The sequence below is a fragment of the Pseudopodoces humilis genome, chromosome 7, assembly GCF_049639895.1.
Source record: "Pseudopodoces humilis isolate 2021_Gansu_Grassland_sample_001 chromosome 7, ASM4963989v1, whole genome shotgun sequence".
In the NCBI taxonomy this organism is placed as follows: Eukaryota; Metazoa; Chordata; class Aves; order Passeriformes; family Paridae; genus Pseudopodoces; species Pseudopodoces humilis.
In genome coordinates, this window is record NC_142206.1 from 52126267 (window position 1) to 52198355 (window position 72089).

The 72089-nt window shown below is 41.7% G+C and overlaps 1 protein-coding gene and 1 long non-coding RNA gene across 2 annotated transcripts; both read left to right on the forward strand.

Moving 5' to 3' along the window:
- The first annotated feature begins 1767 nt into the window (after positions 1 to 1767).
- Positions 1768 to 43713, forward strand: LOC106628062 (uncharacterized). Its single transcript, XR_001331285.2, has 3 exons — positions 1768 to 1841; positions 41235 to 41422; positions 43369 to 43713. It is a non-coding gene; the product is annotated as an uncharacterized LOC106628062 (long non-coding RNA).
- A 19184-nt stretch (positions 43714 to 62897) lies between these two features.
- Positions 62898 to 64728, forward strand: DIO3 (iodothyronine deiodinase 3). The gene has a single exon (XM_005534672.3). It carries the CDS (start codon positions 63280 to 63282, stop codon positions 64102 to 64104), a length of 825 nt encoding a protein of 274 aa, XP_005534729.2. The 5' UTR covers positions 62898 to 63279; the 3' UTR covers positions 64105 to 64728.
- The last annotated feature ends 7361 nt before the right edge of the window (positions 64729 to 72089 follow it).

A 72089-nucleotide genomic window follows, 5' to 3' on the forward strand; every position in this document is an offset into this window, starting at 1 on the left:
GACATTTCTTATGCTAAGTGCCAGAGCGGTGTAGGGAGGCCACTGTCTGTACCAGCTGCTGGCAAGTCAAAGTTAGTTTCATGGTTATGTTTAAGATATAGCCTGATGTTACGTTAAGAAGTCTTTGTCTCCTGTGGTGCAGGGCTCAGAGAATGACATCAAAAGCCTTCCAAATTCACCCCCCGGGTCATCTGATTATAGGCATGGCACAGAGCCATGCTGCCCCAGGAGACCATGACTCACAATGACATCCATGACTATCCTCTTATTCCGTGGAAGGAAGTAATGTGCCCAAAGTGCTCTGAGCATGAAACAACCAGGGGTAGATTACATCCTCCCTCGTGTCAGATTAGCCCTGCTGGCTGTTGGGACAGGCATGGGGGAGGCAAGAGCAGCCTCTGATTTCCCAGCCTCGCTCCTCCCCACCCTTACCTCAGGGAAGCTGTTTCTCCCCATGCTGGGACAGACCGTGTGAGCAAGCCACACGAGAGGGTTTTGTTCAGACAGGCAAGGAAGAGGACGCTCTGTCTCTCTTCTCCAATGTGGTGCAGCATTACATCACATAGTGAAACATCCGTCCCTCCTCCAATAGGCCAGGCGTATCTGATCATGAGGATGCTGTGTGTTCTCCATCCCTTGGCATTTATCCTTGTAATTAGTCTATCTGTTTCTGATTTATTTATTTTCAGGCAGTCTTCTGCACCCTTGCTCCCTCATTTGGGCACATGGGGCAAACCACAGACTTGCCCTTAAACTACACAGAAAAATAAAATCAGAAACAGACTAACCACAAGAATCAATAGCAAGGGGTAGAAAGCACATGATTGGATACTGGAGCTTCCTTCAGAGATCCATCTGCCTCAAAATGTGATGTAACTAGGCTCACATACCACATCTGCAAAAGGGGGTAACAGATTCGTCTTCGTAACCTGACTGGCAGGGTGAAACTATGCTGGCTCAGAGAAGCCAAGGCATATTCAAAAATCACTTCTAAGGAAGAAAAAGAAGTCCATTTTGTGTTCGAAGAGCTAAAGCAATCACTTTCAAGTCTGACGTTATTCCTGTTAGTGTTATTGTTGCTTCCTAGAATTTAGGCTTGAATTTGGCAGAAGTCAAGAAACCAAGGCATACACAGAATCATTTGTGAGAATCAGTGTGTCTGTGTGCATGGGCCAATTCTTTTCTGAATAAACACCAGACCCTGGGCTGCTGTGTAGTGTCGATATAAGATGGCAGTCAGACATGTAGGCTCATACACATGAGGCAAGGTTATTTAGGGATGCAAGTTACCTTTTTTCCCTACAAATGAACACAACCAGAGAACGAACCACACCTCTCAGTGCCATTAAAATATTTGTGTTATATCCCATGGTGTTTCTTGTTTGTCTCCCAAAAGTAGCATCACTGCTTGGGAGAGAGGATCAAGACATTAATCTAAAATAGATGAGCAGTAAAAGAAATGAAGGACAGGCAGATGAGTATAAATATCTTCCTGCATATCCAGAATACAGAGGCTGTCTGAAAACCTTGTGATTAGAGTCAATACACTCCATGCAGTCACACAGCCAGTGTGCACTGCTGTCATTCCTATACTGAACAGCTCATTGGATACCCTGTGATTCTGCAGCCCTTCATCAGGTGAATGATGTGAAGTTGTTGTTCATGTGATAGATCAGACAGTACAGAAACCCTCCAGACAGAAAACTCTGCTTGCTTCTGACTAGGAAGAATAAATCTTTTCTTTTGGGATCCGCAGAAATACAGATGCAAAAGCAGGACGTGGGTAAATGAGAGAAGATAAGGTATTGCCCCTGCAAGCAGAACATCCTGTCTTCAAAAGGGTGAGTACTGCCAAACTTTCCAAATATTTCATTGCCCTCCAAATAGATCACAGGTCTGCCCCTCTTTCCTTTCCAGATACTTTCCAAAATTCTAAGTCATACTAGAGGCAGGCAGAAAGCAGAAGTTCATTTTGAAAAAAGAGACAAAAAAAAAAAAAAGTGAAAAAAAAAAAACCCTGAGCATGCCTTGATTTCTGTAGTCAACCTCCCAGACTCTGCCACAGAATTTTGTACGTCTCCATGAAGATGTGGCTGATTCTGGTTGATTATTAGCAGAACTTGAGGCAGCTGTATAAATAGCAGATTTGTACACCTACAGGTCTTCATTCATTTCCTCCAGTGAGGTTTTTAATTTGACTGGCAGCTAGCCTATCTGGGCAGCTGATAAGAGAAGAAGAAAGTCATGCTCCAGTCCTTGCATCGCCACTGCCTTTCCTCTGGTTCTCATCACAGAAGCATACAAAGAATTAAAGAGCTCTCAATACATTTATAGCCAAATATTTACCCTAAGCGAGGAAGATTATATTTACTTATTGTACCCATTGCCACACTGGCATGTGTTCAAGACTGTCTAATTCCTTGGAGTGCTATTGAATAGTTTAAAAAACCCTTTGTTTATAATAAACTGTTTGGCAATGAGTGCACATTCAGTGTTGTCCAGGGTATAGTAGCTCCAGAGCTCACACGCCTGGTGTTTGGGCATTTGGCATTGTCTCACTTCACAAACAGAGCACTGGGGACAGTTCTGGGATGCAGCCAATTTACCTTCATCTCTTGCAGAGTTATTAAGAGTATTTTGAAATTCTCTCAGGCATTTCATGAAGAGAAAAGATAATTAAACCATGGAAACATTCTTCAAGGAAATACAACTTCTTCTTAATCAGCTTGCTTTTTTGAGACCATAGTCATTTTGACAGCATTTTTAATGGAGACAAATTAAAATATTATTTACAGTAAATTATATTTAAATTATTGTTTCCTATAAAGTGAAAACATATAAGTAGTTCCTTGTTTTGTTTAATCTTGTTTTGAACTTTATATAGCATTCATATATTTAACATTTCTCCTACTAAATTGAATATTTTAATGTCATTATAACTTTCGGGCTTTCTGGTGTGAGAATGATTTGACACTTATGGAACATTTCCACCATGCCAAATATATTTTCTTGGAATTTTCAATCCCTGAAAACTTCACCACCTTCTCTTTTTCTCCAAGTGTTGGAATTTCCCATAGGATTCTGTTTACTGACCAGCTCTGCTAAAATTTCTTTCTCTATCAAAAAAAAGGGGGGGGAGGGTGTCACAAATGCACAACCGTAAACTGGTCAGGATGCAGTTCTTATTGTTGGCTCATATGTTGCCCTCTTTTGGTAGCTTTTGTATTGTACTACACATAAAATATTTAACAACTGCTGCAGCAACTCAATATCCAAAGGGGACTGTGTGCTGAATGTTAAAACTAAGTAAATGCATAAAGAGAGCAGCAGGTTGTGAGTTTGGCACGTAAAGATCTTATAGAGACATCCTGTTGGGAGAGGGAAAGCACTAGTGTATTAATAAAGCAGCACAACATAAAACTGGATTGTAAAGGTTAGTGAGAAAGAAGAAAAATGAGAAAGATCTGTACTCACTCATGTGAATAATTTAACCCTATATCCTGACTTCAATCCTCTGATGAGAAACCTGACTTTGAAAAATTTGTTCCATCCAGATTTGTAAAGGGAAGCTCTGCTCTAATCATCACTCATCTGGTCTTTCCCTGTTACTTATTTCATAATCTATGCAAGGGTTTTACTGAATTCTTGAGGGTATTGACTAGTAAAACCCAGAAAAGTGCCTGCTAATTTTCCAGGACTAAATCCCTACCAAAGTCAACACTTTCTTCACTAATTTATTTTTGAATGATGAAATTAAATCTGCAGTGATTTGCTAATACTAGCTATAAAATCATGTGATAGTTACAGCATTATAAGCACAGAGTCATTATTTAAGCAAAACACTGAAGTGTTAATTTTTTTCCAGAAGAGAGGTTTTTCCCTACTATTTCTGACTAACATTTTTTAAAAGCCCCTTCTCAGTCTGTGCCAATGATTAAGAGTCTAAGGAGATGGGTATTCACCTCCTCTTGACTTTCCAAAAGAACTGAGTGCTAACTCCCCCGAAATACCATTCTTAGAGAACAAACTGCTCTCTTCTTCTGATAATTCTCAGTTATAAGCACAATAAATGGTTACACAGAAGAGATATTCCCACCATATCTGTGATTCCAGTTCAGCATTCCACAGCCCTATTCTTCAAAGATTCATTTTCTTTGGTTTGAAAACCAGCATCAGGAATTCAGCTTACAGGAACTGTTTTATGAACAGTCACAGAGATGATTTCAGAGCTCAGAAGGGAACTGTTCCTCCCACCTTGAATTGTGAAGGTTCTGTGGTAACTATAGGAATTCTTGGGATAGGGAAGAACTCTGAGCCTTCCAATGTAAAGACATACATTCTCTGATGCTTTATTCTAAAACCCCCAGCAATATGAACTCCTCTTGAAAGACCATCTGACAGCCTTCCCATTTTCACCTTAAAAAAATACACCCAAAAGGCATGATTTCACTGCCATCCTCTCTCTGTTATGTAATGTTGGCTGGTTTAAGACTTTGCAGACCTTTGTTCCATGCCTAAGAATGCAGAAGCCGAGCCTCATGGTAATAAATGACTGCCTGGTGATTTTGATGCAGCCAGTATGCACGTTTTGGTGGCCAAGGGCTCAGAGACTTTGATTGTGTTTCCTCACAGATCTAACCAAGGCCCTTCCTGCTCCAGACTAATGAAATGCTTTAACATGTGCACTGTTTAACCTGATATGTAGTTCCTTTGTTAAAGCCACCTAGCAGGGCTGTAAAGGGAGTTGTAAATCTGCAGCACAGCTCATACACTTTAAGCTAAGTTTATGCTTAATGAGATGTTTGGTTTGAGCCTGAGTCTTTCCCCCAAGTGTTTTTTCCAGCCTTTGAATCGTTGTGGGATTTCTTCCAACTACTTCCAGTCAGCCAGTGGCTGGCAATATTGAACACAGAGTTGAATGCAATAGCACAGATCTTTTACATAGGCACTCTTACCTCTCTGCTTCATGGTACATATCTGTATGTGCACAGCTTTTATAACTGTGCAAATTCGTATCTCTCTCCCATCTGGTCCTCTCTCCACTATACCTTGAAACTGTGTCAGAAGTACTGATGGCCAGGACACGTGCATTCCAATGAATCCTGGGGCTTGTTTTGTTTGGTGAGGGGTTTTTTTTTTGTTTGCTTTTTGTTTTATTTTTGGGTTGGTTTTTTTTGTGGATTGTTTGGGTAATTTTGTGCTCAGCTTTCTAGTATCTCCCTTTCCTTTGATATCATTATCTGCTTTCTTCTGTTTGCATTCTTTCCTGCTTTAGTATCATCACCACATTTCACTATTTTGCTGTTTACCTCTACTTTGAGATTACCATACAGACACTAAATAGAACAATGTCTGTCAAAAGTCCTTGACATGACCTACAAGACATTTCCACAAGCTACAACAATTGATCATTGCTCTTTGTTTACATTCTTTCTCCCATTTTAGTCTACACAGCAGTGTTCTCCGCCAAAACAATTGAATTTCTTTTTCTCAACACGAATACCTGAAACAGTGTCAAATGACATATTCAGTGCTCCATATATGCACTCACCCACATTCCCACCATTCTGTGTGTCTCTCAGTTCACTCACTGAGGGTATTGCCTTGCTTGCTGAGTGCCAACTTGGAGGAACCTGGCCACAGCCTACAGCCTTGGTCCCCAAATCTGTAATACACAGAATTTATATGTTGCATATTAACATGAAAGACATGTTTAATATGTTTTAGTTTTTACAAGACCATACTACTTGCTGTTACTGATATTATTTGCCTCAGTGTTTCCTTGGGATTAGTTGGACTATTTAAGCTGTAAGAAATATACAGAACTTGGCCTAAAATATTAAAGACATTGTCCTTGATTTATGACCTTTGAGGTCAGAAACTACCATTAACTATCCTGTCTAACCTTTTCTGTCACAGACATTACCCCATTCCCTACATACAGAGCCCAAAATTTCTGCTTGGCTGACATGTGTTTTCCAGAGAGGGATTCAATTTTGATATGTACACAATTGCTTTCTTGGGCAGTGTGTTTCAGCAGTTCATCACACTTACTGCTACAAATCCAAGCCTCAACGCTTGCTTAAATTTACTTGGCTTATATTTCCACCCACTGATTCTTGTAATATATTCATCTGATGCAAGACACTTTTTTTCTTGTTGTGAAGGTAATTATACACTGTAATCCAGTCATCTCATTTTGGTAAGGGAAACAAAACGTACTTTCCAAACTGCAAGCAGTTCTTGTGCTTTTTCTCCCACCCTTTTTCAGATTTCTAGCACCCACTGTGCTGCAATACACCCCAGCCATATAAATCAACTCATATATCCCTGCTAACTTGTTCAAAGAGGGTGTTATTCCTTTTCCACACCATCAGATTTAGTCCTGTGTCCAATTGCTTCCCTGCAATGATCCCACAGGCTTTTCAAGCACCATCCCAGGGATATGATTTCTATTGCATCAATACAGACACCATTTGTGCATGCTTTAAAATTCTTCTTTTCTGCAGAGGCCTTGCTTACCGAATATGGGCTGCTCCATCTTCACAATTTATTTATCATTCCACCAGTTTTAATTTTCTCCCTAATTTACTAAGCATAGTTTAACTAGGGATGTACTTGTCTCTCAACCATTAAGACAGTACTGGGGCCTGCCAAGTGTAACACCCATTTCTGCAAACTGACTCCAGAGCTTTCCTTCAGAGTTGACAGCTGCTTTTTGACACCTATCAGTTAGTCAGTTCTTAATCCACTCAGCAGTCACTCAATACCTGTTGTACAGTACTCATTTGTATTAAATGCTTAGACAGAAAAGGCAAACAAGTGCATTTGAATGCCGAAAAAATGGGTTTAGAACTTAAATCCTGGAAAGTGTTAAAAAGTCTGATCCCAACTGGTGCCTAAACACTTATAAGCACACAGACTTACGTGACTCATTGTAGGTCCACGGTTATGAAACCTCATGCTTTGTATATTTTTCTGTTGATATGAATTTCTCTTATCTGTAAAAGAAAAACTTAGACTGTTGGATAGACCACACATTGTCCTTTGTAGCCACACACACAGAGCTTTCCTTTTGTTTCTCTGCATCTCCAAAGGTAACTATTCTTCTTCAAAAATAATTGGCAATGTCAGTGTAAATCTTTCAGATACTCCTTGTCATATTATTGAGTTCAGATTATGCAGCTTTGGTGACTTTCATCTGTATATTCAAGTATTCCCTCGTCTGTTTCTATCGATAGGATTTATTTATTTGTGTCACAGTGTTTCTTTCTTGTTAATTGCTTCAAGTTATTTTATGTAATTAAAGACAGATGGTAAAGCAAAGTTCAGTATCTCATCCATTTGTTAATCGGTGGCTTATGCAGCTCTATAAATGTAGCAGGGATGTTATGATTTTGGTGTTTTGTGTGCTGTGCTTTAAATTAAATACTGGGACCAGTTCCGAGTTACACTGAAGCCAATGACAAAAGCTGCCATTGACCAGGATCTCACAGTGGGAGACCATGGATGAGGAAAGCTGTGAGCCAGCTCAGTGTGGTGTTTATACTTTAGAGAGGCACACAGCTCACTCACTCCTACACCCAGGTCTCACCACAGACCTTTGCATCAACAGCTTCCACAATGCGTCGGGGCAAATGAGCAGCCAGGTCAGAGCATTAATGAAGAGGTTTATGGAAACCTCTTCATTATGAAGAATGGTTTCAGCATTCTTTTGGTTTATTCTATTTTGAGGGAATCACTTTTTTATCATATGCAAAGGAGCAAAACATCTGTTTTCATTAAGGACATCTTGTTCTTCAGATTAGAGGAAATAACCAGAAAAGAAATAACAAACAGGAGTCTCCAGAGGGAAAAGAAGCCTGCCACGTGCTCCCTTGGGCAGCCATCTTGAACTGATCCAAAGCATTGGCAGCCTGGGAGCAGCCCAGCCAGATCCCAGATCCCAGCACAGATCCCTCACTCCTGCACAGTTCATGCACCACTCCCAACATGTTCCTGGGCTTATTTCACCCCAGCTGTCTTTTACCTCCACATCAATCTGAACTGTACTCTCCTTGCCCTGCCAGCTCTAGCATATTGTGTTATTTTGATGCCCTTATCCTTCCTCTTCAATAAAGAAAATGTTCATGGCATTCTTGCTGGCTTGCTTGTCTGTACCCCTCAGCACAAGCACCAGCAATGGCTTTCTAACCAACTTACTTGCTCTCATCTTTCAGTCCAACAAGCAATTTGGCTTTATCTGTTTTGACTCAGTACAAGCCTGCTCCTATTGTTTCTCACATTCTTGCATTTCCACCACAGTATGTGACTGACAGAAAAGCAATTCCTCAATTAGACTGCAAGGGGTGTGCTGGGAATCGCAAGTCAGCCTAAGGATTTATGTGCTAGACCGAATTATCGTAACTGACACAACACTTCCAGCAAGTGAGTTTGGAAATACCAGAATTTTCCCCATCCCCTCACCACCACCACCCACTCCCCCCCCACCTCCACTCTCCTTTCTCCCTTGGGAAAGCCAAATTAGAGAGAATAAGGATTCCTCATCGCTACTGTGAGTCATACTCACATTGAGCACATGGCTGGAGAGGTCAGCGACAAGGGTTACTGGGCTTCAATTACAGAAAAAAGTGGATTTTTCTAAAAGGCATCACATTCAGAGCAACATGAAAGAAAAGGAATGCAGAAGCCACCAAGGCCCCTAAACCACAGGTGAAAGGGAAGCAGAGATGGATTCATGTTTCTCAAAAGAATGAGCATAGACACGTGGCATAGGACACTGCCCTTTTATTCAACTAATTTTTGACCCTTAACATAAACTTTTATTTCCTCACCATGAATGTTTTGTTTACCAAAACAACAAATTCACCTAATTTACTCAGACTAGGATGGGATTTTTTAAAAGTGTTAGCACCACTTATTCTGGGGAACAAGCAGTGAGGCATATTTGAAAATAACTGAGTAATTTCTGCCAAGCAGGTGTCATGCCTAAACCCTATTTAAAATTCAGACATTGAACTTTAAGCACATGCTTAAGTCCTGATAAGAGACAATGCAATTCAAGCAAAGTGTAATTCAGCATGTGCTTGGCTGAGTGCTTGAATCAGGTCACAACCAATGAAGGATTACCAGCACCAGCAGTCCAGCCATGGCTTGTAGGGTGGCACTTGAACTGCTGAATCTGCTATAGCAAGTGGATTTTTTTTCCTTTTACTCATTTTTACTCCTTTTTTTGTGTGTGTTCCTGTAAAACAGGTTTCACCCTTCAGGAAACCATCTGTATTTGGCACGTATTTGGCACATTTTAATCTATTGTAAAAGAATGACAGTTGAAAATTTCAAACTGCTTTAACTATAGAGAAAAAATCTTCGAATGTTGATGCTGAAACAGAACTTAAAGGTTGATAGGTTGATAGTTCTTTTTTAATTGTTAAATGCTAAAGCATCAAGCAAATACACTTTACAGTCTATTGCATCAGGCTCTTTTTCAGTAGGTTGGCTCCTGCCAACAGCAGGTTCAGAACTGCCAGTTCTAATTAAAAACTTTATTTTAAAGATACATTTCACAGTTTATTCATGGCATCCTGAGAAATTTAAATTGCTGGATTGAGCAAATGGATACAGTTCCTTTTCTATTGATTCCCAAGTAATGGCTTCAATTAATAGTTTTAACAATTCACAGTTGATGTACTATTGCTGTTGAAATAATTTTTTTCTTTTAGACAAGTCACCTAGAGTGTATTCTCCTAGTTGTGCCTATTTCTTTGCACAGGGTTTATCTAAATTTTATTTTCTTTTTTAATTTTGCATTGCATCAGTCTAAAAATGGCCAAAGATTATTCTGACCTCAAGAATTTCAGAAACAAATCCTTTTAGTAGTCCCAGTTGTAACCAACAGACAATTGCCATCATAAACTCTGTATAAGTAGCATTGTGAAATCTCTGATTTAGAAGCATATTGCATAGCAAAAACTATTTTGATAAGCCATGCTTTTCCCTGCTATGTCCAGATCTCTGGTTGCAGAAAAATATGAGTGAAACAGTTTTCTGCCTTCTAGATTTAGTGGGAAAATAGCGCCTTCCAGAGCTGAACACCAGATCTAGAAATGTCACACCTATGGGGGCTAAATTTTACTGAGGCTTATTTCTCTGCCACCTAAGGCAGAGAAATAATTTGAATAACAAAGAATAGAGTTACAAAGGAGAAAAATATAGCCTATGCTTTCATCATGTTTTTATAATTATTAATCAAGTTCACAGTATATATTCTACTTCAATGGCTGCCACTTTTAATCTTGTATTCGATATAAGCTTTTCAGATTAAATATATAGATTGTATGTTCTATGAGGTGATTAAATAATAGATCATATTTTTATTTTGTTATTTGGTGATCATTAGCTGCTGTAGAACATGTTACCAGCATCAAGTCCTCCAAATAACTTGTACTGACAGCATCATATGAGAAAAAACCATTACAATTCACTAGCACCCTGTCTGCATTCTCACAACGATATAAATACACCTCAGTTGCTTAGGGAAGTCAGATGTTTGCATTTACCAACAGGTTTTAAGCAGGACACAGATTCTTTAAGAGTTTCAGACTACAGGCAGCATCTTCCTAAATTTTGTCATTGAGATTCACCCCTGTTTTCTGATCACACAGAAACCTTCTGGTTTTGGTGGCTGAATAACAGCCCTGAGGCAAGCACAACTGTTAACATTTGAAAGTGCTAGCTAGGAAATATTTAATGCGCTTTTAGCTACTTTTAGCACCATTAAACTGTCGGGGGAAAAAAATCACAAACAAACATTAAAAACCCCATCAATCCTATCTGATGAGCCAGCTCTGCTACAGACTCTCCTCAGGTCTACAGACCACAGCTTCAAACCCACTGCAGAGTTTGAAATCTCACTCTTGGAGCAGCTGAAAGCTCTTTGCACCTGTATGTTTCTTTTTACAGTAAGAGCTGGATCTGGCTTCAAATGCAGGATAAAGAAAGACATATAATTTTGACTTAAGAGACATTTAACTAAACCACCAATATATTCTCTTAATTCAAAGCAGGAATAGGATGAACATCTCCAAATCCAAAGAATGTATTATATCATCAACTCCTTGTTTTTAAGTGGTTCCAAATCATCAAAAAGATTGTGTAAGAGCAGCTGATTCCCAATATAGATATCCTTTTCTTGGGCACCAAGTCATGCCAAGACCCTGGCTGAAATTTTACAAGCGTCTCAGATTGTACTTTAAATAATAGTTATTAGTCATAAGGATTGGCTACCTTTCTTTTCTTTGAAAAGAAGCTATAAATGCATCAACATTTACTCATTTCTGAAATCATCATATTGTTCTCCAAAAGAGTCGGGTTAAATTTACAAAATTTAGAAACATATGTTGTGGGACGTGTTTGGGATACTTCTGCTTCTAAACTAAAGTTTAAGAGTATGTGTCCCATCTCAGCTGTGAATTCTATAAAAAGTATGTTCAGTCAGAAGTACAAACATTTCTGAAAATTTCTGAAGGTGAGATTTCCTCCTTATTTATGTAAAACATTTTCTTCTTGAATAAAAATAATCTGATAATTACTTTTATTCTTGCATTGGTGTACCAGTTCCAAGGCCATTAACTATGATTCTAAGTTAATAAATGCTGTATGAACAGGGAGAAAGCAAATTTTCCCTGCCCCAAGGGGTTTGTAATGTAAACTCCTAATTTAAAATTCATTAATTTTACACATCACCTTACATAACAATCACAATGCCATAAAGGAGTGAACACATGCTTGTAATTAAAGCCATGAAAGTCTCATCCCATTGTATGAAAAATAGCTCTATCATAATGGTCCTGAGTTTGTGCCAGAATAGCAGCTAATCATGGGAGAAAGATGATCTAACTCTTACAGAACATGAAAATAGAAATGAAACATTCTGGTTCCAGCCTATTTTCTCTAGACTTGCTGGGTGATCTTGTGCGTGCTACTTAAGCTTTCCACCCCTCAATTTACCCATGTGCAGAACAGCAATAACAGTATTTATTTGACTCAGAAATGTTTTGTAAGAATAAATTCATAAATCATTAAGTCTCTTACGCACTCTCAACACACTTTCTACACAGCACCCATTATAGTCTTTCGAGAAGCTCACATGAACTACTGGTTTTAGCCCTACAATGCTTCTAAAAAGTAGAGTTCAGGGAATATGTGCAGGAGCAAACAGGTCTATCATGGTCAAAACCTTTCTCTTCCTGTGCTATTTGCATTTCACCTCTAATATGCAATAAAGATAAAGCTAATCAAATTCATTTTGTCACATCATGACTTAGAACATTTTAGCAAATATATGTTCAGAAACTCAGACCAAGATTTTCTCTGTAAAACTTGTAGAGAAACTCCTTTGATTCTTAATTTGTATACTGTTTTTCTAAGGGATATAAAATGCTTTAGAAATTGAAAAGGTCACAGTAATACCTTACAAGGAGAGAAATTCTTGTAAATGCTACTTTGGATGACTTTTCATCTTAAAAGAATGTAGGGATATTGCTCAATGGTCATAGCATCAATGTGCTTGTACCTAGCAGGAAATGACAATACCAGATCATCAAGGTCAGTAGTCCCATTCATTGACAAAACCATTCATGATATGAGAATGAATGGAGTGTCTTGAAAGTTAGCAGTCTCTGATTCTCTGTGCAAATTTCACAGTTCAGGACAGTCTATCAGTGGCATACTTTCAGCATGTAATCGTCTATAAAGTCACGTCCCAATAGAGATAATGAGGTCCCATTCATTATTTGCCAAAGAAGTGCAGCAATTTAAGCCTGACTCTCTTCTGCTGGAAAATTAAGTGTTTGAAATTTGGACCTGATCCTACCTTCCCTGAAGTCAATGATAAGGCACCACCTGATTTAAAGGGAGCAGCAGCAGACTTTTTGTAATGCAGAGATCACATTAAATTCACTTACCCTCGCTCACAGAGTGAAAAGCAGGTCATGGGTCTGATGTTTGAAGCAATAATGAGGAGGCTTTAGAAACTAAATGGGATGTAGCTGATTATTTTAGCACAAATTGAACTGAAGTACTAATGACTTACCAAGCATTATTCTTATCTGTTGCACAACCAGCACATGATGATGTCCAGAAATAGTGTAACATCATACTTTGTTCAGCAAAAGGCTCAAGGGCTGATACTCTGTTCACTCTCACTGACATAAATCAGGAGGCAACCTCACTGAAGTAATTGAATTACATAAGACTAAAATTAGTGAGAGGAGAGTTAGACCTGAGAAGGACTTCTCCAAGCAGTGAAAGGGAAGGTGTCACCTGCCCTCATCACTGTCCATCTGAGTCAAGGACCACTCCAGTCTGCTGAGCCCCAGCAGGGACTGCAGCAGCACTTCTGTCACAGTCTGTGGTACCTTTGCTTGGGAAAAAAAAGGGTTTAAGACCAGAGAAAGAGTGACTGGATGGGGCCACCCCAAAGGAAGCCACAGGGAAGATCAGACACTTGAATTTTACTGTGATACCAACTTGTCTCAGTCAGACCCAGGCCAAAGAACAGGGCTGCTCTGAGCCAGTTTACCCGGCTGAAGAGCTGGCACACAGATTACAGTGAATATCCTGGAGATCTGCTCTCTTTTTGACACTCGTCCTATCTCCCTGACAAACACAGCTGCCCCCAGCACAGAGACATTAGCTGCTTTTGACATTGGCTCCCAATATCCCATATTCAGTGCAACATAGTCTTCAAAGTTTTTCTTCAGTTTTAATGCAGTTTACTCACATACGTCATTCAACCCTCAGCGAAAATGCAAATTTCTTGGTCCAGTATTCAGCTCTACTCCTTCTTAGCCATGTCACATTCCCTACTACAACACAGTGATGTGCTCTGAGCACCGTCCTGCCATGTCCCCCCGTATTGCTCACCAAGATCCTGCCCCCCAATTGCAGGGTGCTCCCACAAGTCCCTGGATTGTCCAGAGGACATCACAGCCCCTCATAAAATCCTGCTGTGAGTAGCAGCAAGATACAGAGTAAGGCTACAGGTGACCATACGAGATCCCATTTGACAGTGAGTAAGGGAGAATTTTTCTAACACCAGGAACCGAAAACCAACCTTTGAGCAGGACTCTGAGGCCGACAGAGCCATGCCCTTCCCTATTCAATGAGTGTTTCTACATTCTGAAGTCAGAGGGACACTGAGAGTATCACCAAAAAACCCCTTCCATCTTTTTACACAAACCCAGTATCACGTTCTAGAGAAAGAGCCACAGTATTTTCAAACCAGTAGCATGTTCATCAGGAGAGCCTTAACTCATTCCTCTCCTTATGCACAGCAGACACTTGTACTTCTATAGCTGTGAGCATCCTCTTTTATGTACAAAAAGCTAAAATTAAGATTAATAGTTCCTGTGCAGAAAATCAGCATTCATTATAATAAACAACTCTAGCTTGTAAAGTTAAGGGGTCTTTTATATAATGACATTCACCAGCTGAATATCTTTAAGCAGTATTTTAGCTATTTTATATCTGCAAGTCAGCATCTTACATGGCTCAGAGAAATTAACTAAATTGAAGACTTAAACTAAATCAATGCTCAGCAGAACTGTAGCCTTATTTTGGTTGCCAAGCCACACTACAGAAAACTTTGTTAGAAAGCAAAGAGAATGTTATTTTTCAACAGAACTTTTTTGTGTGTGTGTGTGTGTGTGTGTGTGTGTGTGTGTGTGTGTGTGTGTAAAGGAAAACATTATTCACAGCTAAAGTTACCCATGAAATACAAAATCAGAATATTAGGAATTCTGAAAATCTTATACGTATTTTAGATTAGGAACAAGAAATTTTTCTATAATACCTCACACTAGAGATGTTTTAATTAGATAACAAAAATTAAGTCTGTCTGATAACATCAGTGTGATATATGTCTTCATTTACAAATGGGTAAACTGAGACTGAAACGTCCTTTGTGCCAATTTGTGCCTTACCCAATCAATCAAAGAACAAAACAGCACAGAACTTCTGATGTCCTGGCTTCCACTTCACTGGTCAAACTTTTACCAGATCACATCTCATGCTAACAAGACCACATGCTAACATTCTCTTTGTATTTGAGAGTGGGACCCAGAGTTTTCAAGTCCATTATTGCAGTAACACTTCATCAGTTGTATTCCTGTCTATTAGTTTAGCATATACAACTGTTTTTACAGCCAAACAAAACAAGTTTAGGAATTCACATATTTTTATTTTAATTATTAATTATATTGTTTTCCAAGAACCTCATTTAAAATGCCATTGAAAGTCTTTTTCTCATTTGTCAAAAGCCTTGCTAAATTTATTCCCCTTTTATGTGGTACTGGATTATTTACTCTTCATTTTCTACATGAAACAAGCCCTGACTAGTTACTAGATGGCAGACATGTCATGTCCAAATCCCAGAAACCTGCTTATTTTACTTCATAGGTCTTTTGAGGGTTTGGCTGTTTTCCTGATCTTGCACATGTGAGCTCCATCTTTCTGCGAATGCATCAGCCAGCCTGCCTGAGCTAGTCACAGGCAGAATTAGTAAAATCAGGCATCTGCAGATGTTAGGCTACCAAAAATGAATACCAGTGCTGTATTTCAGGGGCTTTCATTTGGTGAAGGACTGTGGGACTTGGCAGGGTGGAGGGAGTTGGGATACTCCTGCACGATAGCTTATCTGCATGAAAAGGAGCATCAGGGTTTATAGGATTTAGCAGCAGCATGGCTAATGAGGACAGAGCAGCCTGACCCGTGGAAGTGTTGAGCAACCACAACTCCCATTTACTTCAGCACTTTTGTAGATCAGATCCTCAAGGATTTTTGCTTTTTGGAATAAGCCAATTGTGGTCTGCATCAGCCTTTTCTCTTGGCAGTGGTGGCCCACACCATTCCTTGTTGGCGTTGGCCAGCTGTGACCAGCATGGCTCCTGATCACAGACCATGTGACACAGTTATTTTTAGCATATCAAATTTTCAGAGAGACTAAATACCCAGTTTTTGTGAAGTTATTGAAATGCCTGTTTCGTCTTGTTCAAAGCATTTCTGTCTCCAGGTCCAGCAAACTGCTGCTTTTGACAAACTACAAGACACCATATTGCTACTGAGCAGACTGTGCTTGGGAGAAAAGAATCAATTAGATAATAGAAGTGTTAGAGGATTTGCTTATTTTATCACTTTGTTTATCCTTTGGATTGTATTGTTCTGTCAAGAAACCAAAGCATGAAGAACTACATCACAATTACTCTTTGCCCTGACTCACACAAACCAGAAAAGATGGGTCAGTGGCGACGTTACCACTCATGTCCTTTGGAAGGAGCCTTTGTTCATTTCTCCTCACTTCTGGCTACTCTTCAGGAAGGGCCAATAAGGCATGAATATTCACTGATGATCTTCTGCATTGTTTTCTCTTCTGTATTAGTAGGAAAGAAAAAAACTAAGCAGAGCAATATAGAATTCTGACTTACAGAATGTTAAGGGATTTTTTTTTTTGTCCCACAGACTTTACTATCTCCCTACATCATTGCCATTGATTTATCTGTTTCACTGTGTGAAAAGCTCATCCTCTACTATACTGAATAGATGAGTTATCATGTACTGCACGATTCATACCAAGGAGCTTGTTTGCAGTGTTTTCATAAGGAAAGAAAATAACCTGACTGACATAGCTGTAAATGGATTGATTTTTAAAAATATATGAGTTTTCTAAAAAAATTTCCTGAAACTAATCACAGTGAGTTTCAACTTTTCTACAAGAAAAGAGACACAAAGGGGACTACACAACCAAATTCAGTTGCACTGCAAATTGTCTACCTACTTGGGTACAGATTCCTTCTTTGTCTGATTGAGAATATAGATATAGGCATGGGACTGCCACATGACTACTTTACTGAAGAGTTCGTCTGCCTCTTTCCATCCCCCTTCCCCCATTTTCTGCCAATCTCTACTTCCTCCTTACTGTCAAATGCTCTCCTGGTCTACCTCTAAAAATGTAGCCCTTAAAATATCCTGACAAGCTCTATGGACCTGTACAGCAACAAGGAAAATTTGGCTATCAGAGGACTATTTGTCACACACTGAACTTAGCTCTGAGCCTCGTTAGATCCACATATGGAGCTTCAAGGGTATTTGTTTGGGATGGGCTGTGAACTTAACCAAAGGTAACTCCCATTCACTGGCAGATGGAGGAGGTGGTGCCAGTAACATTACTGGGTTCAGAAATACAACACAGCTTGTCATAACATGTTGCTCTGGCAACATCTGTTAACAGCCCACAGAGCTATGTAGCACTTAAGCCAGATATAGCCATAATGTAGTTTTTTGCACTGAGCTGCAGCTATTTGTACCTTTCCCAGACAGCAACATGTATTATTTGCTCCTGGCCTCAGAAAACCCCACCATCACTTTCAGGGTTTGTTTCCATTTTTCTGGCATTAGGCTACAATGCCATGCCAGGTATGTCTCAGTAACAGCCTTTTTGGGGATGTCAAACTCAGAATTACACCAATTTCCTTCAGGCACTCCTGACAACACCCAGCCAGAGGCAGAGTTTGGTCCAGACATCATTGCTTCTCAGTCAATGAAGCTAATTTCTTACAGGAATTCCTCCCAGCTTCACCAGCATCATTCCAGACCCTTAACAACATAACATCCAGTTTCATATACTCTATTCAGCAAAGGGAAGCTAGCCTGGCACCACTAGGAAAGACTATAGAAAAAAGCATTTTTGTTTTGAGTTCATATATATGACCATTTTGATGTGTTACAGCTGCAAATGGATTTTCAAGGGCCAGCGTACTCTCCTACTAGCCATGAGGTCATACCTACATGAATCCTCTGTGGCAAATGTAGCCTATAAAGAGGGGTAGGTGATAAGGAAGAAGACAAGGACTTCTGCTTTCTCCTGTACCATCAGGATTTTATCACAAATCACAACTGTTTTATACTTTTAGAATTTTGCATGTTCAATGCATGAAAGGGATGACAATTTCCAGAGTGATAATTACTTGAGAATATTTATGTTGTGATAAGGGAGCCCTTCAGGGTGTCTACAGAGACAAAAGTCAAAAGAGGTTAATGCATGCCACAGCTGTGCCATACCCTTCCTCTGGGTCTAGTAAGCCTGGTGGGTTTTTCCACTGAAACAGCAAGGGATTTTCCTATCAGAAGGCAGTTGGTATCAGCAGATCTCTCGTCTTATCTAGATGTTGCATCTCTTCCAATTTAAATGCTACATCAATGGTTATTAAGTCTGCATTGCAAAGAAATAAAACTAAGGAGAACATTCTGGAGGGTGCTCTGGATTCCATTAAAGGATTGAATTTCTCACTATATTACACTTTTTCCATATGGCTGAAACATGGAGCTGAATACACTTGTATACTGCTAGTGGTATAATCCCAGATGGTGACAAATGACCTCATTTCAACAGCAACGTATAGATCTTTATGACACCAATGCTCAGCCATGCTCTTGGGATACTCTCTCCAAACAATGAATGACTGGCAGATAACATAATGTTTAACTTTTGCCTTCACTTTTGTACATACTTTATGGCTAACACTGCAGAGCTACTCATTCGTTAAGTACTCAGCCTTATAACAGCGTTCAGATGACACAAGATATTCCCTGAGCATACAGCCAAGGATCTCCTTTGGCCTGTGAAGGTCAACTGTGGTGCAGGCAGTGTGTCACTATGTGTGTGAAAAGATATGCTCTGGCAGGGTAGAAGTGAGCTGATAACGTCTTACCCCTGCTTGGGCCCTTCAGCTGCCTCTTGGGGAAGTGTGAAAGGCTGCCAAGCTCAAGATGTGCTGCATCCTGCAATTTGGCTTTCCAGAGAAGAACAACCCCTCCCCCCAAACTCACCCACGCAGTTCTTTACCCCAAGAAGAGGTCATCACACAAAAAGTAGATAGGAGAGAAAAAGACTGCACACTTGACTGTAACTGCAAAAGAGAGAAGTCTGGAGTCCTCTTGAGATGTTGTGTAAATGGAAAGCAATCTGGGCTGTCTCCATTTTTTACAGAAAGACCTCTGTGCTTTTGTGGACATCATGGCCTGCCAGATGGAGACAGCTCCAAGTAACACTGAGCTCTTATTGCTGCAGAAAACCAAGGAGAACTATAACCCCAAGTACTGCAGGTGTAGGAGGGAGTACTTGTTCAGATGATGATTCATGTCAGCATCTGAATAAATAAGGTCAGACAGCCAGATATTATTCCAGTGAAGGGGAGTTGATTTGTTTGGGGGGCAGAAAGGAGGGGCTGTTTGTTTGTTTCGTATCATTATAATGTAAACTTGGCCCACTCTGACTTGGTTTTGGTTCTTTTTCCCAAGATTTAGTACTCATTTATTTTAATTAAGACCTCAGTTCAGAAGAACATATAACTGGGTGTAGCCTACCTGAACTGGAATAGCTGTATCAAAAGCATAAATCCTAATGTTAGCATCCACTGTGTAATCAGCATAATGTAGCCTTTATAAACATATCTGCAATCTGTTTTAAGGAAGACGTCTCCACTACAGACCATTAAAAATAAAAAATCACTTGCCTCAAAGGGGTGAAAAAGGATTAATTAGTTAGTGCTCGTGTAGCACTGTGAAGATACAAATCGTGGGACTGTGTTTTTAGCAAGCAAAAGATGCCAACAGGAAGCAGCATTGTTAAAGGCACGAGGACTAACAATGGTTTTGTTCTCGCATTTGTAAATGATTCTGCTACTGAAAGGTGTTGGCCTTTCAGCCTAGGAGACTGAAATCCTCTTTCTTCACCCAAAAGGGCCTTCATGGGCTGTGCATACTTTCTCACACTCCCTCACTAGTGTTCCTAACTCTTAGCTTATAGATGTTAGACAGTAGCCTATTCTCCATAGTCCTTTTATTGCTTGGTCCCTGCCTCAGCTGCCAAGAGGGGTGCCATTTAGACTCATTGTTATGGTAGCTTTTATGATCTAGACATAGTGTCTAGGATCAGAGACTTCCTAGCAATTTTGCATATGCTGCTGCACTGTCATCAGAAGAGAAGAACTCCTAGTAGCCAAAAATGTGGGCAGAATTCAAAACAATGACCTACAGATGAAAGGCACCCCATCTGGGCCAGTTAAGCCATCCAGCCCCTGAATGCCAGCTCTTCACTGAATGAAACCGTATTGTCATGTGATGCTCAGAAGGGGAAAAAAAAGAAAAAAGAAGCAGTTCTAACATATCTGTGGAAAACTGCTGTCTAGAGCTAGGGCTACAGACATTCAAACCTTGCTTACATAATATTTCTATCACGCACAATCCTCCCACCCAACTCTCCACATCATGCCAAGGTGCTGGAGGGAGGTCTTGTTCATATTTATGCAGCATGAATACAAAATCAGAGAGGGTGGCAGAAACTTTCCACAGAAAGGTATGGTCCCTTGGCATGCTGAGGAAAATAGTAGAGCAGGAACAGCTTGTAAATGAGGGGGGAAGAGAAGGATTAAAGAAATTGAAATAACGGTATTCAAGTATTTCCTCAAAAAACAGGATGACTGCAGTCCTTTAAACCCAAAAACTCAGGGGAAAAATACAGAGCAAAGCATCTTTACTCCCTATGTTTGTTATATTGCTCACTTACACAAGCAAAATCCTTTTTTACCCTGTTGTCCTCAGCTCCTTTTTCACCCCTTTGTCCTCAGCTCCTGACATACATATGACCTCTGTCCTCCTTCCTTGCAAGCAGAGGCCAGATGAGGAAGGTGGTTTTGTCACCTGGAGTTAATTTATTCCAGTCTCCGCTGTGCTGTGCTGCTGTGCTGGGGTGGAACCTTTTCAGATGTCGGGATGACAGGAGAAAGAAAAACGAAGCAGCAGAGTATGTGTGGCGGGTGGCCGAGTCATCCTATCACCACGTATTTGTGTAGTTTCTTTTAGTGCCATCCAATCTTTCCTTCTGTCCCGAAATGGCCTGTGTTGAAAATGTCCCTGCTTACAGTTGCTCAACTGGAATGAGGACAAATTGTTTGCAGTGGCCCCCTTCCAAATGCTTGTGCTGTAACTTTTGTCTTGACTAGTCTCTGGAGATATCTCTAGAGTGAGTTTCCTATGACTCGTTTGTGCTACCCCTAAGTCATGTCAGATTTTCTTCCTCTAATCTTTCAACTTTGCAGCAGAAATCTTGTTTAAAACACCCCCTTCACAGAAAAAGCCAGAGCAGGCAGAGGCTTAGTGCTGTTATGTCACAAGGTCCCCAGAGAATTAAAAGCAAGGAGGCTGGGTCTCAAGGGTGCCCGAGGTTAGAAAGGGGTTCTAGCGGGCAAGAGACCCACAAGCACAAAAGGGAATGGCCACATCAAGCAGCTCTGAGTAATTAATCCCAGTGATGTTAGGACAGCACTGCCTTCCACGCTAAGATATCAGCCACTTTAGTAGGTAGAAATGCCTCATCCCTTGGCCCTCCAGGCCGCTTCAGTTCAGCACTGAAGGGGTGATGAAGGTACTCTTCCCCCTCACACTCACTTGTGAATTAGTCCAGGATGACACAGCATCAAAAAAAAAGTGGGTTAGCAAAGCCTGAAGAACTAAGCCAAGAAAGGAAGGGTTTATAGTTCCAAAAACCATTTGATGAAGTTTTGCACGTAGACTCATTAATAGGCGTTACAGAAGAAAAGGTTCTTTCCTCCCCTGTTAGATGTATGACCTGTTAGACACGTATATATATATATATATATATATATATATATAATTTTCCAAGGATAACTGGATAATAATTCAAAGGCCACTGTCTGCTTAAATATTAGTTTTTCATCAAGTGTACAATCTGCTTTTAGAAAAGAAATGCAGACAAATACATTTAGTGCTATGAAATGGTCTCCTTCAACACTACTAGGGTAGAAAACCGGGCCTTATGTAAAGCAACTTCCTGTCCCTTTACACACTCTGCAGAAGATAATCTGAGCATCCTCAGACTGAGGGAGAGTGAAGCCAGGAGCTGGGACTTCCATGATTCCTCACAGAGCCCCTGGGAGTACAAGGGCCGTGATGGGGAGCAAATTGCAGGACCATCAGCCCTTCCTGCCTCTCGGGGGAAGTAACTAGCCATCACAAACACCTGTTGCTGGTTCCCCAGGGGGGCTTAGATTTCCCAGGGTTCCCAAGTCACCATGGAGCCCTCCTATGCAGCCCCCCTCAAAGCACCTCAGCACCTTTTGCTTTGTGTCACAGGAAATGGGAATGTGAAATAAAATAAGGTCAATAGAGCTTAGTGAAGACATCCCATGCTTCCAGTCACAGGGTTGTTCACTCTACACATTGGTTGGTGCATCACACTGCAATGGCATCTCCTGCTCTGTGACCATTTTCTGGTCTCCTGACTCAGCAGAGAGGTTATCTCCACTGCAGACATATCCCTGTATCTCTGAGATAACGTTACCAGCTCAAAGCGGACAGAGCACAGCCAGCCAAGGCATTCCAGACACTAGGGGTTGCTCAGTGTTATGAGGCTTAGCAAGTACAAGGATTTTGTATGACTTTTCCATTATTCGGGGGATTTAAAATCTTTGTCACTGGCTCTCTTTTATTCATTATTTTTTCTTTCTTCTTTCTTTTTTTTTTTTTTTTTAATGCAACCAGTGTCATACCATGTCTCTGCCTCCCAGTTAGCCAGCCAAATGATTGCTTGCATTGCACCAGGATCTCACAAAACACTAAGACTATTTTGTTTTTCATTTGCACTAGAGGGGAAAAATAAACAAGCTGGGCTCATGGTTTATGATTGCATATGTAATTACCATTTTAAGACCACTCTTTGCAATACAAATTAGCTCACTGCCCTTTGTATCACTTCTGCAGTGCCTCTCAGAGCAAACATAAGCCATCTCTTTTTTTTGTCCATCATGCAGCCAGATTCCAATCTCGGATGTGCTGAAAACAGTGTGATGTACCTCTAAAAATGATCTGCTCTGCTAGCAAACACAGTGACCACTATTTGGAGCCATGCCTTGACATTCATTCGCTATGTAGTTGGAAGAAGAACCTGTCCAGGCCAATCTTTGGGTCCAATCCAGCTGGCAAACGTTTTATAGCACAGCAAATTTTTGTAGAGTTACTCCTGGTTTGCTTTGTTTTCAGCATCTCAACAGATCCATGGGAAGAGATCTGCTGATACCACAGAGTCTGCACTTGGCATGATTGGTTTCTTCCATATAAGTCGTAGGGAAGATGAGGAGCATATTGTCAATAAAACACAGACATTATTTACAATTCAACTTCTGAAAGCTGCCATAAAGTAGTGAATAGCAATGAATAAGCCCAAAGCCATTTTACTCTGTTTTGGTTACTACTTTATGCTCCCAGAGCTCAAATGTTCAAAGGGACAAAGCAGAGACGCCCAGAGGAGAGGAAGTCTCATTCTAAGAAGCCATAAAAAGAAATGCATGGCCACAGATCAGGGGATAATTTTATGTCTCACATGTTTTCTGACCCTATGAAGAGCAGCTTTAAATTGTTGCTCTCCTTCTTGATTTTAGTGGAGGCTGAAGCAGACACCATGGTTTACAAAATAGTGGGTGGGCATGAATCCTGAAAAAGTGGATCCATAACAAAATCTTGGTCACTGAGGCCAGAAGGACCCCTTGCCTACCCTTCTGTCTGTGGCAGGATTGATCTAATTATTCTATAACAGTTCCTGCAGATGGGTGTCTGGCCTTGAATAACTCCAACGACAGTGATTGTCCAACGGCTCTTGGCAGCTTGTCCAACTGCCGAACAGTTCTTCTACAGTTTTGTCTAATATTTAACCTAAAACTTCCCTTCTGCTTCAGCCAATTATTATTTGTCCCATCTCTGTTGACTAATGAGAATAATTGATCCTTGTCCTCTTTATAACTTTCCTTTATGTCTCCCCTTATTATGTTCCCCACACTCTACTTTTGCCTTTAGGCTAAAGGTGCCAAGTTATCTTAACCTCTCCTCTTAGATCTGAATGCCAGACTTCGTACCATCTTTCTTCCACTCTAAATTCTTCAATTTGTCCAGATTTTTTCATACAGAATTGAATGCAGTTACTCCAGTTATGCTTTAACCAGTGCCAAGCAGAGCGCAATAATTACTTCAGTAACCTTACTGACCCCATCTAATAACAAAGGCAAAACACAGCATGTAATTAAAAGCTAAAAAAATAACTATTTTTAAAAGCTAATTGCCTTAACAATCAGAACATTCTACAGCTCAGAGAACACACACTAAAGAATTTAAAGGTTATTGTTCATTCAAAAAACATCTTCTTCAATTATATTCCGTATACTGTATTTTGAGCTATGTTCAGTTTTACTCCTATTAGGAATGGTCTGCACTGCATCTCTCACACTCTCTCACCGTCTTTTTATTTCCTGGAGATTTAACTCCTAGAAGCTCCATGGGGTCCTTTCTATAGTAGGGATGATCACTAAGGATTTTCCACTGTTTTGAGACCTTCTCCAGCTCCACCAGTATGGCCCAGCAGAGAATTCCCACTCATGCTTTTGATCTTTTAGACTATTACTATGTCTTCCAGCTTCACTAATGTCAATGGAGCAGAGCCAACAGTGAGGCATTTTTAGAAAGCTCCCTTTACAAGGACAAAATATTCATTTCCTTTGCCAAGTCCATGGTGCCCTACCTTGAATCCCCTTCTCTCTGTGGTCTGGCTGGTTTTCTTTTAAAGGGCCTTCTGTCCTCTTCACATCATCAATATCGTACATGCCCATCACAGTCTGTAACTGCACATACTCCTGCCTTTCAATGGATACCTCTTCAGGAATAGAAATCATTGTTACAACCAGCACAAATGATTCAACACTACTATCAGTCTGCTGACAACAGCCATTCTTGGAAAATGGTTACATGAATTTCTGGAATCCCTAAAAATAAACAGATTTGGCTCCATTAACAGGAATGGCAAATTCAGACTGCAAACTCTCTGAGTTGAGAGAAACTGACTGAGCCAATGCATTTAATTAAATTGGTTTGCTATTACGCTGATAAGCAAAGATATGACTGTTGTTAGTAGATGTAATAGTTTCTATTCTTGTTGCCTCATAGCACCTTAATTAAATTACAATTGTTCTGTTGGAAAACATGTCTGTGAACACCTCTAGATAGACAACACAGGAAAATATTCCTAGCAAAATAAAAATCAGGAGTGTGATACTGCATGGTAGATAGGAAAAAAGGAATAGGGCTAAGATTGCAGTAGGGAAGATTCAGATTTGACTTAAGAAAAACCCACCTGTGAATCATTGGAATATATCATCTGGGCATTGGAATAGATCACCTTGATTTTCCTGTACTGTGTATTCTTCGAGTACAAGTTAAATAAACAGCTGACAGGAATGACTCAGGTGTAATTGGTCCTACCTTGTTACACACAGATGATTGAGGTACTTTTGAGCACCCTTTCACCTCTGTTTTTCTATGGTTGTATTTCACTTTAAATTTCTGTAAAATGAAGTAAACCCCTGATCTCATTTACACATATTCAAGCCTCTCATATTCTATAAAATCTGTACATTTACAAATGAGGTCAGAATTTGGCTTCCAATAATAACACATTGTAACATGCCAGCAATTCCTCCATAATATGGAAAAGAGCAAAGTCCCTTGTTGTATAGGTCTTTTCCCTTAAGGAGTACATACAAGGCAAAATAATCACTGCTTTTTATAGCTAGACCTCATCCAAGCACTTGTGTAAGACCCTCTCATATAGCTAAGTAAAGTAACACCTCCACACATTTCCACCTGGAGAAAAGACAGCTTTGGAGGTCTGAATGATATCAAACAGAAATACCACCTGCAAATGTATAGTGTACAACCAGGCAGTGCTTGGAGTCCAGGCAAACAAGAACTTAAAAGACCTTGTATATTTGCATGGTTCTTTGGTATTTAGGTATTTTCTTCTTTCTTTGTTTACTACAGTGTTCTGGATAGAGATTAAATTTGATATCTCAGTATCTGCTTTTTTTCCACTTACCTTGAAATAAGATTTGCACACATTTTTGTAGCTAGATTAAAAATGGCTAAGTGCTCTTTTAAACAATCCTCAGTGCTTTCAAAGGAGTTGTTCATGGCTTTTTACACATCCCTAGACCCACATCAGGAACTGATCCCATCCCATCCCATCCCATACAAATACTTTATCCTCTTTGTCCAGAAGCAGTAAAGCATTCCTGCTTAAAACATGCCAGGACACAAAATCCCCATTGTATTCCACTAGCAAATTCCACAGTAAGGCTCAGTTTAAAGACTATTTGGGTTGGTTAAAGGCTTGCCATGGACTCAGTGAGGTTTGGGACAGACCCTTAACATACTGGTCTTAAGGACAGGAGAGCCTCCCTGTACACGATAGCTCTTAGGGAAATCACTGAGGTCAGCAGAGGCTGATTGACTTCAGCAGATCACTGAGGTCAGCAGATGCTCAGTGGGAAAAGAATTTTGTGCTGATCCAAAGCTATCAGAGAAATAAGAAGGTGGGAAGACTGAAGAGAGTGAATCCTCCCCACATGTCATTTACCTGCAGGCTGCTAGGTCTGCAGCGGCTGGAAAAGCCAACCAGAAATGTTCTTTGGAAGTGACTAAAGAGGTCAGCACTCCTACATTGTGTAGAAATGATTGCATGATGTGGTTTTTATTTTTAAAATAAATTTAAGATTCCATCCCCTAATTCACACAAAAGCTAACAAAATAGGTGGTTTTTAATGATGTACAAATCAATATTATAAAAATAAGTAAATATTTTCCTTGGGAAGAAAATAACAAATACCTCATCCTTGTAACATGCTAGTTTTGTATTTACACAGTGTAAAATGTCCCACATCCCCATCATAAGTTAGTAGCATGAAAATTTTTTATCTGCCATGTCTTAAACAAAGCTTGAGTTGCTGTCTGCAGTGCCCTTAAGCTAAATGTCATAGTCTTCACAAGACTGCAACAAAACATGGTAAGCAGTGAGCAGTAACCACATTAAGGTTTAATACTGATAAACACAGAAGGTTTAACACTTGGCAAGCCAAAATTCCCCTATGACCTGAAGACATGCAGATCATGACCTGAGAATTAAGTGCTGCGTTAAGCAGTCAAGCTGTCTCCCTAAAGAAAAGACAAAAATAGCCAAAGACTAGCTGAGCCATTGGGTTGGCATATGTCAGGTGAGACCAGGCCCAAATCAGAGTTGACCTGTAGCCATGTGGAGCCAAGCCTGACCTAGCCCAGCCTTTCTAGGCAGGGCTTCCTAAGAAGAAGGATTTTCAGAGGTACTCAACACCCATTGTCCCCACTGACCCCCAGGGAAGAGGAGCCCTTAAGCTATCATGCAACCAGTCTCAACAAAAAGCTCCCGGTATTAGTTGGAGGGAGAGAGACAAAGTGAAATTACTTTCCCCTCTGTTTTCCTAACCATGAAGGTGCCCCCTTGCTTTTCCTGTCTCCCTTCAAGAACTTCTCCTAAAAGCAAGTGCCACAGTCCTGAAAAACCTGGGGATAGAGGTGGAAAGAGAAGGAAGTAGGGAAAGTAAAATGTGAAACAAATGTTTTGAACTAAATACTTAAAGATACGTAGGTCAACCTTTGTTTAAAAAAAAGGGAAAAAAGGTCTGCAAGGCAGAGAAGTTGATTTGGAAAGATGAAGGTCAGCAGAGCAACAGCTCCAAACACCAGAGATAAAGAGGAAGAATGCAGCAACAAGAGGGGAGTGTTAAACAGCTGCCTGGGGGAGCTTAAAAGGGATGTTCAGCATGCTCAAAACACTGTGATTTTGCTATAGTAGATCTGCTTGTGCCAAATTCCCACACAGAAAAATGTCAGTGACATGAGACTGACCTTGGTATCATGGTTTTACTTCTCTTGCTTTCTTCACTGCAAGCTGTGTTTAGTTTGTGAATATACAAGTGTTCTATTCTCAAGTATTTATTGCATTCCTTACAGGATACTTTTGAGTTGATCAATATGAAGCTTATCCATGAAGTTACTATACAATTCCTACAGGATTAAAATTGGACATTTCTCTGTTTGTTGGTAAATTGCCAAATGCTGTTACAAGTAACACTCAATTGTAATAAACTTTTATTTAAGGTCCTAAGGTTCTCATTAAAGAGAGATGTATATATACATATATGTGTGTGTGTGTGTGTGTGTGTGTGTGTGTGGATGTGTGTTAAATTAGGCAATAAAAGAATCCCATGCTGCATAAGACCTAATCAAAAGGCAGAATTTCCAATCTGGAGGGAATCTTATTATTTCAGCTTTCATTTCCATCTAAAAACAGGCCAAGAAATCAAAGTATCAATGAAATTAATTGGTGGAGCACAAATAGCAGATTAATTTAGGTTTGAAAATGTCTATAGACAAAATGCTGCTTCTTCCAATTGAAAATATAATTGTCCCAGGTTGAAAAGTCCTGGAATATGATCCTCTTCTTACATGGCTAGAAATCAAGACTGTTCTGCTAGAAATCCATGAAGTTACATTGGTGGAAACCTTCACATGGGTAATAAAAATACACAGAATTACAAGCATTTGATAAAGCCAAGTGCTTTGGAAAGCTTTACACTTTCAAGCTTCAGGTCATAAAGTAACCTAGGAATCAGGAGGAAATTTCATGGCTTATCCCCATGGCTGTGATAGTGAAGGCCAGGCAGTCTCTGCCTCATCAGGACTGTGGGGAGCACGTCTGCCCAGCAGAAATACAGGAACATCCATATTCTATTCTGTTTAGCAAATGCTGGGATTATGGCACACACAAGACACAAGCTAGTGAAGGTGACCTGTGAATGGCAGGGTCCAAACTGGCTGCTGGACTTCACAGGCAGCTGAGAGACAACAGGAGGAGGCAGCAGCCGGCCCTGCACTGGGAAATACTGGCTGTCAGAAGCAGCCAGGCAAGATCTGGCAATGCACTCCCAAAGAAAGCGGAGACAAGCTGTCTGCCCGGCTCTCTGAATGCAGAAGTTTTGGACCCATGAGCAAAGAAACTCTTCAGACATTTGACTCCTCTCCAGAGTTCAGGAAATTAGAATTCAGATATATTCATTGTGAGGGATACAAGGTGTCACGCCATTCTGCTACCAAGTACTCCTTTTACTGAAGACAGCTCAAAACTACTATTCCTGTTTGGGCTTTTCCTGTTTGTTTTTTTAAACAAGAATCTTTCAAGAGGCCATAGCCCTTAGGCCAAAAGGTAATCTTTAGCCATCCGCTTCGTTTTTCTGAGAAACCTGGTACCAACACTGGTTGAAAAGTGTCACTTTGAGGGAAAAAAATACACGGATGTTTATTCCCACACAAAGCTTGCTCTGCAGGGAACCTGGGGACAGTTCAAGCTCTGGACAAGGCAGATGTCTTATCTGTATCACTGGAGAGTCAATACTAGCAAAATTGCCAGCTGACTTCTGATGTAAAAAGCAGAAATTGAAGACAAGTGCTACTACCATGTCTTCTAAGAGCGAGGACAAGTGTGTAACATTTGTACCACCAGCTCTGAAGGTGGTCCCCATGTCAGGAGCAGCAAAACTACAGTGTTGGGAAACTGTAGTTTTAAGTCTCGCATGCAATAAATATTTTAAACACCATAAAGTTCAAAGCTGAGCATCAAAATTCAGGATGTTCATTTGTCCCAAATCTAGTCACTTGAACCTCTGAACATGACTACAGCTGCTGCTTGTAGAGGATTGTTAGGAAAAGAGAGAAGAGCCTTTGGAGTACCTCATCTGCAGGCACTCACTGGTTGTTCATCATTTTTTAAAAGTCGAAATCACCATCTGGTTTTGTGTAAGGTGGTAGGGCTCTAAGGATTATACAACTAGGTAAAATTAGACTTGAGGAAATTAATGTCCCAACTTCAAATATGAGACTTTTAGAGGTATTCAAAGGAGTTAAAACCCAATTGCAAAACAAGAAAAGATTGGCTTTTCCAGAGAAACTATTATCATAGTCCAAAAAAGAATGCTGAATACACTGAACCAAGAGTTTTATAGATAACTTCAGAACTAAGCTGAAAAAACAGGTTGATTTGTCCCCAGCCATTTATACTTAGCTGAGGGTAAATCACTTCAAAGATAAACTCAGTCATCATCTGAGTGAGAGAATGCTAAGGAAGGATCAGTCAAAAATCTTCCTATAGAGAGACCTGCATTGTTCATTCCTGACTCCAACCTCTCAAACCAACTCCATTCTACTACAGTCTTCTCCAGCCTCCACAGTGATTTTGTAAAGTCAAGCCCAAAGGAAGTGCAACACAACCTAACTTCAAGTCATTGAACCCTCACACAAAAGATGGACAGACTTTGCCACATAATTTTATCCAAATTTTTCAGGTCCCAGGCTATGACATTGGCCATCTAATCATTCCTCATTTTCAGAATAGGAAACAGCATCCATTTCATAATTATTGAGATTGCTGGAAAATCTGAAATCAATGAAATAACTTGTGATCAGGGCAAAAAGAAAAAAAAAATGTCTAGCTTAAGAAATTAGCTGGATGGGTCCAAAATTCAAGGCAAAATTCAAGACAACTGTATTTACTGGAGAAGAAACGAAAGCCTGATCTAATCTCTCACCCAAAATCCAGCCACGGTGTCTGGACTTAACAGGGTCAGGTTATTTTCCCATAGTATCAAAACCACAACTAGAAATAGTCAAAAGAAGTAACCACCGAAAGAAGCCACTCATTTCATTAAGTTTCCAGTACAGCTCTGATCAAAGTGACAGTTACATTTCAACAAAGTCTTTTGATCTTGTTGATGCTCAGCTGAATGGAATCATCACATCTTCAGAGCTGTGCCCAATGAGAACATAAATTCTGACTGCTCATTGCTGAAAAGATTGCTTGCTATTTTTATTCTTGTTGTTTTTTACTTTAAGGAAAAAGTTGAATTCTCTCTGTCAAAATCAACAGAAGAGTTGTTTAAAGGTATGGCAAGATACACATTCACTTAATGGAATATATACAAGAGTCTTTACAATAACTTGATGAATTCCAGAAGTGGACTCAATACTACACAGCAAAGTCAATCATGGTGGTAGATATATTAAGCTAAAAATGCAGAACTGATTCAGAGGAAGATTTCAAAAAATAAAAAATCACACCAAAAACACAAGAGAAGAGAAAATACGAGGTGTGCATGGAGCAAATGGAGATAACATTAGAGAAAGAATGCAACTAATGGGTTAGGAAAAATCACAATTAGTCCTGCAGCTTTGCATGCTGAAGTGTCTCTGAGCCACGGTGTACAAAGCACCAGTAACCAACACATCTTTGGTAGCAGCCCACTGTCAGCTGGCTGAACATTATCTTTTTTGTCCCAGATGTTACATCACACTGAAGATGCTGTTAATGGATGTCAGACTAAACCAAGCCAGTGCTATCATTGCTACAGCGGCATTTACAGAACTGCACATGAGAAGTTAATCAGATCAAAGGGCAGAGAGTAAAAATTTATCTCATCCCTCTGTCCATATGGACATGCAGAGTATTCCATGTTAAAAAATAAAAAGATTCTTCTGTCTGTTAAAAAGTTTGCACCAGAAAGTTTGAGATCAACAGTAGACCAAATCATGGCTGGTACATCAGTCAATATAGCATTTAAATAGAGTTCACAGAGGAAAAAAGTAATTTTGATTCCTGACTTAGAGAAATTCCTGGCAAAGGAAGTAACTATGCTCAGCCCCCAAATAACCAAACACCCATCCACTGCATGTGGAAATTATTCTGCCATCATTTTACTACTCCAGCAGAGGTGGTGCATGGCCTTTCGAAGCTTTGGCTCTTTTCGAAGGCTGTTATTTTAAACATTTTAGTACTGGGAACTGCATGGAGATGGCAATTATGAAATTAGAGTGCAGTGTGGAGAATGTCACTTTGAAATCATTTAGCTCAGTTCATTTCCTTTTCAAGCACAATAGAAAGCAGATGGAGCAGGGAGGGCCAACATGCCACAGAACTCCCCAGGCCTTGGCCAGCACTCTCTTCCGCAGGTCTTACAGAGGGGTCACCAAATCCTCATGGAGTTATTATTCTTTAGGAGCACCACATGCTAGAACTCTGCCAGGATCCTGGTCTTTGGAGCAAGTTGCCTAAATCGTAGGTTTGTGCTCAGCATCAAATATTAGACCTAAATTGCTAACAAGGTCACAGGGACACAAGGCTCGCACCAGTAGAGCAGTGCAGGGGAGCCAGAGAGAGGCCAGTGGAGCACAGCAGGAAGATTAAGTGCTATGGAAAAGAGAGGCCTTGATAGAGGGAAAGAGGCCTCCAAAGAGTTGTCCAGTATGAAGGAAAGGCTGTTACCAAAGGAAAGCGTTGCCATATGCAGCAAGAGTTGGACAGGAAATTTTAATCTTGACTTGCAGCAAAGATACACTGAGGTCAGGAGAGCAAAAATAAATGAAGTGCAAGGTGCAAGGGGAGTGAAGCTTTGAAACCTCAGAGTGTAGTTGATGCTGCATCACCGGAGGTGGCAGGGAGGAGTTACAGGAATTTCTCTCAGGGACCATCTAGTTGAGATCTTTCCTCAGAGCAAGGGGATGACTTCCAGGGACACTGTTCTGCACAACATCTCTTGGATAACTTAATAAAGTCTGTTATGGCTTATTCTTTGTGTTCCTTATACAGAGAAAGAGGGATTCCCCAGAGGAGAATAACATACAATAAGAGAAACAGATTCAAGTGCTGGAGTTGCAGTAGAATCTAACAGAGACTTAGGAAGTCCAAATCCATTCCCTGTTAATGTAACAGGACAGATATTCCTCTCTCAGTGTCAGTAATGCAGAGAGCCCATGTCCCACTGCCCAGGGTTACTTCCACCAAGCAGCAACCAGAGTGAGCCCCAGCCTCTGAACCACCTCATGCCCAGCTCCAGTTTGACCCACGCAGCACACTCATCCCTTGGGCTCCGCAGCACAGCAAGCACATCAAAGGTGAGCTGTGCTCCAAGCTTTCTGGTACCCATTGTCCAACATGCAGGCAGCAGCCACATCACCACTGCTCCCCTTTGCTTCACCTCTACTGAACAAACTGCTTGTGCTCATCCACACAGCCCTTGGTACTATTTCCTACCTATCACAAGATCTGCCTTCTTAAAAACAGTCCATTGTGTCAGGTGGACAGACTTGTTCAGGTGGACCTCCAAGGCATAGATAAGACTGATGCCAAAGGTAAGGGCAGCTATCCCAGACTGATGGCAGGCATGGGATTCAGTGTTATCCTCTCTTCATGCTCACAGGAGGTGTCTATTCTCCCTGGAAGAATTTGTGTTGTGCGTCTAGGATTACCCTTGATGGAGGCAACACTTCTGTATTCATCTGTCCAACTTCAGGGCTTCCTGCAGTTCCCCTTCTAGAAACCTGTAGTGAAAGAGAAAACATCTGCAGCTTCCTTAGAGAGTTTTGGCATTCTGAGTTCTCACCAATATTACTGGTCATGTGTGCAATTGTGATAGAGGTCTGTGAGATCACTAGTTAGTCCGTTCATGCAATGTGTCCACTGAAAATACAGAAGGCTGGTACAGGTTGTTACCCTCTGTGCACTCTCCAGATACCCAAACAAACTAATAAAACTCCTTAGTATCCTCCAGAAATACCTCAGCAAAGAGATTTCCTCTCTTCCCCTTCTAAGTCCTAAACAGAAGGTGCAGAAATAACTACACCAGACACCTGCAAAAGAGCAGCTATTTGAAACACTGTTCTGTGCCATGGGAGCTAAGGTTTTCATCTTCCCTCAGATATTGGCAACAGAACACTTTTCAGCACCTGGGCAAACTCTACTGACAGTCTCCTACAGAGATTCAGGCACTGTATCAATACAAGTATGGGTCTGGCTGCCTGCAAGCTCCCAGCAGAGCATGTGATCAGCTACTTGACCTCAACATGACAAATCTGGGGCGACAGGCTGGACAGGTCATTGCAGCCTCTTGCATAACCCATTCCAGGCCACCAGTAAGCCACCCATAAGCCAGGTCATCAAGAAATCATCCTGGCAGTATCTGTCTTTCACTCCTCTGTCTTTCCTCCTCACATACCCTTCAGAGACAGTGTCCCTTTCCAGCTCCACTGCCAGTCACACAGCATGTACAGAGGTTTCTTTCCACTTCTCTTCCAGCCACCAGGAGCTTCAGTCTCTGTCCAGACCAGAGAGGTAGCCCTAAGGCTACCAAATATACTCGTATGTCTCCAGATTTCTAAGCCAACACCATGGCTATTGCTCCCTCATTTATTTTCTGCCTACTCATCTCCTTTGAAGTGTGTCTCCATGTTCTCCCTCTCTTTTTTTCACTGTCACTATAAAGAGACCTGATGACCCACCACCCTACAGAGAGGTCCAAATCACAACAGGATGTGGGTGTCTCTCCAGCTTGATACTGATGTTCACCAGCTACAGCACCCAAATCATACAATCATAGATACGCTTAGGTTGGAAAGGAACTTTTAGGCCATCAAATCCCACTACTAATGCAGCACTGCCAAGACCACCATTAAACCATGTCCCTAAGTGCTACAGCTACATGCCTTCTAAATACCTCAAGGTGTGGTGACTCAACCACAGCCCTGGGCACCCCCTCCCAATGTCTGACAACATTTTTGTTGAACAAATGCTTGCTAATAAACCTTCTAAACCTCCCCTGGCATAACTTAAGACCACTTCCTTTCATCCTATTGCTTTCATAAGAAGAAGAGACTAACCCCTCTCTCACCACAATCTCCTTTCAGGCAGTTAGTTGTAAAGAGCAATAAGGTCTCCCCAAGCCTCCATTTCTTCAGACTAAACACCCCCACATCCTTCAGCTGTTCTTCATCAGACTTGTGTTCCAAACCTTTAATCAGCTCCATTGCCCTTCCCTGGACATCAGTGTCCTTCCAGCCCCTCAATGTCCTTCCTGAAGTGAGGGCCCAGAACTGGACACAGAACACAAGGTGTGGCCTCACCAGTGCCAAGTACAGGGGGATGATCACTGCCCTGGTCCTGCTGGCCACACTATTCCAGGTACAAGCCAGGGTGCCCATAGCCTTCTTGGCCACCTGAGCACACGCTGGCTCATGTTCAGCTGTTGTCAACCAGGACTATCAGGTCCTTTTTCATTGGGCAGCTTGTTACACTGGTAACAACATGGCAATATCACCACAGTGTCAGAGAGAGCTGTCAGCCTTCCTTCTAGGAACACACTTCCAGGCCTGCATCTTCTTTCTCACCTAGTATTAAGAGGTCTCCACCTGAATGTCTCCTTGCATCAGGCCTGTATCTTTACTGGCCTCAGTAAAAAAAATCAGGCAAAAAGTCCTGGTGAGAAGTTTCCTTACTTTTGGGCACATACCTGTTTGCTTTAGGTCTGTCATTGGTGAAGGTTTCAGCATGGCCAGGGCAGCAACCCTTCCATAGAGGGAAGGTGCCACCTCATTGCTCTGGGACTGCAGCAGTGCTAACCACAGAGGTGCTCCATGCCATGCCAGAGCACACAGCTCTGCAGAAACCCTGACCATGGAGTAAGAAGGCTGCCAGGGTGTGACTGGATGGGAATGGCTGGCAGAGGGACAGAGGGGAAGGTGTCTCGCAGTAAGCTGGAGCTGCAAGAGTGTGAGCTGAGAGACAAGACTGCTGGACAGGGAGTAGATGCATTGGACTAAAATCATCTCAGTCAAATAAACTCCCTCTCTGCCTGTGATTGTAGCTTATTCCCACCTCTCCTGCCTGTCCAAGGGCTGGAGCACATGGGAGAGCATGTACTGTCTCGCACATCGCTTTGAGCAGCCACTGGGAATAATCTGCCCTGGGTGCAAGGAGCCAAACAAGGTATTTCCTTCCTCACTGTACTTCTGAAGAGCTTTCAGGAGACAATGCTCCTTTTACATTTTGTTTTAAGGAAATCAGTTCATTCAGCAGGGAGACCAAAAGCAACTTAACTAAAGAACATACAGCTTAAACTGTCGCTGTAGTTTCACCCTCTCTCCACTGCCCCATCAAAATTAACATAACATTCTTGATGAGGAGGAATGGCTAAATCTTTAAAAAGAGACAGGAAGGTGTTTGAACTCTAATGGAAATATTAAAACTCTTTTTTCAAACACATTTTTATGTATTAAGAGGCACAGACAATAATCACATGGTGTTTACACTGAGTTATTTAAACAGGAACATGGTGCTTGGCAAATTAACATATAGAACAATACTGCTCTGGTAGTTCAAATGATAATAAGACCTAATAGGATTTCCCTTTCCCTAATTCTGCTGAATCCAAGTAAGACTGATTTACAAGTCATAAATGTACAGGAGGTGGCTTCAGAGACAACAAAAGGCATTTCTATGCTCTGAAAAACAAGCTTTGAGGATGTGACAATACATGAAAAATTCCTTCAGCTGTTCCTCTGCTCAGCACGGTTTGGGTGAGCTGAGGCTGCCCTAGCGGCAGGTTTGTCATATCTTGCTTCATTTCCATATGCATTGTGCTCCTGTGGCTTTATTGGTGGCTTCATCTCAGCTGGTACTGCACCCCACTGCATCAGCATCAGCATCAGCATCAGCACACACAGAGCGAGTTCCCGGACTGATGGATGTGCAGAGAACAGGCAACGCTGGCAGGAGGCATCAGAAGTGTCCCTGCCTGGGGCGGGCTTGATCTCAGCAGTGTTTGAGGCAGGCATGCGGGAAGCACAGAGAGGAACAGGCAAGTGAAAAGTAAGGAAGGAGTAAGGAAATAACTCAGCCAGCAGAGACACAGCTCAGCTGAGTCTCCTGAAAATTCCTCAGAAAATTAGAAACCCAGCAAGATAAGCACATATGCTGGCAGGGACATGAATGTGTGAAGGGCATGCACACACAGATGTACCTGCGGGGAGGGCTCAAATGTGTGAGCCCTTGTCTGAATAGCAATAACCTCCTGGTTCCATTTTACTGCCACATCAAAAATAAAAGAGGTGCTGGATTATATGGTCTGGGACCAGCATAACAAAATGAATCTGCACAGGCAACAGCAAATCTTTATGTTTAAAGAAGATGGAGAGGGATGCACGTTTATAAACACAACAGACAGCAGCACTAAACAGTTTTCAGTGAAATCCACATTCATGTAAAATTCCAGCATCTTGAACTAAACACCTTCTTAGAAGTCATTGAATCCTAACAGCTGCAGCAAAATGCCTTCATTTGCAAGTGTTACTGGTGGATAAGCAAAATTATCTTGCTATTATTGCTATTTTTAGCAGCACCCATAATACTAGCTGCTTTCCAAACAGATTTCTCTCCAGTGAGCTTGCTACAACTGTTGTGTGCACGTGGATGTTAAATTATTTTCTTCTGTAGTACAAGTTGCTCACTGTAGGCTTCAAAGTTCAAAAAGCACCGTGGTGGGGAAAACTGGAGTCAAACAACCTAGAGACTATATTTTCATGAGGGCTATAGGAGCAATTATTTTCCTGCAAGCACCATTTATCCTTTGGACAATAAGATTTTTAATGTTGAAAACCATGTTTGATTTTAAATTCATAGTTAAATTCGTAAGAAAACACTGTGGTACTCTGTGTTTGAACTAACAATTTTATTTTATTTTATCACTGCTACAATTTCTGTGGACAATATAATCGTAAAATACCTCTGTGAATAAAAAGTAATAAGTGAAAGCTTAAAGATTTAGAGAATAATATTTCAGGAATTTTGCCTCAAATAACCAGGTTTTTTGTTTGTTTTGTGTGTGTGTGTGTCTGTTTGTGTGTGCAATTGTGAGCATGAGGAAAGACAGTGGTGTTCTGTCAAATAAAAAGAAAATCTTTCTCATTAGGACTGTGTTTATCACACTTTCAAATGTTCTGCAAACCAATGCCCCTATTTGTCACTGTAATTCAATATAATAAAAGCTGTCAAAACTGCTCACTTTGCTCACTGGAGACAAATTTGCTGAAGTTTTGCAGCATGAGACAAATAACACAGCACCAGATCCTCCAGCTTTTATTTCACTTTGCTGTATTCATATTGGCACTATTCATACTGGTTTCTGCAATTTTTGCTCAAGTAAGGGCTGAAAGTTTCAGATTTTGAACATGAGAATTTTTTAGAAATAAACAGCACAGAAATCCCATTTACAAAGTACATTGGGTGACTGGAATGGTGTTGCATGTGAGCTTTATCTCTGAAATGTCAAGCTTATTTCCTTCAGATTATTGCAAAATACAAACTAACTACATCCTTGATGAAATTCTCTCAAGGTCCATGAGGTCACTCTCAGGATTAAACACCGCCTGACCTTTTTTATACAGAGTCCAGAAGCACTGTATTTTGGTGCCTTTTAGAGATGTTAGTCTGTTTCACTGAAAACAAAGATTATAGATCTCTCCCCTCATGGGAAAAAGTTTGATGAAGCAACTCTCAGTTATTACCTTGTCCAGAGAATCCAGGACAACACTGTGTCCTTCTGGCAGTAGACAAAACAGACAAAGTTATCACTCAAGGACAGCCTTGAGTAATGGCTACATTTTCCATGATTTTAAAAAACACATTTTGATGCATTAAATAAAGAAAACATGTCAAGAGCTGTGTGTTGGGACTAGGTAGAGTGGCAGATCATGAGAAAAGCAGCTGGGACAGTGGTTAGGGCAGAAGATTAGAGTCAGCTGTTCTTTTTAGTCTTCACCACACTACTGACTTGTCCTGAGATTTGAAGAAGACTTTTATGGTAAAATCTATAAACTAGAGTCCTTCATCTCACTCTTTTGAACTGCCTTTCTGCATCTGTGCAGACCACAGCAGTTTAACATGTCAAAACATTTTCACAGGCTTAGATAAAAGCTGTGAAATATTAACAGCTGTAGTGGCCAGCCAATGCCTTTTTATCTCTTTTTGAACATGTGCCCAAAGACCATTTGATGAAGATGTGTACACCTCTACACCTGTAAAGAAATAGATTTCTACAAAGACATGGGGGGGCCTAGTAAGACCAGAGAACATGAAAAACAAGATGAAATCTACTGATGACTACAGCTCCTCTGACTGAATCCTTTATTGCAGCTGTATAGACAGACCCCTCCCTGAGTTTTTACTCCAGCCATTATTCCTAACTTGGCATCCAGAAGTCAGCCTTGGCTTCCAACCTGAAAAAAGAAAGGGAGATAGTTAGGCTAACATACTTTAGCCTCCATTAGCATCCAGGTATTGTGCATGTGATAAAGGATTGGATAAAACAGTGGCAAAAGTCTGCTATCTTGCAAGGTTCAGGAAAATAAACCACAAAGACAATTCAACAAAGTCCTCTTTGTTCCTGAATAGAACCAACAAAATGAAAGGAATCTGGTGGAAGAGAGAAGGTAAGAAAGAGGTCTGCTGCAGGGAGCAAGTACAGACAGAATCGCTCTTTGCCGGTTCCTCTGACAGAGCAAGTGCATGATTATCACATGAGCCTCACAAAGACTGGAATTAAAGGGGCTGACTCGGCTGTCACATCGCTTAAGCTGCACTGAGGTCAAAGGAGTTCGGACTAACCGAGGTCAGCAACACACAGCCTGGGAAATAGGGGTCTCTTTTTCAAAGCAACAATTGCTTAGGTTGATAAAAATAGATACCCAGAGCCCATGATGGTTTATAAAGCCATCCCTTTATACCAGATTCCCACAAAGTGCTCTATATAATCAATAGCGCTCTGAAAAGAACAGAACCACAATGTAGGCAGTCAGGTGGTCACTAGAAACAAGTGTAAAGGGCAAAACACACAAGAGAAGTCACCATCTGTGCTAACCCCTAAAAGACTAAGGGAAAAAATAATAAGTCTGAAATACTGGCACACAATGATAGAATCCAAATGCAAACAGGTGTCAATGGCATGACCGTAGGGGAGTCTGCTATTTGCAGGTCTCCACATGTCTTCTGTATATTATTTCATGAATCATGTCCCCAACAGAGACTTCTCTTTGCTGATTTCCAGAGATGCCACAGCTACTGATAAATGTCTCTGTGCTAAAAATAGTACCTATTCTCTCCCATGCCCTCTGTCCCCTTTCAGCCTCCACTTCATATGAATCAGCTCCAAGAGAGGGGCACTGACCTCATCTCACCAGGAATATCAAACATCTCCACAGCTTTGATGAACCTTTTGATGAGAGTGGAAAAAGGAGAAATGTACACATCAGCTGCGTAATCGTGTGCTGGATGGGTCTGGATGCATCCTAAGATTTGTGTTTAAAAGCAAAACTGATACACATCTCCTCTGGTATGCAAGCACAGAAAAGCACCCTTTGTTTTTGTGTGGTTTTGTGGGGGGTTTTTCTGGAGGCTTCAGTAGTATTTGGATGGGGTCCACAGAAAAATCTGCTAATTTTGTCATAGACATAGACCTATATCATCTCTGTCATTATCATCACTTTCCAGGTAAAACCAAGATATTAGTGGGTTTGTTGCTCCACAACATGGATTAAATAATTGTTTCTGCCCAACAAACTCATATTGACCTTTGAATCCCAATTCTTGAATCAGGATTTTCTATCTTGATGTTATTTGTGGCAACAAACCAGATTTTAATATCGTTTTTATAAATAAAGTCTGTGTCCCCCTCATTCCTCAAGCCATAGCACTGGGGCATCCTGGTAAAAAACTAGATCTGCTGTGACACTGATAGAGTGAACAGAGCCAAGTTTTCAAGAATCATTCTGCCACACCTCTTTATGGACAGGGAACTTGCAAAAAAAAAATAAAAAAATAAAAAAATCCTGAGAGAAGACAAAGCAAAGAGGCCAACCTATATGACCCCCAGGGGATCTTTACAGGTGTGGTCAAGCTGATAGTGCAGATGAACCTGAGAAAACAAGTCCTTGGGTAAGCTCAGTTATCCTTTACAACCTGGCTGTTAATGGCTATGTGTTTACCTGTCCTTGAGGAAAGGGCCTCAATTGTGCCTTATCAAACACAGAGGAATTCCCAGTGTCCTCAGGAAGGTCTGGGGCAAAAGCTAAATTGATAACTCCAAATACACTATCTGTGCCTCATCATTTGACACACTTTAAACTGGAAGTGCTGTTCTTTGTCCAGTGCTGTAACAGCGGAAAACTGCAGGTCTTTTTCATTTCTGTTCTTTTAATCCAATTCTACTGCATATTTTCTGTTCTCTTGTAAAGCTTTAGGCACTGCTGGTGCTGTGCCCCCTGGGTCAGATCACCTTGCCAAAGGAGATGCCAATGCCTATTGTTAAGGGGTTTGTGTGTGTGTCGAGGCCAGGTGAAGGACAGCTGTTTCCACTGATGCTACCTTACAGGATCCTGGAGGAAGCAACACAGAGTGATTCCACAGAGGGAAAGCCAGCACCTACAATGGCTGTGAAGGGAATGAGTAAATAAATCCTCAGACCATGGAATTTGGGCTTTCTGATACATCTGGAATCCAGATTGATGAGAAGATGAGAAGATGAGAAGATGAGAAGCAGGCACTCCAATCATGGGCAAGGTGAGCAGCTTGTTCTTACAGACCTGGAAGTGTTTATTCCTGATCTGCTGGACACTGAGAAGGCTGCAATCCACCAAACAGTAGCATTCTCTGTTGAGCATTCTCAACTGAAAATGTTTTGGTTTTCTCTGTAAGGAAACTTATTCTTGTATCTCCAAAGTGATGGGAAGTAATGCCAATTTCTCTTTCTGCGTGTTGTCACCAGCTCCTCAACTCAGCATGTCTTGCTGGTAACTTATCCTTCCATTGCAATAAAGCAGCCTTGGTCTTTCACACCATGTTAAAGAAAATAACCAGCAGAGTATTTAAACCAGGCTTGGCTTGACTGCAGATTTCAATTGAGTTCAGCAGTAAAAGGAAACCCTATTAGTACCACTTCCCCACAGCTAGCTTTGCTCAATGCCTAGTGTTAAGATAAATTATGTTCTTCAGTGTGTAGGATGAAATAAGAGTTGCTATCACAGCAGGATGAGTTTCTCAAATCTTACTTATATTAGGCAGCAATCTTTTGTTCCCACTGAAGGAAAAATTTTGAAAAGAGATAACCAAGCTTATCTTGGAGATCTATCACTTGGGGCCATAAGCCATGAGCCGTGTAGACTCACTTAGTGCAAAGTATATCATTCTGTTTAACAGCCTTTAACAGGGACTTTGACAGAACTATTATTTCCTTCTGAATGATATATAAACAAATTCAGTTCTACAACTTCATCTCCAGACATCTCTGTTCATTGTTCTTTTATTGCCAGTATTCCTTGGCATGGTTTAAAAACTACTGAAGTATTTAATAGCTGTTTAAAAGTAACAGCTATTACTAGTTAAACTAGACTATAGTTTAACTATAACCATAAATGGAGGACAATTAAATGTTGCCTTTGCAATTAAGGTGTGTATGGAGAAGGATTTAAGAGAAATTAAATTATAAATCCAGTTACTCCATTATTCTCTGTATTTTAAGTGAGAAAGTAAAATGGGTTCGCAACATTAAGTACAGGGTAAGACTCTTCTGAGTCTAATAGAAATATGAAGGTACTGTTAGAGAGAATTTGCCAGTTGCTTAGCCATGGGAGAGCCACTTCTGGGACTGCTTAGGTAGGGATTCTTGGCTCTACATCTCAAATGTGATCAACATTTTGCTTGTAATTCTTGGTCACTAAAGGCTATGCCAGTTGTGAACGAGAATGTATTTTCCATTCAGATGGAGAAAGTAGGGGGAAAGGTATAATATAGAGTGTCTCATTTCTCTTGAGATCTATCCAAGACCTTAAAAAAAATAAATGGAAATCTTTCTGTTGAGTTCACCATGCTCTGGATCATATCCTTACAAAACTTATTTTATTGTCAAGTCCATTCCTTCTTTCCCATTCTGTTGCTCAATTTGCTCCTTGCTATTGGGAACTTTTTTGCAAATATTAATAAATCTGTATAATCTTTGGCCTTTAGCTGAGTCTCAATTCCATGGCACACTGTTGCACTATATGCGTGACTGCATGGTTGAGGGTTGCTCTGGAAATTACTCATAAAAATTAATTGTCTGGTAATACCACAATTGTCAATATGTGTAGGTTGCAGCATTTCCCCTGTGGGCTGTTGTAGCAGATCATAAAACTTCATTTCCAGGAAAGTTTCAAAACTTTTATTTTCTAGGGAACATTAATTATCAGAGTCCAGATGACCTGTCCCATTTCTCCATTAACTTCATCTCTTTTTGCTCTCATCAGACGTGGTAATTTGAAGGCAACTGGCAGCAGATCACAAGTCAGGCTCCTGGTTTTATGCCCTGGTTTCATATCATTGTCAGCTGAAGTGTTTAAAGGCAGCCAGACTCAAGCCTAATCCCCAAACGAATGTTTGAATGTGACCATTTCCCCATTGTTAAACTTTTGTACCAACAGCTGATTTACAAGTCTGACACTTATGCAGACATATGCTTTGGCATTCTGCAGACTTCCTGAGACTCATGCCCTCCAGCACTGCTTGTTGACCTCCCCTTCAAACTCAGGACATTGATGGACCATCACAATGGACAGAACACCCTGGACCTACATGGTTGTAAAAGCTCTAGTCATGGCCCCGTTGGAGTTTACAGTGATGCATTCTTTCACTGAGAGATTATATTCTCCTGAGACCAAACCTTCTGCAGGTACTTACCAGTTCTTATGAAGTTCTTATCTGGGGAAGATTCTCATGCCTAGGATGAAATACATCAAAGAGCAAGAAAACGTCAGCTCCTCCTAGATAATCATCCTGTGATCAAGACACTGACTGGTGGCACAGGAGTCCAGATTTCAAGTTTCTGTTCTGCAAGACGTCAGAAACCCATATTCCAGGCCAGCTTTCTGGCCACAAAATATCAAGCTATTCTTGTATTCTGTCTCTCCTGTTGGACCTGTTTCACTTTGTATAAATAAATAACCATTAATTGAACAAGGGCTTGAACTCAGGCTGCCCATTGAACTGTTGCATTGGTCATTCCCCAGGTCAGTGAACAGGTAACTGCTTGTATGAAGTTAGCAAGTGGCAGAGCAGCAGAGGCAGCTGGAGGGTCCCAAAAATGCAAGGGAAAAAAAGAAAACCACTCAGTAAAGTCATTTAGTAGAGTATGAATCGCCTGTTTTTCAGTCCTTGACCTGAATGAGGAAGAAGGACTGCTAGCTGTTCTAGGAGAGGCTTTGTCCGGTCATCTGAAAGGTCATAATTCCATCAAATTTTGAAAAGAGCTAATATTTTAAAGTCATACTTTCTTCCTTTCTGAAATAAAAAAAAAAAAAAAAACCAAGAAAAAAAAAATACCTTTAGCTAAATGATCCTCTAACAAACCCTTTGCATTAGAATGCAGGTGCTGCATATCTTTAGCATCACAATATCTTGAGTCTTAAAGTTTCTGGAACCTCTGCCCCAGACATGAAAAAGGACCTTGCTGTTCCAATTCCAATTGATTTCTTCACCTAACACTCTTCCCAGCTTTGCTGGTATTTTTCAAATGAAGGTTTAAGTCTATTACTTGCACATTGTTTTCAAGTGATGAATATGAGTTTTAGTCATATTTAGTCAAACAGAAAGATAACTGAAAGCAATATGGAAAATTCAGTGATTAGTGTAACATTGTCATAAAAGATCATATAAAAGGTAAGACAAGGACTGGAGAGGTTGAGTCCTAATCTTCTTACCTCGCTGCTAGATAATATACTGCAATAACTTTAATATTTACATTTGATGGTCAAAAATATTTCTTTTCAAGCATCTCTTTGATAAGGAACTTGGATTAAGTTCTTTGATTATGAACTAAAATCCTTGTTTTAGTCAGATTCACCTCTCCATAAGCATATCAACAAATTGGTATTTCTGTAGACATAAGAGTCTGCTTTTTCTTTAATGTCATATAATCATTCTCATAAGCACTTGCATAAAATCAGTTAAGAGTTAACCAACTAAAATATACAAATATGCGGGAGGTTTTATGAAGAGCTACAACTTCAAAAGGAGTTGGTTTAGGGGTCATGACCCCATTTTTTGCAATAACTTATGCATCACGAACTTACGTAATTGGCAGCAGATAACATATCACACTCTCAGTTTTATGTCCTTGGTTTGACAACAGTGTCAATTGAAGTATTTGCTAACTGCAGAACAAATGGAGCCTCATAGATGAAAATGTTTTCATTCCAAAACTGGTGTTTGTAGCAAAACATTCCCCCATTATTGTTCTTTTTTAATATTGCTAAATTCAGAAATGGATAGGGGTATACACATCATTTTGGACATAAAAAAAAATATTTCTGAATATAATTTATCCTAGCAAAATGGAAATACCTGAGAAAGGAAAGTATATATTTTTCTAAACAAAATATTGTCAACACAAAAGAACACAAATGAAGTGGCCTTGGATCTCTAAATCTTTGTTATCTTTAGAGCATGAAGCAGGTTTAAGATAAATTATTGGGAAATGAGCAACCTGGATTGTAAAATGTTTTAGTAGGGTAGGTTTAAGCCTATGTCTTCCTTTTCCCAGAGATTGCATAAAACAGTAGTCGAGAGGCAAGTCTAGACTGCTTCTCCCTGTGGAAACTGGACACCTGTACCATCCACTTAAAAGGCCCATCCTCTTGGGACATTGGAATCTTCACAAGTCACAGCAGAAAATGCATAAAGCAAAAAATTATTATACAGAAGGGAGGCATTTAAAAGAAACCTTAGTGTCTTAAGGTCTTAATATCTATTTAAATTCAATGGTAGAGAAGCCAAAATTTATTGAGTTTCTCTTTGAGTGATCTGAGGCTTAGGAGTATAATTTGTTTGGGGTTTGGCTCTGAAATGTGTAGTTTGTGGGGTGCAGTTCTCTTTCAAGACACTTCTTTCTCAACAGTGAGCATATTGATACACACAATATTGAACAAAATTCCCAAAACTCTACAATAGAGAGGAAGAGAATGGTGGCAAATTTATTAAGGTGAAGTTTTCCGCTTGACTGAATTACAAAGTAACATCAGGAAACAATTATATGCCATCAGTTTAGTAAAGTATTTGTGATTATTTCTCATCTGAACCTGCATTTAAACTGACCTGAAGAAAATATGATATGTGTTTTGGAATCTGGCTCACAGTATATTATCACCTATGATGTGTATTATTTGGTAGACAAGATTTTTGAGTCAACTTTGTTAAAAACTTTTGATATCTGGGAGAGTAAATTGCCTTCAATGAGACTTCATGATGTAGCTAAAGTAGCACAAGTTATTCATAACAGACAAGGAAAAGAAAAAATTATAATGAACAGCAGGACAAAGGACATAAAATTTTAAAAAGGGAAAAAATGAAACTGATACGCATAAGAAAAAGGGGCACCCATTATAGAATCATAGAATCATATAATGGTTTATGTTGGAAATGGCCTTAAAACTCATTGGGTCCACTACTAAGCCATGTACCCAAGTGCCAGATCTACATGTCTTTTAAAGACTCCTAGGGAAGGTGATTTCACCTCTCCCCTGGACAGTCTCTTCCACTGCTTGACAACCCTTTTTCATTAAAAAAGTTTTCCTAATACCCAGTCTAAACTTTGCCTGGAACAAATTGAGGCCCTGTCCTTTTTTCCTACTGCTTGTTGCTTGGGACAAGAGCCTGAGTCCCACCTCACTACAACCTTCTTTTGAGTAGTTGGAGAGAACAATATGGTCTCCCCCCAAGCCTCATGTTCTCCAGGGGAAATCTGGTCCACAGGGATGCCATAAACTGACCAAACCTATTTCTGTTTCTCTATGTAGGAACAACTGTATCTTTCTTCTTAGCAAATTATTTTTTGCTTATCCTTTTCTTAGGATATTAAATTAATCCATTTCAGCATTGATTTTATTCAACTTCCATAGTGCTTCATTGTCCTTATCATTACAAACATTTTCCTGATGTCTGACTCAAATTTCTCTTGTTGGTATGTAATGTTGCATTCAGCTCTGAACAACACACACACAAAAATATTTGGATTGTATCTGCCACCAGCATTATAGTTCATCCTTATATATTACACTCTGATTCTCATAAAAAAAACAAACTAATACACGCAGACTTTCAGAAAAAACTAAATCAGAAAATGCATTCCAGAAGCCCATATAATGATCTCCAGCCAGTACATACATGCAGTTTGAGGGACCAGCCCAGAACTATTCCAAAACCTTAAAGCATGCATGACTGTGGATGTTAAGCCCTCAGCACCAACCATTTTACTCTACAGTTTTGCTTTCACCCCACACTCTTACAAGGCCACACTACTTACTAAAGTAGACACAGCTGCTGGCAAACGCTCACTGAGAACAGCAAAAACTGTGATGGGATGGAGAAGGTTATTAATTAGGACAGAGGAAGCCAGATATAAAAAGGCAGCAAAAGGCATTTTATAGCCATGTTTGCCCTGGCCCCCCATAACATAGAATAATTATGGTCATGCAGCTGTGCAGCCCTTTGCCTTGGGGTGATCAACACTCTGGGTTTGAGGACACAAAGGTAGATTGTAAGAGCCAAGAACGATATTGCCTTTAATAATGTCAGATTTTAATTTGGTATCTCAGAACATAACCAAGGATAAGATGTAGCTAAGATAAGAAAAAAAAAATAAATACTTAATTTCAGAATACAATGAACTGGCATGACGTCTCTTAAACAATGGAACAGTCTCCCAGACTCTTCCCAGCAATGGAGCCTGTTTGTTTGGTGCTTTTATAGCCAGATTGGCAAATGCTAGAAAACAGCCTGCAGGATATAATCTTGCTTTGGCAAGAGATTGGGCTGGATGATCATTTCCATCTAAGTTTCCTCCCAGTTCAGGCTGAAGTTTTGGAAGCGGAATCTTACTTTCTTACTTTGTACTTACCTTTTGAAACCATATTTCAGCTGGAGCTCCTAGATATGACACTTAGCCTCAATAAATTCTGGTTAGAGCTCTTGGGATATGCAAGATGGATGATACAAACCTCCTTAGAGATGACTGGACTGCTTCCACTGCTGTGGGGAATCTCAGAACAAGTCTTTGATACCCACAGAAATGGATGCATGCCTGTGAATGTGTGAGAAGTCAGTGTCACAAGTCCCTTTAGGCTGGCAAGAAGTAGCCCAGCATTAGCTGAAACATTGTGCAGCACTATGAACAGGTGAGCTTCTATTTCCTGCAAAACAGTGGAACACAGTGACACAACCTCTGGATTCAAGCTGGCTTGTACCTTGTCAGTCTGCTACATGCTCAGAGGAAGCTTTCACCTGCTTTCATAGAAATGGCTTTGATTAACTGGTAATAAGCAAAAATAAAATCTCTAAATCCCAAAAGAGCTTCTCCCTTTTGACTCATAACATGGTGCCTCATTTCTTTAATGCCTGTCATCAGAATGTAAGTATACTGAGGCATGAATCAGTATTATTTAATGTCTAATAAGGATCAAGCAATTAACTATCTTGACCCAACAAAAGCAACAGAAGCCAAGGGAACTGCACTGTGCTCACAGACAGCAGTCGATAGTGTTAGTGGTTCTTTGGAGCCAGTTTGTCCTGTCAAAATTTCTGTTGTGTTGAACCTTCTTCTCTAAAAATTTATTTCTTAAAAATATCCCAGTTTAGCTATAAATGGGTCATATAAGACTTACAAGTAATTTTGAAAAATTACAGCCACATTCTTGAGTGGAGAGGCCACATTTTTATTTCAGCAATATGTATATAAATTAGAACCTTTCCTTCTCTCTTTCTATAATATAGAACAATGCTGTTTACTGGGTTATATATTGTAGCCCTTCAACACAAATACATGCACACTAAGACCAAGACCACCAATACCAAATGCAGAATTATTTATTGCCATGTGAAAGGTACACAACACAACACAGCAAACAGAAAAAAAAAATTGAAAACAAGTTTTAAGATTAGGATTACAGAGCAGAAATAACAGGAGAATTTAAACACATTGCTGCCCCGAAAGGATGCGAATTTCAATGGAAAATAACTACCAAATGTTTCCAAAGTCAACCACAAAAAATTAAATAAGATTCAACTTAAACACAATTTATTCTGAAGATTTTGTTGTTACAGAGTCACACATGCATGTAGAATTCATGGTTATTTCTCAAAAATTAAACTCTTCTGGACTCAGATTTGTGTAAAACCAAAAAAGGGTTTTAAAAAGAGAAATCCCTCTATTCTGTGAAACAGTTTCTGGGAACTTTCCTGGAAATCCCAGCAAGACCAGCCAAAGAAAATTATCTATGGGGAATTGTGATTGTTGCAGCAAATGTGAGCTTATACTCTGATTCATTTAATTAAGTTCTTTGAGTGAATAATGGGATACAAAACAAGGGGTATACTGAAGAAGAGTAATCAAGCTATAACAAGATCTCTCCAGTTATTAACTAAATTACACAAATGTAAATCCAGATCAGCAAAAAAGCCCTACCGCACTCACATGTTATGATTTTTCAATAGAAGCTTTAAAGCAGCATTTGTCAATGGTGTTAATTTTAAATTATATGGCTAGTGACAACACTGTATACCACCCAAGACTTCAGCATGCTGGGAAAATCACATTTCTCTTTTGAAGTTATATTTCAAAAAAACAATCATTTTTGAATTATATTAATGGGTACAGAGTGACAGAAGAAAACACACACAGTGAATAAGTTAAAAGAAAAAAATAGATGTATGAGATATATTAAACCTCCATATTCCAAAGCCTGAGTGACTTTTCATTTCTATTTCAATTTAAATGAATAGTAATGTACAATAATTGTGGTAGGAAAATAGAAACTGTTCTCTCATAAGCAATTCTGCTGCTTCCAAACAACAGCACTGTTAACACATTCATTTGTATTGTACTGTATTAGTAATAGTCAAAAATTGTTATGAACTTGTGGTTATTAAGTGAAATGCATTGATAGGTCCATGAATTCCTCTTGGACAAGCACATGAGACACTCAGCAACTATGGATCTGAGGCTATTATTAGCATTGTCTTCGAGTAGGTCAGCAGCTACATTTGGGTGAAGACTGGTCTCCAGTGGTCCACAAGTAGATGCACATCTAACCATGCTTATTGTGGTACAGCTTGGAGATATGACATTAAATCCTGGGAGTGTAACAGGAAGAAATGCCATACTCAGAGATGGAGACTGAGATGCTGCTAAGTTAGAGCTGATGTTGATAAAATTTTAATGAAGAGTAGCAACAGAGATGAAAAGAGACATAATGCTTTATATTCATCTCTGCAGTTTCTGATGTACCATTCAAAACACCACCATAACTAAGGCAGGCCAGCTTCGACCAGGACTTCCAACAGGTTTTTTTTTTTCAAGGTATGCTATGTCTCAGTATGGCCTTGAAAATTTGCCTTAGTCACACCTTGTGTTTCAGATTACTCACAGGTTTCTGTGACATTTTTATGTTCAAGCTGGGGAAGATCAAACAGGCCAGCTGAAAAAACTTAATGCACTTCATTTTTCCTACTGAAAAAATAAAAAATAAAAACGAAAACAAAAGAAAAGAAAACCAAAACTTCAGCAAACAAAAGAAAAACCTACCAAATATATTTGGAAGAAGAGTTGTATTTTGGGCATTTTTAACACTATCCAGTTCCTAATACACCAGATTCTGGAGTGACTCTATACAGCTCAATTACATCAGAAAAGGAAGTGAAAATTTGCACCCCACACTTCAAATGCATATGGGGAGAGGAATTCTGCATTTGAACAGCTGTCTTATGTGGAAAGGAGTGACTTCATTCCCAACACACAAGATATCTGAACTGTCAGAAAGCTGCTAACAGCCTCTTTAGTACTGCCATCCTCATGTACCTCAGGACACAAAGACCTGGGCTGAACTCCAAAATTACATTGTTCAGCAGCTGAATGACAAAAATCCATCTAGAATTACAAAATTATACATCAAATTAACATGAAGTAAATAATGAATTTTGCAGTCCTTACTTAGTAAAACAATTTCCTCACATCACCTTTCCCAGAAAGTGAAGGCTGAGACATAATATGCAGTGATAAATTAAATCTCATAAAAACGTTACTGACATGTACAGAAGTACCCTGCTTTAAGTGCTTTCTAATTGAATGCCATTCAAATAAATGGCAAGTTATTGGGGGTCAGTGGCAAGCATTCCATGAGGATTTTTCAGCTATTCAGAGCTGTGAATCTAAGGTGATGTATTGTTAAATTAAATATCTATAAAAGAGGGCTGTGGTTACAGAGTTTGATGGCAGTGAGCACTGTACTGAATCTAAATGTCACCTTATTTATCATCCTGTATTATTTTTAGAATGTTTAGTGCTAGGAAATATACTTATGCAATTTTATACTAAAAACTCTCTATAATAGAAAAAAAAGTTGATGCCAGAACTTTTCAGAAAAAAGCATTTTCTGTTTCTACAGTTCCCATAGCTGTGAAAATAAGCACCTCTTCAACTGTAGTCTATAACTGCATTCACCATATCAGGTCATTTTAGGAAACTTCCATGCAGGTGTTTAACCAATTATGGTTTGATGTCCTAAAAGAAAAAAAAAAAGCATCAAACACCAAATAAAGTAAATATTTTTTACACACAGAATGGAGGATAAATGTTTTCTAAAATTCTTCTCTGACCGATTAGAACCTAGAAATGAGAAAAAGTTCCAAACACCTTCAAAAGTGATTCATTAAATGCTGGAGGCAGTGTCACTGCCTCTTACTGCCACATGCTCAAATTTTATCAGCTCGTGTCAGAGACCAACTGGCCAAAGTGATGGTAGCAACCACTAACTAAGCAACTTCTGTCCTGATTACCAAGATGAGCTGCTGCTCTCAAAAAACAGGGCTGCTCAGCACAGGATCCTGTTTTCTCAGTAAACACAATTTTTCAGCTTTGTTCCCCCTAAAAAGGGTTCATATTCATGGAGCCTGCTAGGACTAAATTTGGGTGGTTCTTAGCAATAGATAGCTATTAGAACCAAAATATTCTCATTAAATCAGACAGATCTAGGATCCTCCCCTTCTTGCTTCTTAATTGTCACCATGACAATGTCAACACTTCAATCATCAGTGCTGAACATATGTGAGATGTGGCCCAGCTTGTCTCTTGGAGTTGTTACCTAGACTGCTTTCAGAGGCACTGCTGCATTTGGCTTATATTTTTTCAGTTTTCTTGACAGTCAGAAAGCTGGAGAAAGGGGATGGGAATCAGACAACCATAGAGGCATAGAGAAAATAGCAACATAATGCCCAGTTCTTAGGTTAACAGAACAAAACTTCTTTAAAGGCCAACTTCAACACCACTATTGGAAGGAGCTGATGGCAGGACTGATTGCTGCAATGTCTCTTTGGCATCTGACTCAAAAAGAGGTGTGTGCTTTTTCACATTAGCTGGGGTCACTGTAAGTCATATCAGGAGCAGATGAGGGAGCTGGGTTGGTTAGCCTGGAGAAAGGGAGGCTCAGGGGAAACCTTACTGCTCTCTACAACTACATGAAAGGAGGTTGCAGCCAGCTGGGAATCAAAGCAATCAGTGACAAGAGGAAATGGCCTCAAGCTGCACCAGGTGAGGTTCAGGCTGGACATCAGGAGGAATTCCTTCTCTGAAAGGGTTGTCAAGCATTGAATAAAAGGGTTGTCAAGCATTGAAATGGACTTCCCAGAGAAGTGGTGGAGTCATCATGCATGGTGGAGATGTTCAAGAAACAACTGGTCACGGCACTTAGTGCTATGGTTTACTTGACAAGGGGGTAGTCAGTCAAAGGTTGGACTCCATGATCTTGCAGTTCTTTTCCAACCTAAATTATTCTGTTTATAGGAAAAAGTTGCAGCTGAGTTAAACGAGGAAATATTCCTCATAATGGAAATTAAACCTTTAATATTGTAGTACCTTTAATATTATGTTACATCCTTAGCGTTAATTTGGTATAAAAGTGTTTCATGAGCATGGTTTTATTTTTACCAAAGTCTTTGGAATTCTTTTAAAAGATGTTTACAGTAGTTAAAGAAAGATCACATTTTAAAGGTACATTTCTAATTACATTCTGGCAGAACCTTAGCTGGGAACACTACCAGCACTATTTTGATAGCAAAAGCTGTGACTGTTACATCAGCTAAGGTTATCTGCTGTCTGCTTACTATCACAATCAAATTAAAATACAAGAATATGGTCAGCAGACCATATATATGACATAGAACACTGGGGTGCAAAAATTTGGAACAACCTTAGGAAACCTGTGAGTATACAGAACAGGACTGGAGTATTTCACTGGAAGAGCTAAACAGCTTCAAGGACCAAAGCAATATGAACAGGATGAAATCCAGAACTGCCTAGCTCAAATTCATGAAGCTGGCAGCAAAAAATATCACAATAAAATGGGCACTTGCCAGCTGCACGTGGAGGAGAAAACTCTAGATGGTTCAGTCAAAGTCAGGGTTAGTATATAAGCCCCTAAAGAGAGGCAGCAATGGTAAACAATTCAAAAACACATGGGGTATTTCCAGCAGTGAGGGATGTGTTGGTCATACGTCACTGGAATACTGTGTAAAATTTAGGTCACTCCTTTCAAGGACAGACACAGCTGTGCTCCATATGGGGAAGTTCCACAGCCACAGCCCTGTCACACGGCCCCGAGCATGTGCCTGGGCTCCCATGTTTGTGCCTGGGAAATCCCATGCCATGCACTGCATGAGAAGGAAATGCAGCCTGTGGGAAACGTGGACAACACAGATGGCCAGCAAGCCACAATCCGCCCGAGCCTCCTCGGTCGCACCAGGCTCACCAAGATGGGTTGGCTCTACAGTGTGTTAAGAGAGGCTTCAGAACAAAATGTATCCAAACTTTTCATTTGTCCTTTGGGTTTCCAGTAGGTCCAAGCCATATTGCACAGCGGTGCCCAAATAACACAGCACATGTAGGGTACACCCAGCACGTCCCTGACATGCCATGCTCCTTGCCCAGGTGTTCAGCTGTCAAGCTGCATCTGCATTTGTCTGTGACTTCCAGATGTCAACCTGACCGATGAGAATGATTGTGCTGAACCAGTGGCCATATGCTCTGCCAAGCAGTGTTAATGCAAGGAAAAGGAGGAGAGAGCAGAGCCATCTTTTGTTCTCCAATTAATTCCTTCCTATATGATGCAGGAAAATGGACTTGTCATGAAACCAATGCAGAAAATTGCTTCTAGAAGGATCAGAGAAATGGAAAATCCATCTCATGAGAGGAGACTGTGCACACATCTGAACAAACAGGTGCAGACCAATGTGAGCCTCAGCTGGCCTCATACTGTCCCAAAATCCACATGGCCTGAATTAAATCAGTGCTAATGAGGTCTCCAGCAGAACTCACCAGCTCAGGCTTAGCATTACACTGCCATAGCCCTACAGGCAGCAGGAGAGGCTCAATTCGTATCCCAGCTCACTGATATCGTGAGCCGAGAGGCTGGGTCTGCCTGTCCCCATCAGTGCCAACTCACCCCACAAGAGTTTGGCTGGTTAGTCCCAGTGGAGCAGTGCCCGAGGGGGTAGGACTGCCCTTAATTATTTTAAAGGTCTTTTCTAATCTAATGATTCTACAATTCTTTAATTCACAGAGAAAGGGGAGACAGGATAACTGCCTCAGCAAAGAGACAATGTTGGCACACCAACAAGCAGTGTAAATATGTTATAGATACAGTTAAGCTGAAAATATGAATAATTCTATCCATTATAGCAGCAAGATCCTGGAAGAGCTCTCACAAGTAATGGAGGAAAACTGCAACAAATTTAAAGGTGATGCTTGATTTTTCTGAGCACATCTGTGCCAGAGAGGTGTCTGAAACACCCACAATTGCCCCATAAGACCCCATCCTGAAAATCTCTGTTCACTGTGAACTGCAAACCAAAATCCAATTGAAATCAGAAATTTAATTAAAAGCAGCGCTTCTGAGCCAGCTGCTGCCAGGCATTACGCTGGTAAAAAGTGACAGCTGCTTCATTGGCAGTGCAATGTCAACAACTGTAGAAGAGGCCAAGGAATAGACATGGACCAAAACTGCTCAAGGATCACCCCATTTTGAAGAAGGTATTTGTGAAAAGGCTTCAGAGGCTTTTGTCTATGATTTCATCAGCTAAGGTACTTTACTCGTAGTTTATATTTATATTTTGCTGCTGTCTTCCTTGTTTGGGGTTTTTTTGGCTCAGTGGGATCATAATGCCAATTAAAATTAGTTAAGAGAGAAAATGTCAGGTTTTCCAAATACAGCATAATTGTTCTTAAAAAACTGTTCTCTCATTACCTATCAAAGCCAGGGTTTTTTTGCAATAAACGTGCATTTCAGAGATCTTTCCCATTTATACAGGTGGATTTAGATCCCTTTGATCCATTTAATTTGTATATGCAAGTATATGATTCCCATTTTTAAAAAGGAGTCATTAATATTTTTCTAAAAAGGCAGTATTTCCTTGTTTTAAGAAATTCAAATTTGGTTTCAAGTAAGACAGAGTAGCAAGGAATTAGTATTGTGGCCATTAAATTAAGTTCCACAGGGAAGGGTGGACCATTACACAGAATAATTCACACATTGAAGACAGTGAACTGGAACCCAAGTGTTTCATATCTAAGTTTAAAAGTAACTATTTAGTCTTTGGGTTTTTTTCCTGCTTGAGCTTCAGGTAGATGTGATGTGCCCTCAGAAATGATGAGCTGCATCACATAGATATGCTTGTCACAGTTTTTCCCTGTGAAGAGACTATATTGCTTAGCCTAAGAATAACTTTAAAATTCACAGAAAGTGAGAACTGTTGAGCAGTTAAAAATAAAAAGTCATAGGAGGACGCACTGTTAGGCATAAACATTGAGACCCTTCAAATCAACTTGAGCTGTTGAGCTAACCTAAATATTTCAGGTCAGATCCTGATCCCAGTGAATTCAAAATGATTGGCAGGGATAACTAATGTTTCTCCTTTTATTTCTGTTTTCCTGCTAATGAGTATCAGATATAACATTGCAAGACTACACTGTAAACAAAGTGCAAAGTTAATCATTTTCAAAGGAACATTTTATTCACAGTAGGCTGTGTGGCGAAGGAATTAATCCTGAGTAAATAAACCATTAATGTTGATGAGAATATACAGAAAAATAAAAAATAAGAAGATGCAAGTTAAAAAATTAGTGGGTATATGATGAAAGCAAAATATACTGCTTATGAGGAAAATTCAACAACTGAGTAAGATGCTGAGTAATTTCATTTGTGTGTTAAATTATTTGCAATTTCCTCCATAAAAGTAAAAAATAGAAATTCAGGATTTTTATGCCAAAGATCTTTTCTTCATCCAAAAGCAGAGGAGCTAGAAGGTTTACACAATTTTATGTCAATTAAAATAGTCCATATAAACAACACATACCTGTCCAAATTAACTGACTTCCACTTCCAATTCTTTCTGGGAAAAGTCTGAGCAAGAAATACTGTATTGCAATATAAAATAAGCAAATTTCATCTATTTTGGAACAAGTGAAGAATTACATGTAGTTCAGATACTTCAAAATCTTTCTATCTGGCTGCAGAGGCCTATTATTAGGATGTGTTAAACCTCCCCAGAAACTTCTTTCTACTATTGATAAACAATCCACACATTACATTGGAAGATTAAGACATGTATTCTTTCCAGTCCTTATGTATGTTTGTCATTACTCCAAAACAACATTGCCAAACCTCCACCACAGAAATAGTAAAAATAAATACCAAAGGTCTGGGAAGAGAAATCCTGAGGTCACAAAGAGAAGGTAACTTCAAGGGAGTATCCTGGAAATTAAGTCTTATAAATCATCATGGGCTGAAAGAAACAAATTCAGCAATTGCATAATGCCAATTTACATGGCTAAAAATAATAAGAGTCGTGGGGTGAATGCCAGGAAAAAAAAATCACTGGAAAACTTCACAAACGTTTGTGTTCAAATAAAAGGCTTGAAGCAAGAAAGCTGTTTGATGAGAGCCTCAGTGCACAGCACTGGTGCCTTCCAGCCTCCTGCTTGGAATGCTGCTTGCTTCGAACAAGTCAGTCATGCTTACAGCAATCATTTACACAAAACCAGATCCCATTGTGTTCATAATATACATTTTAGTGATGGTGGGCATAAAAGGTCAGCAGAATAATCATCTCCATTCTATATTCAAAGTAAGCTGATACTTCTGCCTTCCTGGGTTAAACTCCTCCATTCTTGCTAAAATGTTTGCTCCTCTGCTCTACAGCTTATTCAAAACCATTGAACTACTGCTGGGTAAAACCATTTATATTGTAGAAAATGAGGGTCACCCTGAAGATTATCCTATACATGATCCCTAAAGATTTTCCTTGAATAAATGTTTTTGTAAATACTATTTTTTCCTGCCTTCCCCTCTGAGTCTGTTAGAGACTGAAAATGCAAACATGTGTATCATTTCAGGCAGGGCACATGCAATTGCCTTAAAACCTGAGAATTATTAAGCTATATTATATTCAATTTCTTTATATTCTACTGCACTTGCTGAGGAAAGTGAGATGATGAATATTTGACCCTGAGTTTTCAGAGCCCCTTTAGTCTGTTATCATACTACATTGGGCTTGGGCAAAATCAAAATCACAAGGAAAGCACCAGGAGTTTTGCTGCTGATCACTCACAGCTTTCACCATACAAACCTTGGGGCTCAGAGGACCAGCCTGTGGCAAAGACTTCCAGACAGCAATGAGAGCCCCCCTTGACAAAGGATCCCAAAGGAATGGTGTTCCCTTTACCCTGACAGAGGCTGGACCAAGTCTTTCAACTCCAAACTATCCCAGTAACACTTTGAGGACATACTCTTGCTATGCTGCCTTTTGAAAGATGAAAAACTAATCTGAGTTAACAGCCTGCTGTGCCCCTCTCTCTAAACAGTGTTAGTGTATTGAATTTTTCTGTCATGCACTGAAGCATATTCTGTCGTAAAACACTGCACACAGTGAATTTTGTTACAATCTTCTTAGGGGAGATTCAGATTCAAGCAAATTGCATCTCCTTATCCTCATCTACAGCACACCTGAAACAAAGACAATGGTAGAAGCATTTTCTTTTTTCTGCCAAGGACTTCATCTGTATTCACTGTGTATAAAGTCACTGCTTAAGTAGAACTCTATGGGGTTCCACTTCTGGACTAGACTGTTGTCTTTGCTGCAGAGCAAACCATTCAGATGACTGTGATTATACTGTACTACCAGGGGGCCTGGCCCAAGCTCTTGAGCCACAGCAGCTTTTGAGCAGTTTTCTTGATGGGTAGCAAGGATGTGCTTTGCATGGGGGTTTCTGGATAATCTGATTTCCCACTGATGGAGGTGTGTTAGCAGCTGCTGTTGAAGTTAATATTGCTGGCTCCCCCAGAAGCCAGCTGTGCACCCTATCCAGCTACATTGCCCAGCAGGACCTTGCAACAGCCACTGTGACCTCCTGTACATCTCCTATGCTCTTCCACTACACAAAAGGGTAAGACTATACACATTTGCAGTGAAACTTGTTTCTGCTCTTAACACATACTAACTATGCAATTTCACCCAGGGGCAGATGGATAATATTGCTAAGTCAGTCTGATGGGATGGTCCTGTTAGCCCTGCCTTGGCCACGAGCTGTGGCCATTTCCCTTGTGCCTCCCCTGCACCACAGATATCAATTAATTTCATCATTAGCAAGTTTAGGGAACTAACCTGTCAGGAAATAGCTCTTTTTTTCTAAAGCCAAGCTCTTCTGCCCTCTAAGTCCCCAAAGCACGTCACTGCAGATCACTTCAAGATCACACAAGACCCAGTGCAAGCAGAAGTGAGAAAGGATTAATGGGATGGAAAGTTGCACCTTTTGTCATTCAAGTTGCATTGAAAGTTATGCTATTAGACAATATTTTAGGGATTCTAAAGTAAACCCGCTCACCAAAACCATCTGGGTTTAAAACCAGAATTCTTTAATCCAGAATCTTTTGTTTATCTAGTTTCTAGTCCAGCCTGACAGGCTGATGGCCCAACAGGGGCACTAGAGAGCATCCATGGAGAGGCAGGTGCAGAAACCCACTAACACATCGTGGGGACTGTACACTTGGTCACACAGCAAAGCCTTGGTAGATGGTTCACAGGCTCAAGAAAATATTGGTTTCCACTTACTCAAGATGAGCACTGCACTAACAGACCTGTGGCTGTGGAATCAGCTCTCTCCAAATTAAACTCTTTCCCTGTTCAACCCAGAGTCAGCAAAAAGTGAGGGGGAAAAATTTTGAAAGCTTCAGTGCAGGGAACCTCTTTGTTATATATGACACACTTGTCATGTATTTGAAGGTAAGAGTAGCAGGGTGGGTAGGAGATTCAAAGGCCATGGCTCTGCTAGTGATTTTATAGACAAATCTGCAGCACAGCACTTTTTTCTTTCCATACTCCAGGCATTGCCTAGGTGCTTGGATTCGTATGTTTTTTCTGAGTCATATATATTTTATTTAAAAAAAAAAAAAACAGGCGGAAGGTAGGAAAATAAAAGCAGGTGTCATCTAAAAGTGGTGAAAGATTAAGAGAGAGGCAGCTCCAGAGACAGCCAGACCCATGTACAGTCTCCAGCATATGGTAACTTTTTTTTCCAGAGATGTCACTACAAGCAAACAACTGCAAATGGAGTTTATCCACCACCAATTTCAGCAATATAACATTTACCCACTTCTTACAGATACCAGACAGGTGAGTAATTTACCGCTGCACCTCTCTTCAGTCACCGGGTAGCCACTTAGATGAGTAGAAATTGTCCAACTCTTATTTCAGGAAAGTCTTTTTCATTTCCTTCACATAGAGTTCTACCACATTAACAACATGGAGCTTAGATGACATGAGAGGTGGAACTCTTCCAAAATACATTTCAGTTCCTGTCAGAAAGTATTGCGTGCCTTTGTGCAGGAAATTATAAAATAGAAAATAAACATGTAAATATACCATTTCAACACAACCTCTACATCAAAGCAGACCTGATGGTTTTAATTTCAGCTTTTTGAGGTTTTGCTTTTATAAGTTACTGAATTTATTTTGTAGCTCCTGTTTATGAAAAGAACTTTAAAAGACTTATAAATTACATTTATCAAATGAAGAAAAACTACAGCTATAAAGTTCTCAGAAAAAAGGAAATAATGTGAACCGTGTATGTGCACTTGTGTGAGGACACACACACACAAACTTATGTATTTTTAAGTTAGTGACTGCTGAACCACAGACCACATGCAGAAGAGTAAAAACCACCCATAACCAGATGTGCCACTGTAAAACCCATATTTTAGGATATATTCTATGAAATCCTCAGTATACAGGAAAACATAAGTTCCCACACTATTAATATCAGTGATATGGATTCCTAGAAAGACTAACTACCTTCACACACCTAAAAATAATCCAAGTTCCAACTGGGACGTACAGCCTTTGGGAAGTAGAGAGGGGTTTTACTAGAGTTAAAACACAGGATTTTGAAAAACATCCAGCTTAACACAGACATGAGAAGAGCAGCAAGACGTCACTTCAAACCTTCTGAGAACCAAAGGGCTGCAGAAGGAATTCCACCCTTTCCCACAGAGTTAATACATGAGCGCTCCACCTTGGCTGAGAATGTCAGAGCATGGCTTGTAGGACCATGCAGAGCCACCATTTGTTTCACCGTGAAACAGTGGCCTCAGGACATGGTTGAATTTTCCTGGGGCAGGAAAGTGTAGCAGTGGGCTAGTGAAGCAAAATGCTTCAGTTCTCTGCTCTATCCACAGTTGAAAAGAAACCCCAATTCAAAGGTTTCCTTCTAGCTATAAAAACAAAGCAAAGCTGTTTACAGGGAATGGAGAAAAAGTAATTTCCAAAGTCCCTATCCAGCTGTAAATAGAGTATATAAGACCAGATAGCATTTTTACCTCAGACTGATCTAGTAGAGCAAAGTTTGTTGATATTCAGGGTTGCAAACCCATCTGTTTACTCAGGCTTTGTCTGTCAGCATAGTTTGAAGAGGTCACTTTGAGAGATCAATTTTTTTTCCTGGGGGTTTCTTCAGAGCTACCACAATTTGTTATTGCGTCTCTTTAGAGGCTTTAATTTGTGGTTTTCAAGATTGCATAACTGCACAGAGAGGTGGTGAGAGGCCCACATGAACAGTTCAAAATAAGTTTGACAATATAGTAAATATCTACTCAGTAATTTTCCCTGGACTGAGCACCGTGGAATGCCAAAGAAGCTATTAATCAGGCTAGTGGATGAACATGGCTTTGTGAGGGCTGGAGCATACGTTTCTCTTCAGATGCTGAAATACTGAATTACCTTTATGTTGACTCCAACTAAAGATGATGCACCAGGGCGCTACAAACCAGGCACCAGATTAGATTGCTCTAAACCAGCCTATTCAGAACCAGATAAAGAAAAAAATAAAATGGGGTTTTAATTTTGCCTTTTATTTAGGGTTCTTGTAGTAAGTTACATAAAAATGAAGCAAGCTCCCTTGCCTCCCATGAGGAGGTTCAGCATTCATTTTTCCATTTTGTAGATGATAAGCAGGAGGATCCACAGACACGCACAGTAATTTTTGGAGCATGAACTGAGCCTGGGAAAATTGTGGGTCTTTGAGAATTTGCAGCCAGAGACCTGGTATTGGCCATAGGCAGAAGCAGGGCACTCAGGACCCACAGGCACACCGGGTTGCGTCTCCCGAAGTCAGTGTGACAGGCACCTGGGTGAGTGGCAGCTGCAGCAGCAGCTCAGAGTTGCATGAGCCACATTTGCATAGCAGAGGGCAGTGTTCAGCATTTTGGACAAGTAATGTCCTTTTCTGAGGAAGCTGGTGGAGAAATGATGCGCATGCTGCAAGCTGGGAACCCTGCAAAAATGGAGTGGCAAAGTTCTGAGCAGAAACACCAAACTACGTTTAAGCTCTGTACTTCTGGGACAGGTCTCCATCTAGTTCAGCAGGAAGGAATTTACAGGCCATAAATTCCTTCTGATGGGTGAAGACTGAAGGTGGCCAGTCAGTGTTTAGCCCTGTATACCGTGAACACTTTGTTACCGATACACAACCCGCCCAACCCAAAACCACTCGCGTGTGCACTCTGTGGACGGCACACAGGTCATGCTCGTGAGGTGACACCTCAGCCCTCAGTTTAAGAGTTTTGCCAGACCTAGTCTCGTGAGAAGCTTGTTTGTATGTCACTTGACAGGTGCAGAAAAGTACTGCTGTCTCCTCCTGGGACGGCGTAAAGGAGTGACTCGCTGCTCAGAGGGATGGAGCAGGACCCCAGTGAGCAGCGGGACATCGCAGACGCAGCGCTGTCCTGTCGCCTCCACCGTCCCCCCTGCCCACCCATTGTGCCGCTTCCCGCAGCCCCGGCCCCGCAGCGGCCGCGATGCAGCCCGGTACTGCCGAGTGCCGCAGGGGGCAGGTGCGGGGCCCGGGCAGGTGGCGGGGCCGGGGCAGGTGCGGGGCCGGGGCAGGTGGCGGGGCCGGGGCCAGGCGCGGACACCCCGGCCGGGGCTGAGGGCCCCGCGCTCCCGCCGGCGCCGCGGCTTCTCGGCCAACAGCTCCCTCTGGCGGCCGCCCGCGCCCTCCTCCGCCCGGGGCAGCGCCCACCGGCCCGCGCCCACCTGGTGCCCCCGCGCCGGGGCCGCCGCCGCCGCCGGGGCCCGACCCACCTGGCGCGGACCCGGGGGAAAAGCGGGGCCGGGGCAGTGCCCGCCGCCCGTCCCGCCGCCGCCGCCGCCGGAGGATGTGGCCGCGGGTTCGAGACCCGGGTGCTCCCGCGGCGCCGGAGCGTGCGGTGGGGTGGAGGCTGTGCTCGGGGGGCGACCGGGCTGCCGGGGCGGGGAGGGGAGGAAGGCGCGGGAAGGGACGCGGCGAGGGCGGCCCGTCCCTGTCACCTGCAGGCGCTGCCGGGACGGCCCCGGCCCCGGCCCCCGCTCCCGCCCCGGCCCCGTGCCCGCACAGCCCGTGGGGAGCCGGGCCGGGGGCGGGCTGTGCCTGTTGCATTGTCCTTGGCGGGGCTGTCTGGGAGCGCCCGCCGCTATCTGGGGCCGGGGACCCCGGCGATGCCCTGTGTCGGACTCTCTGCCCCGCCTGATAGCGGCTGCACCCTGCTCCGTTGCACGTCCCTCGCGGCTCTCGCCGGGGCTCTCTCCCCTTTTGTCTGTGTATTTTTAGGTCATTAGAGTGGAGGGGTAGGTAATCCCCAGGCTCAAGTTCCAGAGGGGCGGGTTCTGGACGGAGGTGGAGTCACTTTTCATTTAAATCCCTGACTATAAAATGGGCTTAAAGAGAAGCGGGATCTCAGCTGTGCTGCACAGACCCCGGCACGCAGGGTGCGTGGGGGCCCCCCGGCAGCCAGCGCCCTGCAGCACAAGCCGCTACGATGCTCCACTCCGTCGGCGTTCACACCTTGCAGCTGCTCACCCAGGCGGCCGCCTGCATCCTCCTATTTCCCCGCTTCCTGCTCACCGCCGTGATGCTCTGGCTCCTGGATTTTCTGTGCATTAGGAAGAAGATGCTGACGATGCCCACGGCGGAGGAGGCGGCCAGCGCCAGCGAGGAGCCGCCCCCCGACGACCCCCCGGTCTGCGTGTCCGACTCCAACCGCATGTTCACGCTGGAGTCGCTGAAAGCCGTGTGGCACGGGCAGAAGCTGGACTTCTTCAAGTCGGCGCACGTGGGTTCCTTGGCCCCTAACCCCGAGGTGATCCAGCTGGACGGGCAGAAGAGGCTCCGCATCCTGGACTTCGCCCGCGGCAAGAGACCCCTCATCCTCAACTTCGGCAGCTGCACCTGACCCCCGTTCATGGCCCGCCTGAGGTCCTTCCAGCGCCTGGCCGCGCACTTCGTGGACATTGCCGACTTCCTGCTGGTGTACATCGAAGAAGCACACCCCTCCGACGGCTGGGTCAGCTCGGATGCAGCCTACAACATCCCCAAGCACCAGTGCCTCCAGGACAGGCTGCGGGCAGCTCAGCTGATGAGGGAAGGGGCGCCCGATTGCCCCCTGGCCGTGGACACCATGGACAATGCTTCCAGCGCCGCCTACGGTGCCTACTTCGAGAGGCTCTACATCATTCAGGAGGAGAAGGTGATGTACCAGGGAGGCAGAGGACCAGAGGGCTACAAGATCTCGGAGCTGAGGAGCTGGCTAGACCAGTACAAAACCCGGCTCCAGAGCCCCAGCACGGTGGTCATCCAAGTGTAAAAAGGACCTGGCAAGAAGCGCAGGGGTGGAGAGGCGAGGGAGGGCGGGAGGAGAGGTGGGGAGGGAGAAGGCACTGCGTCGCGGATGGCAGGAGCTGTCTTCCCGCGGGGACACTCGAAGGAGGCTGCTGTGCGAGCTTTCGAGCAAGACGTGCCATAGTCCTTTCTCTATTCAAATCATGTTGATTTGCCAGCCACGCTCTGTCAATACTGAATTTCCATGTGCGTTTTGTAAATAACTCACTTTCTTTCCTTTTTTTTTCTTTTTTTTTTCTTTTTTTTTTTTTTTTTAAGAAGCGTTTACTATTTTTTAAGGAGGCTATCTTCCTACGGGTTCTGCTCCCAGCTGCGTGTGTGCGCGGGTGTGTGTCTGAAAAGTTGTGTACAAGTGCTCCGTGCTGCCTAGCAAGTGCTAACTGGGATTTCTAGTATTTCTTTGTGATGACCGATTTTGAAATGGGTTTCTCTAATGCCAGGAAATCGCGTCTGATGTTGTCAAATACTAGAACTGCCAATAGCCAGAGCTGGACGGAATGTCCTATTTATGTGGGGGGGTTTTGTAAGACGTTCGTTCACCTTCCTTTTTTTATGAATTTTTTTAAATAATAAAGGTTGAGTAACTACACGTCTAAGGTTGACTGCCTTTCTCTGTCTTCAGACCGCTACGTTCACTTTCCCTTTTGCCTACCTCGCAACACCCCCCGCAGCCGAGGAGGGGCAGGCGGAGCGGCAGGCGGGAGAGGATGCGCTGCCGGGGGCTCGGGGGCGGCGAGCTCTGGCTCGGCGGCTGCAGGAGCGCGCACCGCCCGCGACCCGGAGGAAGGGGAGAGTACTGGGTGTCCCCATGGGGAAATGCAAACTTCCGGGGCTCCTGGGGGAGCATACCGGTCAGGAGGACCGTGTACTCCCTCCGTGACCCCGGCGAGCCGGCCCCGGATTGAGCCCTGAGCCCTGGAGGGCGAAGGTGCGGGGCAGACCGGCGCCGTGCAGGCAAGTGAGTCCCGACCAAATCACAGTCTGGGGAAAGCCGTCCTGGGCGGGAGAGCCTCCCCGCAGGGAACACCTCGTCTCGGGCACGCAGGCGGTGCAGGAGCGGAGCCCGGACGGGGGCAGCGCGACCCGCACCTGCGGAGAAGCGCGGCTGAGGGGCTCGGGCAGGAGGGCAGCGCCCAGCCCGGCCGTGCCAGGCCCAGCCCCGCCCCCGGGGCCCGGCAGCTGCGCTTGAAAGGGTACGGGGTGCCGAACCTTGCTCTCCTGGATCCCGACAGGTGAGACAGGGTGTGGAGAGCATCCCGCAACCTCCGCGGGAGCCGTACAAAGCTGCCCAGAAACAGTGGGTCTTTAAAGACCACCCGTGGCGCCTGTGAACGCCTCCACGTCCTTGACAGCAGCGGGACGAGGCGCCTGAGCTGTTAAGCCCCTAAGTTTTGGAGAGGGGTGCACGGCCCGAAGGTAGGGCAAGCGGCGGACGCCGCTCTCCGCAGCTGGGCACCGAGTGGCGCCCGCAGTGCTAAACTAAACCTGCGGGAAGCTGTTTGTAAGTGCGTTACAGCCCCTGCCTTGACAATGCTCCTCTGGACCCGCAATGTTCCTTCCAGTCTTTCAACATTCACGGTTTAGACCAGCACGCGTAGTCGCTCCCGCCTCTCCCCGCAACAAAAGCAGCACCGAGTGGTCCCTCACAGAGAAATCAGATGCTTTGACTCCGCTCGTCCAGCCCCTTCGCCCCCGCAGCCCCCCTGAAAATCGGGCCGCTCTGTTGAGCTGTCAAAGGATCCGGTTCAGGTGCCCGCTTCGGGCTTCCCGACCCTCCCGGCCATTGCGCCTGCTCTGACGTGCTCGAAACCCGTTCAGCCCTTCGTCCCCTTTCCGCTGCCCCCGAGAGCGGGCCCCCCGGCACGGGACTCAAGGCACCGCTTCTGCCCGGCTCAGGTGCCTCCGGCTGATGCTGGGGCGGCGGGGCGAGAGCCCACCCTGAGGTGGTCTTGCTTCCCCTGCCCGGGCGCTGGGCGCCAAGTACAGAGCCCTCTGCGAGGTCCCGGAGCGGAGGGAAGCCTCGGCGGCAGAGCCAGCAGGACAGGCTGCGGCAGGGCATCACCCCGCTCTCCTCGGCATCACCCCGCTCCCCCCGGCACGGGCAGCGCCCGCCCAGGCACTGCAAAGGTGTGGATGCCTGAGCCTCGGCCAGCCCCCGTCAGTGCCTCCCGCCTGGTGCACGGGCACATCAGCCTCGGCTCCCTCCCGCCACCCCACGAGGGGCGAATGAGCGCTCCTCGCTGATACGAGACTGCAGAGCGCCAGGAAACCTCGCCCTGCCCCGCTGCGGGACAGCAGAGCCCCCCGCTCCGCCCGGCTGCCTGCGGCTCCCGGCGCGGCCCCGGCCCTGCAGCGCCTTTCCCAGCCCTACGCACGTCCTGCCGTAAAAACCAAAGGGAAGGAGCAGCGGGTCTCTCGGCTACAAGGGCAGCCTCTGTGTATGCGATTACTCTTTCTCTCTCTTTTTTTTTTTTTTATTTTTTTTTTTTTTAGCTTAGTTTTCCTGACTTTACAATAAAGCCATTCTTTGCTTTCTCACCTCGTTATCTCTTTCCTTTATCCGCTTTTGGCAAGCTTTAGTTGTAATCCGAAGTTACGGGCAAGACCCGGGCACATCCCCACCCCAGCCTGGCCCCCAGGATATTTTCCGGTCATACAGACAGAAATGGTCACTGTGGGCTTTAATAATAACAGAAACAGCCTCATCTTTACTCTACTACTAGCAGATCTTGGTCAAAGGCTATATGAGGTCAGGATTTTTTTTTCCCTTAAATAAGTCAGCTTTCTAAAGCTACATTCCTCCTTTAAACCAAACACAGAGCTCTTATTTATCACTTTCTCTTTAATCAGCAACAGAAGAAAAATTTGCTATGAATTCCTGGAATCCCTGAAAGAGATCACACTTTTCCTTTGCACAAATCAAAGTTATCTGCTCCTATTATATCCTCCACTTAAAATGAATCATAAGCTTCCATCCCACTGAGCTTTCTCGGGGATACTTGTTTAGCACAGACGAGAACAATACGCTGTACATCTAAAGAGCCCAGGGCGGCAGAAGCCTCTCCGACTGATACAAAGGATTGAGAAACGTCCTATCTTTAAAACGCATTTTTAGTGCCTTTCCACCTCCCTAGTGCATGACAAACAGAAGTCAGAGAGTGCGGAGTGATTTATCAGAGAGAGATCTGAGTGGCAATTACATGTTCTGTCAATAATTAATTGAATTATGTCCTCATCATAATTACATACAGTCCTTTAGCCAGGAGGAGAAAGGAAAGAAGTTGTGGTGTGGTCAGAGGGGGATCTCAGGACATGGTTCCAGTCATTAAAAATGTGATGTAACGTTGCAATCTGGTGTATTCTGAGACACAAATGGGGAAACACAAATGAAACCAACTACTAAAATATTATTTGCTTTACAGCAGGGAGACAGAAAAAGCACTTGTCTTCATTAGTTGTTTTCATTACTGCTTTCTGCTGGGGTTTTAAAGGTACTTTGCTATGCAAAGACCAAAGGTCTGGCTCATTTGAACTATGACCTGTATGTTGTAGTCTTTCTATTGTTCACTACATACTACCTGACTACATCAGATGTTTCTGATGTTTGAAATAAAAATTTAAGTTTGTCCAGAAATTAAAATTAGTCCAGCAAAGCATCCTATACTCAATACAAATGTAGAAATGACACATTCAAATAATCTTGCAAGCATATTCTTACTCTGACACTTATTTTTCTGTACTTCTTCCAGTCATAAGGGAGATAATCATATCATTATTAATTTATTATTTACTAAGAGCTGTTAGAGTACTCTTTTGGTACACAAATGCAAGAAAACAAAGAGCTCAATTCAGTTCTCACACAAGTTTTGCACTGGTGTAACTTCAATGACACGGGTGTAGTCACTTCAGAACCACCTGGGTGTAATTATGATCAAAATCTGGGCTATAGCACTTCCTTTGCTTTTCTAATGGTTCAAAACCTCTATTTTTCTACAGCATGCTGTGGAAGACAGACAGCTGTTTGCATACAGAGCTCAAAAATCATCCTCAAGTTCCTCCTCTCTGCCAGTGCCAGGCTCCTATATCCTGCCACAATTTAGGCATGTCAGCACATTTCCTTACTGTTCTGCATCCTCCCTACAGCATGAGAGTTGTAAACCCCATGGATATGTGTTTCCTTCCACTTGTTAAGGCACATCCTCCTGGTGTCTTGAGCTTTAGATCAGGTAGCTGTTCATTCTAATTGCTTTTAAGATCCAGCTGCCAAAAGGGAATTTGACACCTGCTTCCCTCTTTGCAAATTTATCTTTTCAGACAAATGTTTGATGATGCCTCTTGAAAAGCAGGGTTCATTTATGACCTCCACTTAATCGACTAACTCATGCATTTCTCATCTTCTTAGCCTTCCACCTGTTTCTTCAGAGGTTTTGGAAGTGGTTTCCAGTGGTAGATGCACTAACACTCAATGGCCAAAAACATCTTAACTAGAATTGCAAACAGTATTCAGTACTTCCTAGGTGAAAATCAATACAGAACAAGGTTAAAATCCTTCAGCCAGCATGTTTTGTATGAGAATCCTTCTCAGGACTTGTGCCCTCAAAACTAAGGCTCCTTCTGCCTGGTCCATGGAGTTACTGTGCTGATCAAACTCAGAAGACCAGATCTGTTGGTTGTTTCATCTCTCTTTGGCAAATTAATAGCTCCATCCTGACTTTGCTCATGGAAGCATCTGCTTCCATTTCCTTTCAAGTAATAAATATCCTCCACCTTAAAATGACCTTTAGGACATGGCCATATGGGGTAAGGTAGCTCAACCCCCTACAGAACCCTCCAGTGCACAGAATTGCCCCAACACGGAGGTGATCCCTGGAAGTCTGATAAAGCCATCCAAGAATTGCATTTCTTACTGGAGTCCTCAAGAATGAACCGGCACATAGTCCCCAGCAGAAGGGCATTCATTATCCATTATAAAGCAATGGGCATTATAGAAAATTATAAACAGATTTGGATTTTATTGAAACCCCTAGCAATGAGGGTAAGAACCATGACAAAGCTTTCATTCTTTCATGTCCATCTTCTCATCATATTAGGTTTATAAAGCAACTAGTGCTTCAGTAATCTGCATTTGACCATATTTTTACATTCCATTCCAAGTCACCCCAGGTTGTATTTTTAGGGTCATATTTCTATTTTTCTTGCGTCTTGCTTTTCTTGCCTGAAGAGTCAGTCAGGATATACATTCAGAATCACAGCATATTCTGAGCGGGAAGGGACCCACAAGGATTATCAAGTTCAACTCTGATATGAATGGCCCATATGGGGATGAAACCCACAACCCTGGCATTAAGACTACCGTGCTCTAACCAACTGAGCTAATCCCTTGCAGTAGACAAAAATTCAGTATAGTTATTTAATCACTACTGGTTGTCACATATAAATTCTCAAATTATATACCATCTTACAGAAATTAAATGAGAAGTCACTGCATAGAACCTCACTTCAAGTATTGGAAATTTTAAAAATTTTGTTGAAACATCTTCCACAGGTTTCTCTGAGTTCATATAACTCTGCAAGAATAATTATGTCAAAGATATCTTCAGTGCCAAAGACTTGATAGTGAGAATAATTCCTAAGAATAAAAAAATAATTTCATAACATGTGGATAAATTTTGAAATGTATGTTTATTAAAAAATACATTTTATTACATCATAAATAAAATTTTAATGTATATCTTATGAATTTTAAGAATTGTTCCAATGGAAGTGACCCTTAAAAAAACTATGGCACTGAGCTGAAGAAATTCTGGAAGTTGCACAATTCCAAGCAAGAAAAAAAAACATTGTTTATTTGATCACTTTCCATTTGTGATGAAGGACAATCAAGAAAGAATAGGGCACAAGGCTGCTGGACATAGAGAACATACTGTGCCACTAACACACAGATTTGCACACAATTGCAGAGATCAAAATTAGCCCAAAGTGTATTTGGAAAGTGTATTGCAAAGGGAGAGGCAGGGAGTTGTGCATTTTATAGAATAAAATTATTTCAAGAAGTGATAAATATACTTTTTTTTATTACAAAGTTAATTTCTATGTCTTCTCACTCAGAAGTGGAACACATCCATTGCATGTGTGTTGGTGAATAATAAACAGTTTTGGGGAAATGGAAGAGATTAGATGAAACTCAGTTGTCTAGCTCCCTCTATTTCATTTAATCATTTAATTGTATATTGCCTTCTCTAGAAAACATACCACTGGAATGATTATGCTGGGCTTTAGTTTCTTTGATGTACATGCAGATCTGTGTGCATTTCTGACAGTGTTTAGTCGACTGAAGTAACGTTGATACTAAATAATCTACCATGACATCAAACTGAGTTAATTTTTCTACCTACCTGATTAGAGCAAAAGTATGGTAAGGAAAAGCAACAAAAGAATTTGGAGCTGTTCCCCGGTACTGACCGTCCAGACCTCTCCTATTCCCATGAGTTGTCTTCAGTTGATTCATTCAGCCATAATAAATTCCAGAAGTTATCTATTGGGAGGAACAGACTGGAAGAAAAAAGAGCAGATTGAGGAAGAAATGTCATGGTTCTTGCATTTTGGTTTTTTTTACTGAGTAAAAATCTTCTGGTGCCTTTTCATGAACACAAAGACAGGTTTGGAGGAACTCCATAGTGATTTACCAGTCGAACAGAAACAAATTGGTACGTACCATAGAAGTACATCTGTTTTTTAAAGCTGGATAGGAAGCTACCCAGAGAGATGTATATTAGCACTTCCTGCAGACACTGCTGGAAGCTGCAAAGACCTTTTTTCTTTTACCACATATTCTGTGTCACTATGAAATCACTTTCACTATGAAATCACTTTGGAATCTTCTGGTTTGTTAATAAATCTAAACCCAAGAAAAGAGACTGGACAAAAAGGAAAATCGGGATTTTGTCTTTCCAGTTATTGAACATGCCGCTGACTCACCCCCCATTCCTAGACCTGTCAAGCCCCTCTTGCTCAATGCAGTAAGGCAGTGGTTCACAAGCCAGAAGATGGGGAAGAAACCACTGAGGTCTCTAAGAGGGACCACAGAACTGTACTACAAATGCATGAGATAAGGGCCAAACTGTGGACAATGAGAAGAGGGAGAAGATTATCTATTCCCATGCATAACCCTGACAGCTGAAAGACATTCAAAGACAAAAATTGCCTCTGAAACCTGGTGCTATTTTTGCTACCAGGTGAGCAATCAGGGCATTTATTGCAATTCCCATGTCGTTTGTTTTTAGACAATGGATGTGTCATCATTGCAAAATGGAATTTGGGGTTTTTTGGAAAAGAAATCAACACTTAAGTCATACTTTTGAGCAAGTCAAAAGATACCCAAGGGTATGATTGCCTTGTATGCTGTTCTTTTTAATAAGGCCAAGGAAAAGCATCACTGGATGGGATCATAATCATCTGCTGCTTTAATGCAGACAATCGAAGAAGTGTCCTTACTGATGGCTGTAAATTCATCATTATGGATACCACTCAGAGTCATTTGGCATGACATTTTTTATGCATAGAACAAAAAGTGCAGTATTAGCTCCCGAGTGATTGGATGAGTTGTACATCCATTAATGCACATAACAGAAAATGTTTCCCAGCTCTGACTTATCTCTCCTACACAAACTGAGAAGATGCAGATTGACTTGCTGCTGTTTACTCAAATTTTTTGTGCATTTTTTCATTCTGTCCTAAGTCCTGTTTATTTGGGAACCTACTATCATCATGCATTGTAGATTTTACTGCTGAGATTCTAGTAGTCTGGCTGTGTTCACATATTATGAAATTTACTGGGTGACAGACAATATGAGAGAAAATTGGTTGCACTGTCCCCATAATGAATAGACATTTCTCAGTTCACTGCTTTGGGAAATAAGGAATTGGTAGACCATAAGCCCAGGAAATCTG